Source organism: Delphinus delphis, chromosome 18, assembly GCF_949987515.2.
Source record: "Delphinus delphis chromosome 18, mDelDel1.2, whole genome shotgun sequence".
Taxonomy (NCBI): domain Eukaryota; kingdom Metazoa; phylum Chordata; class Mammalia; order Artiodactyla; family Delphinidae; genus Delphinus; species Delphinus delphis.
In genome coordinates, this window is record NC_082700.1 from 49310533 (window position 1) to 49382621 (window position 72089).

The window sequence follows — 72089 nt, forward strand, 5'->3', positions numbered from 1 at the left end:
ATGGTAATTCTGTTTTTGGTTATTATTGCTTATTGATATACTGTCACATTTTGGTCATGTCTCTTGTAAGCATTTATTTCAATCTGTATCCAACAAAGCACTCATCATCTCAGTGATAAATTAAGAAACATATTTTTGTAAATGAATAGCCTAAACACTTTAAAACTTCTGACAGGTGCCATTTACATTTGGTCTGTGCTTTCACTTATGTTCATGAAGATCTCTCTCTATCTCTACCTCTACCTCTGTTTCTCCATCTCCATCACCATATCCATTTCCAGCCCCATCTCCATCTCCACATCTTCATCTCCACCTCCATTTCCATCTCCATCTCTAGGTAGGTTTGGGACTTGTTTAGTTTCCAATAAGCATTCAGGCTCTATCTAAAATTCCTTTTATTAAAAAACTAATTGGATTAATTGGAGTTATTAACTGACATTTTTGTCTCCTGGGAAAGTCCCTGACTTGGGGATCATTGGGGAATTCTATCAAGACGTCATGTATGAAATTAAAGAGGAGAATATAAAATCCCTCCATATAGTATCGTTATTCTGTCACTTCCTCAAAGCAGGAAAATGGAGACTTTCAAAAGAATTATACTTTAATTTTTTAATTCTTTCAATCAACTCCCTAAAATAAAGTTTTAAGTACCTTAATATACCACTACATCTCTCTATTAGATAAGTAAACCGAAATGCTTAGGACAGTAGAGATTACATAGGATCTTTTCCTTTGCTTTCAAGATATCTAAAAATGGAATCTGTCTACATAGCATATCGGTAAAAAGCTTATGATAACAAAAATTAGGAACGAAAAATCCCAGAAGGCTACAGATTTAGAGTTCACATACCATCTGCAGTTATTATCCTTGTGGTAATTGTGTACATAAAGATACCACATCTGATTTCAAAAGTTCATGGGAGGCATTTATAAAGCCAAGAACAATTCTCTTGTTGCAATTCTTGACTTACACAAATGCACTTCTGAAGAGCAGACAAGAGCCCTTGTATTTTCCAATCATGTAAAGACCACTTTATGAGCCCAAATCCACATGGTTCAATGCTTCTGGTTATTAGGATTTCGTATGGTCATTTGCCCATATTTGTTAAACAGTTTTCAATTGCTATTTTCTTTTCCTCCTTAAACAGTAGTCTTTGTAAATGCAAAGAAAATCCTGCAGAACATTTTTTTCTTTTGCACTGGAAATTTAAAATTAAAATTGTGACTGTGTTCTGAGCAAGCATTTGAATTACTTTTCCCTCGTCATGTGACACTGGCTTTTTGAAAGTATCAACTATCATTCAGCTCTTCATCAAATCATCATCACTACACCTGTTGACTTAGAATAGGAGGCTGGACATAAGTTTTTATTTATATCCCCAGTAGCTATTTTTAAAAGCTTGATTTACTGGAGAGCTTGATTTACTGTTATTTACAATTGAATCTTTATGAAGATTTTAAAAACTCAAATTTTAAAAACAAGTTTAAAATACAAAAGACAATGTGTTGCAGTTGTGGAGAAACTGGAACCTTTGCACACTGTTAGTGGGCATGTAAAATTGTGAGGTCACTATGGAAAACAATATGGAGGTCCCCCAAAAGATTAAAAATAAAACTACCATACAATCAGCAATCTTACTTTGGGTATTTCTTCAAAAGATTTGAAATTAGGATTCTTGCCTTCACTGTAGCATTATTCACAATAGCCAGTATGTGGAAAAAGAAAAGGTGGTGTATACATACAATGGAATAGCATTCAGCCTTAAAAAAAAAAAGGAAATTTTGCAATATGTAACAACATGGATGAAACTTCAGCATGTTATGCTAAGGGAAATAAGCCAGTTACAGAAAGACAAACATTGCATCATTCCACTTACATGAGTTATCTAAAATAGTCAAATTCATAGAATCAAAGAGTGGAATGGTGGTTATCAGTGGATAAGGGGAGGGGGAAATGAGGTGTTACTAATCCATGGACATAAAGTTTCAGTTACACAAGAGGAATAAACTCTAGAAATCTGCTGTACAACATTGGACCTACAGTCAACAGTACTGTATTGTACACTTAAAAATTCGTGGAGAGTAAATCTCATGTTAATTGCTCTTACTACAATGAAATAAAATATAAAAAATTAGGTGAATAAAATATTTTACTCTTACTCAGGCTTCAAAGTTTCACATATAGGGCACAAAATGGATTCATTCTCATTTTCCCAATTCCAGAGTTTTGTTAGCTTTTTGTAGTAACTTTTGCTTTTTTACAGACAATTAGGTAGAACTGAATTTTCCTTTGCCATTAAATTGTCATTTCACTTCCGAAGTAAAGAATACAATTTATCTAGATAATTTAAGTAGAATCCTGGCACTTATTACTGTAATTTATAAGTTCATCTCAGAAGTACTGAGCACCTACTGTACGGCAGGCTTTCTGGTACAGGTGCTGAGTATAAAGTGGTGAACCGGACAGAAGCAGTTTCCACCCACATGGAGACACCACGCTAAAGGAGACTGGCAATGGCCACAGAAACAATTATATAACTCCCACCTGTGATAAGTACTATGAAGGGAGCAGCAGTGAGCAATGAGAGATTAACACCTGGAAAGCTACTTACACTCAGGATTTAGCTGGGACCTAACGGAGTGGTGACCCTGGCAAAGAAGGAGGAGTCTGATATTCCACGCAGAATGAGCTGCGCCCCTGGAGGCCTTGAGGTGGGAAAGAGCTTGGTGTATTTCTGGAACTGAGAAGAGGGTCCTAGTACAATGGGACAGGGGGAGAGGGGAAGATTAGTTGGAGGTAGGAGGTTGGGGTGGACAGATACCAAATGATGCAGGGGTTCGTAGTTCATGATACACAGTTTGTTTTTGAAGTACAATGGGAAACTGTTGGGAAAATAAATATGAGAGTAGCAGGATCTAATTCCTTTCTTTTTTTTTTTCTTTCCTTTTTTCCCTTTCTTTTTTCAAATATTAAATCTAGCTTATAGGAGGTGAGTATTTTGAAGAGCAAGGCAGAGGGTGCAGGGAAGACTCCCGATTGAGGAAATAAGTCAGGAAGTACATCTTTGTCTGTTTTAATGAACTCGATTTGATTTGAGGAGCAACAGATACAGCTATGAGGGATTCTGTGTATTGTTAAAATTACTTATATTTTTGTTTTATAATTTTTATCATGTTTAGTATCTGTATAAAGTCTTATTTCTTATTTTAATTTCCCTGAAAGTTCAAAATCATAACATAATACCATAAATATAGTCTTTATCAAGTCAGTCAATACAATTTTATTGAGCATATGCTGTGTGATAAGAATTATGCATAGGCGAAGACATCTACAACTGTTGTCCTGTCCCACCCCATCTCTATTTTCTCTCCCATACCTGTTGTCTTTTCTTGTCTTTCTGGATGACTAAGCTATAGAATCACTACTCATTCATTTTACCATCTTCTCCCTACACTTTAAAAAATATATATCACTTCTTTATATCTCTTATCGAATAACGTCTTTAATTCAACTCCAGAGTGCTTGATACTGCTGATACAGCTGGCTGGAGCTAGTATTATAGAAGGAAATAAATTTCATCTCATGCCTTCATCATTAGAACTCAGACTATCTATATTTGGTGCTGCTTCAGGGAAATTATGTTATTTTGACAAGAAGAAGACTGGAAAATACTTCTTAAAAGTAAAAAAAAAAAAGCATCTATATTTGCTATCCATTTTCTATTTATACCTATATATACATATATATATGTTTATATCTCTACCTGTCTATCTGGAAAATATATTCATCTAAAGAAAATATCAGTCCAATGTAATTCTCAAAATGGACAAATAAAATCCCTAAAATTAGAGATCAGTTTTGCATACTTAATGTTTGATTAGGTATTTAAGATAATTGCAGCCTTCTCTCTTTTTGGAAATGAATGCTCGTGTCTAGCTTACTTTTTAAAAAAAATTTTGCTATTGCCGTAAATTGCACAAGATCTCATTAGAGAGATCCATCCCATGTCCATTTAAAATGCACATTTTAGGCACTCTTAAAAAATGCCTTTCTTTGGTTATTGCTCATACTCTTGTTGCATGATGACTTCTCCTTCCTTTGCTTCTGGAAAGAAACACAACACTTAGCAAGCACTCTGGAGTTGGGCTCTGTAAGTAAATTCCAGAGTTTCTGAGATGATTTTTCTATACTCTTTCCTTGGCATTTCTAGATTCTCTCTGTTGTAAGTGCTGAAGTTTAATATTTAGTAAGCACACAAAAGTTCTTGCATAAAATTACATATTTTTGTAACAGTTTTTTATTGAATTGAGGAAAATATGCACAGATTAAAGCAATAAACATTGAGAACTTGTGTTGAAAATTTAGTCACATATATTTAAATATTTGTCCTAGTGTTATGAAAATACCTATTTCCCATTACAAATACAGATTAATATATTTTCCTTAATCTAGATGCAAATATGATCAATTGTTTCAATAAAGCTATATGATAGTCTCACAATAATTCAATGGTTAAATATGTCACTTTCTTGTAGGTGAATTAATCACTGATAATGCGTGCAGCCATCATGCAGATAATCTTTCTTCATTGTTGAGAAGGTGGATAATATATTATCCATATGTATCAATTCTATCAGTACTTATCAGTTTGTTCCTGAACATGGTCCTGAGGAAAAAATGATATAATAGATGTGTTCTTAGTATGCTAGCCCACTGATTTGAGACATGTTTCCCTTAGGACAAATAAGGAAACTCATAATCAAATGAACAATATAGAATTAAAAATCACTCCCCATTTTGCCATATGCAACAATTCAGTCTGGTTTCACAGATAAAACAATACTAAGTACGGATTAAAAAACATACATGTAGAATTGACAGTCTCATTGATTTCAAAACCAAGGGAAACATTTTTATAAATAAGGGGCTTACATTTGTTTAAATTTCACTTGCTTAAAATGATCAGACTTCATTAAATTACTCAGTCACATATGAGCACCCATTGTGTATTGTCCTTTACAATAGATTACAACAATCCTGTCCTCCCAGCCCCCGACTGTTTCAAAGGGATTTGCCAGGGCAATACCTAACATTGTTTTCTCTGAAAATGATGACAGGAAGCCAACAACCAGAGTCCATGTGTGTGACATAGTGCTTCTCTCTCTTTACCTGCAGAATGCATACCAAGGGCTGTCTTCCCTTGTATGCTGTAAATGGTCAAGATATACTTGTTTGCTGATGATGTGGTAGTAAGATGCTTAGTATTTGATATGTCAACTCAAAATTGTGGTGTCTAGGTCATGGTAACTGTGATCTATTAATCAGTTCTTATTACAACAAAGGAACCCTTTCAGTGTGCTTAGTCACCTAATTACTTCAGGATTTGAGGGTAAGTTGCCTAGTTGACAGCTTTCAGCTGATGATGCCAACAGGCTCAGGTTGAAGAGCTAAACATTCAAGACCTGTTAGCCTAAAGGTCAGTAGTTTCTCCACACTGGCTGCAGAATAGAACCACCTGGGAAGTTTTAACTAATGGTCCAGTTGGAAAAGCATTCATTCAATTAGAACCAAGGGCAGAGGGACCCTGGACATAGGTGTTTTTAAAACTTCCTAGAGGAGCTCCTAATGCCTAGACAGGGTTCAGAAACTAGGGAGTGTTTCCTCTTTAGGCAGAAAGAGGAGAATTGGAAAGTTTGAGTTAGAGGGGCTTCAACATGACATTGTTTCTTTCATTAGATCTGAGGTTCTAAAGTGGTTGGGCAACCAGCAGCATCAGCATCTGGGAACTAGTTAGAAATGCAAATTTCAGGCCCCACAGTGGACCTACTGAAACAGAAACTCTGGGGATGGAGTCCAGAATTCTGTGTTTTAGAAAGTCTTCCAGAGCAGCCACATAGCACAGGGAGATCAGCTCGGTGGTTTGTGACCACCTAGAGTGGTGGGATAGGGAGGGTGGGAGGGAGACGCAAGAGGGAAGAGATATGGGAACATATGTATATGTGTAACTGATTCACTTTGTTATAAAGCGGAAACTAATACACCATTGTAAAGCAATTATACTCCAATAAAGATGTTAAAAAAAAAGAAACGTCTTCCAGGTGATTCTAAAGTTTGAGAACCATCCTTTTAGGTAAAGCCTAAGCTAACATAGATATTTGGAGACCAACAGTTAAAGGTCTTCCCATTCATCACCCAATTAGAGTTCAATTAAATAGAAGGTACCTGATCAAGCAATCAGATGTACATCTTGTCTAGATGAAGAAATAGCTTCACTGCCAGAACAAAGTCATTGACATAGATGACATTTTATTATTCTAAGAGTCTTCCAAGAATAATGAGTGACATGGCATAAATATCCACATCCAAAAGTAAGTGCTCTTCCAAAGAATATTTTATGAATATTTCTATTCCTTTGTTATTATAATCCCTCAAGCAAAATGGCCTCTCCATAAATTTCAAATATATTTTCATAACAAACCATTTCTTTTTTAGTCAAAATTAGAGCCAGAATAATGGATTCTCAGGTGATTTCCGTTCCTGTCTGAAGGATAAAATTGCTATTAAGACAAGAAAATATATTTTATATTCTGTTGTGGAATTGAATGTCTTCCAAGAGCCGTAAGGATAATTAGAGTCCCCATCACTATTGTATCTTGACCCTCTCCAAGTATTTCATCTGTTTAAGGAAAGCATCATCTGTCTTCTCTCTCTGGTCTGGAAGTTTGTAGTACCCTTTCATTGCTACTGTCAAATTTGGTTTTCTTCTTGACATGCAAATTTTTTCTACCACATTTCTACTTTCACCTATGAATTCCTATGCTGTATATAACTTCTTCCTTTTCCTGTTATACCTGTTTATTTTTGATAAGCTATGCCCTTTCACTGTTGTACATCATGAGTTGCATCCCATCAACTTTCAATAATATCTCTGTTCAAGTGTACTTCTTTGGGTTAAAACTGAGATAGAAATTTTTGCCTCACATTTTGAATATTCAGATATAGTCATCTGGGTCTAAATACTAAACTGTCAAATACCAGAGTTAAAATTCTCTTTCTGTCCGTGGAATCACAGAAATACAGGACTAGAAGGAATTTTGGTTTGGGGTAGTTCTCGATACTGATTTATGGTTTTTCTTCTCATGTAACAATCGTTACGCTACCTAGCAATTACTAAGAAATTTTAAACTTGTTATTTTTGTTTTGGCCCTTCAAACTAGAGTTTAACTACCTTTCTCTCAAGCTGCTAATTATTCCATCAGGAGTACATTGTTGGTGATGTAATAAGGAATTTGAAAAACCTGAATTATATTTGTCAATGCAAACAATACCCGTCTTTGTTCTCTTTCTACATCTACTCTTATTTTCCAGAATCTTGACCTTGAAGTGAAGTGATATTATAACCATCTTTCCGAGCCTTGCTAAGTCTTGCCTCTGGAAGCAATTTTGTTTTCTTAAGGCAGTGGTTCTCAAACTTTAGAAGTGCGTCGGAATCACCTGGAAGCCTTGTTAAAACACACATTGCTCCCCAACCCTAGAATTTCTGATTCAGTAAGTCTGCACAGGGGCTTGAGAAATTGCATGTCTAACAAATTCCCATCTGATGCTGCTGGTGCTGTGACCACATTTTGAGTATCACAGTCAAGGTGTTCTTCCTTCACGAGATGAAAAACAAATGATCTTAAAACATCAAAATTGCCCTCAATTCCACCATAGCCATTTTTCACCTTGTATCATTTCTCCCTGCAGTAGCCAGAGTGAGCATCTTAAAATACGAACTAGCCCATGTAGGACTTTTGTGCTTGGTTGCCCCTCGGACCCAAACTTTGCAGCATCTTTCTGGTGCTTAAAACCCACACTCCCCCTCACCCCTGAGCCCCTTAACATGAATTACAAGGCTCAGCATAAGCTACCAGCCTTATTGGCCTCATCTCAGGGCCCACTTTCCTCCCATATTATCTCTGTTAAAAATGTACATGTTATGAGCTAAGTACTTTTTTATTTTCCTCATTTCACCGATGAGGGACACAGAGAGAATAAGCATTACACCCAAACTCACATATATATTAAGTGGTCGAGTCAGGATTCTAACTTAGCTCCTTCCAACTCACACAGGCCCAGGATTTTGTCTATTCCTTTGACAGAAAATGATGGGATTGACTCTTAACAATAGGGATTTACTTGCCTGGATTAGGGTAAATGATCATTTGGTCCAGGCAAACTGCTTTTTGAACATTAACTGAATTGTACCCATTCAGTTATAGAACTAAACTGTGTATATGTGTGTGTATATATATGTATATAATACATATAATTTATGTAATATAATTCAAATTGTATGTAATATTATATATGCATATGTATAAATATATGTACATATATTTTATTACGCATATGACAGTTGTGTTTTGCTACTACAATAGGGCCAACGTTTATCTAATGCTTCCTGTGAGCCAAATTCTAAGTTAAGTACCGTAGAGATGTTATCTCTTTTAATCATCACAATTTATGAGGTAGATAGTGATGTTTTCCACTTTTTATAGGTGATGGAACTGAGATGCTAAAAGCAGATAAGGAAAATTTTCTTAAGGTCACACAGTTTATAAGTGATGGATCCAGGACTGAAATACAGGAGCATTTGGTCCCTAAGATATATTTGTCATCTATGTCTTTTTTTTCTCAAATCCCCAAACTGACCAGGGATGAAAAGTTTTTAGTAATATTTTTCAGGTGTCTTTTGCTTATTTCTCCATTAGCACAGTTGGATACCAGCATATATGGAATGTTCTCTCTTATGAGAACTCGGATACTTGGACATGTACTTAGTAAGTAGAGGCCACCTCCACTTTTACACTACAACTCCTGTTGGTAGGGCCTCGGCAAACCCCACGATGTTTCTTTTCTTCTGGAGGTAAATAATAGAACGTTTCCTCTCCCAAATGTCTGACAGTCATAAAAGCTTGGCTAGCCTGGGAGAGAGAAGTCAGTACTTCAACTTCAAGTTGATATGAGAACCTTCAGGATAATGACCATATCTTCTGTATGTCTTATGCTATAAATGTGTATAGTATGGGCTCATTAATTTAGTGGATTGATTGAAATATACAATTACCTCAATCTAATGTTGCTACCTGAGACCAGGCTTTGGCTGTGTCCTCTTCTTACCACTTACTAATTTATACAACTTCCTCCACCTCTCAGTTGATTGATTATATTGCTTGTGGCTATGTGTTGTGGATTAGAAACCTTTAGAAAGACTTGGAGAAACATGTCTTTTTTTCCTAAAAAAGTAGAAGAGTAATCTGTGTGTTAGGTTTTCAGTTATTTCATTTATTTATTTATTTTTTAACATCTTTATTGGAGTATAATTGCTTTACAATGGTGTGTTAGTTTCTGCTTTATAACAAAGTGAATCAGCTATACATATACATATATCCCCATATCTCCTCCCTCTTGCGTCTCCCTCCCACCCTCCCTATCCCACCCCTCTAGGTGGTCGCAAAGCACCGAGCTGATCTCCCTGTGCTATGCAGCTGCTTCCCACTAGCTATCTATTTTATATTTGGTAGTGTATATATGTCAGTGCCACTCTCTCACTTCGTCCCAGCTTACCCTTCCCCCTCCCCATGTCCTCAAGTCCATTCTCTACGTCTGCGTCTTTATTCCTGTCCTGCCCCTAGATTCTTCAGAACCATTTTTTTTTTTAGATTCCATATATATGTGTTAGCATATGGTATTTGTTTTTCTCTTTCTGACTTACTGACTTTATTGGATCAAGAATAGCAACTTTGGGATTTAAAAGTTATGTAAATGTAGTAATTCATCTTGCAAATGAACTATTATTCATTTGGCTTAAATTATAGACTTGATCTAATAACATGTTTAAATTTAGATTGCCCCCTTTTCAGTATGTTATCATTCATGTACTTCTCTCTGGAGAACTTCACTTTTGCTACAGCCAAGTCAACATGTCTAGAAAATGATGTGAAGCAAAAGAATTTTGCCAGTGTTTGCCCGAAAGAAACAGAACTTTTTTTTTTAACAGATGGAATGAGTGATCAAATATGCATGAAAGGTAGAGACATAGAAAGAGACCACATCCACAGAAAATGAAAAGAAAATATGGGCTCACATGCACCTTTGCTGAAGTCAAGGTTTCTTGCAAAAAGGGTGCTTTGCAATCTCAAATTCAGGGGAAAAAATTTCCCTGGAAAGCAGTTACTCTTAGTGTTTGGCAAGAGATTGAATAAGGTTCTTCATAACACTGTCAAAGGTCTTCAGTTTCATTCAACTGACACACACACTGCCCACAGGACAGTAATTGGCTCTGGTTGGCTCAACAGAGTTGCTCTTGTGATTGAATTAAGACCGAACTAAATTTCTTCTTCTTAGTCCTATGGAAGGGAAACAATAGTGAGTGATAGGATGAAGCCATTCGGAAACAAGACTTAACTTTCTCACCTTTTGATCTGAAACATTCAGGTGATAATTCTGGTAGTACATTTATTACTCTCAAGGGCAAAAATATGGCTAAACTCTTATATAGTGGAAATTGCACATTTATTCAGAATAGAGTACATGTTTAAGTCACAAATGAAAGCATTTCTTTTAGTAGAAATTCCATTTGGCTATCAGTTGGCAAAACTGCTGCCAGTTTTGACAGAAGTCATGATAAATGACTTTCCATTTGGGTCTAACTGGGAATAACTAACATTGAATAGGAGGTGTCACAGATTAAAATGAAGCAGGCTTTTCTTGGGTTAGTCCTTCATCTCCACAGAGAATTCAGAAATAAGAAGGATATGGAAGTCACTGTAGTTTGAACTGTATAGTGATATCCTTGCGGCACTGGGAACCATCACAAGAAGGATTACTCATTCATAAAGGCTAAGAACCTAATTAAGGAGTTAATGCACGATGGTTTGCAGCTGAGATACAAGTTGGAGAGCAATTTTGGTGAGAAGTCTTGCTATGAATATCACCTTTGGAAACATAAAGGTATTTGCTTAAATATAAAGATATTTCCAGGCTTCCCTGGTGGCGCAGTGGTTGAGAGTCCGCCTGCCGATGCAGGGGACACGGGTTCGTGCCCTGGTCCGGGAAGATCCCACATGCCGCGGAGCGGCTGGGCCCATGAGCCATGGCCGCGGAGCCTGCGCATCCGGAGCCTGTGCTCCACAGCAGGAGAGGCCACAACAGTGAGAGGCCTGCATACCGCCAAAAAAAAAAAAAAAAAAAGAAATTTCCTCTGAGGGACTATAAGCAATTGCTTCTATTTGGAATAAAAACAATGATATTTGGAAAATTTACTCCAAGTCTATTTCTTTTTTTCTTGTATACTAGAAACTAGTAATTTAAGTCATATGTTAATGTCTGTATTGTTTTCCTAGGGCTGTGTAATAAAGTAACAAAAAAGAAGTTCTACATCAGCAGGTTTGGTGCTTTCTGAGAGCTGTAAGGAATTATGTTTTCCATGCCTTTCTCCTGGCTTCTGGTAGATGGCTGGCAATTTTCAGCTTGTAGATTCCTCACTCCCCTATCTTCACATGGTGTTCCCTTTGTGTTTCTGCTTCTTCATATCATCTTCCCTCTATGCACGATTGTCTCTGTGTCCAAATTTCCCCTCTTGATAAGAACACCAGTCATATTGGATTAGGGTCTGCCCTAATGACCTCGTTTTAACTTATTATTTTTGTAATGACCCTCTTTTCAAATACTAGGTCATCTTCTGAGGCGCTGGGGGTTAGGATTTCAACTTATCTATTTTTAGGGAACACAATTCAACCCATAACAATGCATTATCAGCAAAGCTCACATTTTTAAAGGAAATGTGATCCCCAATGTTTTACACAGCTGGAAACGTTGGTTTACAAACCTTATGCATGGAAACAACGCATGTTCTCTACCTGGTGAAGCTTTCTGAAAATCTAGGCCCAGGACACCAGACACTTCCTGAAGTTACTATTGGTATTTGAGCCCCTGATCACTTCTTAGACAGTGAAACAATAACATTTCATCAAAGGTGGTTTTTCTTTTCTTCTTTTTTTTTTTTTTGCGGTACGCGGGGCTTTCACTGCTGTGGCCTCTCCCATGGCGGAGCACAGGCTCCGGATGCGCAGGCTCAGCGGCCATGGCTCACGGGCCCAGCCGCTCCGCAGCATGTGGGATCTTCCCGGACTGGGGCACGAACCTGTGTCCCCTGCATCGGCAGGTGGACTCTCAACCACTGTGCCACCAGGGGAGCCCAAAGGTGGTTTTTCATAAAGAGAGAAGCTGTAGAAACTCCATTCATAGAGAAGGGAAAGTAAGCAGCTCCTTCTCTTATGCGTCTACATTCAAAGGCAGCAGGAAAGGGACTCCTTGCTCCCCAGTGCTTTTCCTGGATCACATTATTTTAGCACCGCTATCCAACAACTACCCAACACAAGACTTCTCCTTTTGAAGCTCACACTCAAGCTATCTTTCCAACAGTTTGTTAGTTGCTATGGTCCATGCCCATGTTCTGTAATAATAAACACCATGAGGTCATAGTATTGTAGTTCTTTCCACTCCTTTCCTGTCCCTGAGACTATAACTACTTTTATTGGAACTACCTGACCTATGCACAGTTCACTGATTCTTTTATTCACCCTGCCCTACTTACATACACATGCACACACACGTATCAGGCTACCTGTGTACACTTACAGAGATACAACTGCTCATTCATGTGTATCCGCCGTGTGTGTATCATTACTGGGATGGTAGACTGGAGATATCCTTGGGAAGTTCCCAAGTAACTCATGATCTTTCTTTCATTCAGTCAGTGTTGGGAAGCCAAAGAGGTTTTGATCAAGTTATTCATTGAAATTTATAAATATTCAAGACATTGGAAGGTTGGGAAGAAGGAAAAAAAGCAGCAGATGAATCAGGAGGTTATTGAAACATCCAAAAAGAAGTAAAGAGTACTTAGGCAAAAGCAATGTCAGGGAAAATGCAAAGAAGGATTTTAACATCCTTCAAGGTGAAAAACAAAACATAAGACCTGGAAGTTAGTTGGATGTGTACGTGGGTGAGGAGACAACATTGGCTGAGTTATATGCTGGGGCAGTAACACAAACATCAAGAGGAGGGTCTGGTTTGGGCAACAGAAGAAGAGACAATACATTCTATTTTGGACTTTTGGAGTTTTAGGGACCAATAAGTCCAAGTTAAAACTGTAGATATATATTTGAGTCAATTATGCAGAGAGGAAACTATGGAAATGAAAAGGAACACATTATGAAAATACAGCAGAGAAAGGATTACAGTGGCAGAACCTTGAAGAGTACATACATGTTCAGGATAGGAGGGAAAAAAAGACTAAAAAGTTCACAAAAACAGTTTTAGAAACAAGGGGGAATCAAATATAAGAAAACTTGGTGCAGAGAGTTTTTGGAAAGGCAGCCGAACGTTTATAAACGTTCCAGGGACTGAGATCGGGGACTGCTTCCTGTATTCACAGCATCCAGCAGAGCTTTGCCAAAAAATAAATAAGTAAATAAGATAAACATAAAATAGGTATTCAGTACATGCAATTGAATCAAATACTTGGGAGAAGGAATTTAATGAAACTCTTAGAATCTAAAAATTGTAAATGGTATGTATATTTGCACTATCTGGCCATCCAGTATTAGATTTTAAAAAGTCTGATCTTCTAGTTCCCCCTGGAATGCCATGATAATGGTGAGACCTTTAGGTACTTGGTAACCCCCAATCCTTATAACTACAGTGCAAAATAGGGGATACAGTGCCTGTTCACACACAAGGAGTTGGAACTCAGAAATACTCAGTGAGTGGTAGAACCGGTATTCCATTGGGTGCATCTGATGCCAGCACCTGTCTTTCCTTAGGTTGAGCAACTCTGGAGCCAAACGAAACCAATTTGCTCCTGTAACCATCCTTGAATGTTTGAAGAGACACCTGAGTCTTCTATTTTTCAAGCCAGTCATTTCTGGTTATTTAAAATGTCCTCTGAAAATAATAGTGTAAAGAATTGTCACTATTACTGTCACACTTCTCCATAAGTAACTTTTGGAAAAATTAAGTAAAGATTGTGAAAACAATTTGATTGAATCATAATAAAAGGTGAGAGAGCGGTGTTTAAAGCCTATTGGACTCCTTGGAAACAAGATGCAACATATGCACAGAATTTCATCCTTATTTATCTCCACTTTGAGGGAAAATGAAATAAAATGAACACAGCTGGGGCCTAGGTTAGAGTAGGAATCAGGGACTGAAACTATCATTTGTGAAAAGAATACCTCTCCCTTTGAAACAGGTTTTCTTTTCAAGGACCTTGAAGGTGAGATCCTGAACATTTTTCCTTTGCTAATTGATTCTCTGCATGTGGTATGGTAGGGAGGGAGAAATTTTCTTCTACCCTTCTAGGTTCTTCTGGCTGGTGTGAGAATTAAATTGACTTGAGATAGATTAACAGGAGAAAATCCAACAAAAGTTTAATACCATGTATACATGGGAGAGACCCAGGAAACCTGAGCAACTGAAGTGGCCAGAACGCTCACCTTAAGCACCATCTTCTTCAGCAAAAGAAAAAAAAGAGGATGTTAGGGGTAGCGGTTTGGGACTCCAAAGGGGAGGAAGGCAACTCACATGAAGATGAAAAAGCAACGCTTTGGTGAACAAATGTTAGCTGGACCATGCAGGGGCAGTGGGACACAGAGGGGAATTTTAACAAGCAGACTTTGCTAGGCTGCTACCTGTCTACAGCCCTAGTTCATACTATAGTCATCTATGGTGACAGCTCCATTCCTGGAAGAGGTCCCTCTGTCTACATTCTTTTAGGCAGTTAGGGGCGGAGGTCAAAATTCCTTCCTGAGTCTTTTGGACCTTGATTGTTTACAGCTCAAATTAACCCATATGCCAGAGACATTTTGGGGTGGCAAATTTTGCTCCCCTACAGGTGATTCTCCCTGGAGTTCATTGCCATCTCATAGTTTCCTGGTAACAAGTAAAGTTTATGCTTTTCTCGGTAACTTACAGAAAATGGAAGACTCTTAAAAATAAAAAGTGGCAAGATAAAAGTATGCAAGATAGCATTATATGAAAAGCATTATATGAAAAAAAAGACTCTTAAAAATAAAAAGTGGCAAGATAAAAGTATGCAAGATAGCATTATATGAAAAAGTGGGCAAAGAAGTAGCTTCCATCATTATGTCCTTTCAAAAAATAATATTCAGATGTTAAAGTCTGGACTTTTGAAATTGAAGACATACCAAACAATATCAAAACAATTAATTCCATGTTTCAGAGCAGAGAGCAGGAGATGTTCCTACATGAATTATTGGTATTGCGGACACATAGGCTACACAAGGGGGCCCCTCAAACCTGTCACCTTCTATCCCATGTGGAGGGATACAGGTAGCAAACTAAAAAGAGCTAACGTTTTATTGAATGCTTGCTATGTTTCTCACATTTACATATATTATCTTGTTTAATCTTTACAACAATTACATTATTTTCCTCATTTCCAAAATTAGGTTTTTATTGCCTAAGTTCACATAGGAATTAGAAGAGCCGGGATTGAAAGTTATCTGGCATAAATCTATGCCTATCATTGTATCTTCTGGTAAGGAAGATGATAGATAGGTAGGTAGATAGATAGATAGATAGATAGATAGATAGAAAGTTTCTAAGAAGGAATTCAAAAGATGATCACATATTCAGTGAGTGTGTTTTTGTTAGTGGATACATGACAAATTCCTTCACTAGGCTGCAGGTACTTTGAGGGCATTGGCTATGTCTTATTCATCTTTGTGGGAAATCCAATCTCATGCCCAATGTCTGTGCATAGGAAGGATGTCTTAAATAGATGCCCATAAAGGAGACACTGGTATCTCCCTGAGGCAGATAACAAAGATGACTTTTTAAGACATTAAGCAATGTGCCTGAAATCCCATAGCTGGTAAGGAGCAAAGCCAGAATTGTAGCCCAGGACTCCAATCCATGGCTCTTCCCGCGATACTGCAGCTTCCTCTACTCATTTCCCCTCTCTGTTCCCAGATTTCTCATTTTACAAGGCTCTTTATGACACCTTAAGCTCTGTAGAAAAGTTGGGGAACGTACAATGTACATTGAACTAATAGGTACCTTTAGACTTCAAAAGGCAGACAGGTAAGTAGGGAGTTCATTGAGTTTCTACAGGGTACCAGGCATATTGCTAAGAGCATTACTAATCTCATCTCATTTAGTCTTAACTATTCCATGATGTAGTAGTGAGTGTGGCCCCATTTTATGAATGAGGAAACTGAGGCTGAGGGAGGTTAAATTGTCCAAGGTCATACAACCAATCCAGGTCAGCCTAACTCTAAAAGCCAAATTTATTCAACTACACTAAAAAGGGTGACATAGTATGGTGTCTCTCAAAGTTTTGTTTTAATCTGTACAGTGAATGACTGAGACTGCTTCTGTTTCCCTTACTTAAGAGGACCAGATTTTATGGAGTCCATTTGAAGTTGTAAACCTTATTGTCAAAATACTATTTTCATTGTCCTAAGTCCCGACCTTCCCACCAGCATCAGCTAATCACTGGCTTCACAGTTCCACCCACCTAGGCTTCCTATTGCAAATCACTGACATGCTTCCTTTCAGCAGGAGCTGGTAACTCCAGCCCCTTTCTGCCCTTTGCTGAACCTCCTCCTTCCTATTATCTATAGACTTAATACCCACACTTAAAGAGAAACCTGATGTCAGGGTGTCAGCAGGTGCCACCTTTGCTTCTGCTGCTGCTGGCCAAAAGCCTAGACCAGTGACAGTTGGGCTAGAATGAGATTCCTGCCATACTTGGGAAAGGAATAGGTTGGGGCACAGGGGTGATGGTGACAAATTAAAATTACTGCCAAAGCAGAGTGGAATAGCAGCAGGTACGTGGAAGGTGTCATTAACGTTCTAAAGACGATCTGAAGTCATGCTTGGAAGATGTAATTTACAACCTGAGGATTTATTTTTATAGCTGTCTTGCTTCAGAATAAAGAGATGAGATGCCACGTATCTGCCAGGTTGTGAAAAACTTTATCAATTTTGAACATTGGCTTCCTTGATTTTGGATGCGGGTGGATATTGTGTACATGTATGTATCTGAGGGGTCTTAAAGAATAGTTCTCACCTCCTGAAGTGAATGTTCAAAGCTTCCTATATCAGACTCTAGGATCTCACATATTCACCAGCGTTGGGGGGGGGGGGTGGTGGATATTAGGAAATACTTCTAGCTCCTGTATCCTCTTATTGACCCAGTACCGGGAGCATGCCCACAGAGCCTAGAAAAGGCCATCCTACCCACAGAGATTGGCCAGGAGTAGCCTGCCAGGCTGCTGGGTCTCCTGGCTGGGGAGCAGGATTTGGGGCTACCGACAGGAAGTCTGGTGGGGCTTTTCTACTTGCTTAGGCTGGAGGCTTTGGGGTGGCGGAAGAACAGTCACCTATCATTCTTCTCCAGTACTGTATTTGGTCATGCACTATGCCCAGACCAAACTGGGGTCTCTTGTGTGGTTAGAGCCCTTTCAAATCCTTGTGTTCTGTTTAGAATGAAGAGTGTCTATTGAAACCAAGCAGTATTAACCTGCCAAATCAATATAACTGGGGCTGAGTCACCTCCTTTTGCCCCAAACTTGTGTACTAAGGAGATTTTCTCCGTCTTAGCTGTTCTTCTGCAGAGGATAATTCTATTCACTAGTGCCTCACTCACAGTCAAAAAATGTTATGCTTAAGCTGGCCAGGCTGCTCATAGCCACAGCCATTCTAACTTTCTAGCACTAGCAGCCCTTCTCCAGGGATCCAGTTTGCCAGAGGAAGACGGGCTCCAGAGAGGTGCTGCTGTCCAATTGCCTCCTAAACCCAGAACATTGAATGAACGTTAGGAGGCAGTCTGTGGAGTCAGACTGGCTTGTTTAAAATCTTTCCCTGGTGCCAGCTGTGTGACTTTGGCTACGTTACTTCAACTCTCTGAGCCCAGTTTGAAAACAGAGATACTAATTTTTATCCCATAGACCATGGTGATGGAAGGTGTTAGGCTCTGATGGGTTCCACAGATATGAAGTACTCTCAACACAGCCCTGGCAGCCTTGGTTCCACCCTGCCAGGTAGGTGCTGTCTGCATAACTGTTCATTTTGCCACCAGCAGCTTTACTACTGAGCTGAGCAGACAAGAGGAAATGGGGTCAGCATAACATATTAACCAGAAGGACTTGTTAGGAGCTCACGTAAAACCCTAGCTATCTCTACCCAACCAGTCCGATACCTCATCCTGGAAATATTTGGAGAAATTATAGTTGCAGAGAGGATATAACGCAAATGGGATGTAGCCAAATAAATACTGTATTTTGGCTATTATTAATGTTAGCTATCGTGTTTTTATACACCCAGGGTTTCTGTGGCCTAGGAAACACCTGTTACATATTTATACGTCTCAGCCTATCCTCATTTTATGTACAGCCATTGTTTTGGTGGTAGAGTTCATGTAAGATGGAAAGATGGGATAATTCATTCAAACCATATGATTTCCAGGAATAAGCTTTTCTATTTTGTATTCCTGTCTCTTCCTTTAGCATTTTGACTTTCACAGTTGTTACTGGTTTATCTTGAGATTTGAGTAGAATGAAGAACAGGCAGACTCAAATAGAAAAATAAATCCAGGTCATCCAAACTGAAACTGTATTTTGGGTCATCAGACTGAAATGTATTTGACCTCTTTCTGTTTCTACAGCTGTAAAATGGAAAAAATTACAATCAAGTCTATAATTTGATGGGCTATGAACAAAGAACTGTGAAGTACTTTTAAAATTAAAGTCATGCCCACCTTAATTTCCAGCTTTCAGCATAAAGTTGGCACAAAACAAGCAGTTAAATGGTTGATTTCATGAGTCAAATAACATTATATGTGGTATATAGTTCTTTGTTGACCTAGAAAATTCTATGGGGGAGCAGAAAGAACACTTAATTGGGAGTCAGGAAACCTGGATTCTAGTCCCAGAATGACCTTGGACTAATTAGATGATTGCCCTTCTTGGAACTTTGTGTTCCTTATTTGCCACTTGCAGGAACTGATGCTCTCTCGTTCCCCCTTCCACTGCTAACATGTTAGTGATTTTATTTAATCAATGTAGCAGGATTAGAGTACCTACAGTTTTCCCCTGATATCTAGTAGAGGTGAGTGGTTCCAGGATGGGGGAAGAGGAGGAGGGAGAGGGGAAGAGGTGGGAGGAGAAGAAGAGAAGGATAGGAAGAGGGAGAAGGAAAAGGGAGATTCCTTTAGATGTCATGGGGGCAGTACCAGCCCCACGTGAAATTCTGAAATAAGCATGGTTTGTCTTTGTACTTCTCCTCGTCCTTCACTCTTTCAGCTCCCAGCTCCCATGCTTCTCTCTCCAGATGTCCAGATAAGCAATGTCTAGCTGATGTTCTAATCTTCCCAACCTCTCCAGGTCTGCCCTACCCCAGAAGGACCCATACCCCAAATACCCTCCCTTTCTGCCCCCAGTCCAACCATACATCTGAACTTAGCTGCACATTGGGAGAAACCCAATTAATTAATGCTTAAATTAGAGTGATTTAATCTTCAACCTTCCTTCAGATACTCAGTTATATATTTTAAAAAGAGGGCGCCTAGATGGGAATAAAGATGCAGACCTACTAGAGAATGGACTTGAGGATATGGGGAGGTGTAAAGGTAAACTGGGACAAAGTGAGAGAGTGGCAGGGACACACATACACTACCAAATGTAAAATAGATAGCTAGTGGGAAGCAGCTGCATTGCATAGGGAGATCAGCTCGGTGCTTTGTGACCACCTAGAGGGGTGGGATAGGGAGTGTGGGAGGGAGACGCAAGAGGGAGGAGATATGGGGAAATATGTATATGTATAACTGATTCACTTTGTTATAAAGCAGAAACTAACACACCATTGTAAAGCAATTATACTCCAATAAGGATGTTAAAAAAAAGAGGGTGCCGGCAACTAGCTTGTAAATAAAATGAAGGGCAAAATGCAAGAGGATGGGGCAGAGTTGCATGGTACCACCACAGTCATCCAGCACCCCTGGGATTCTGTTCCCCACAGCCATTCTCCAGAAGCCTCTCCTGCTTTTCTCGCCCTCTTCTCATTCTCTTCATCTGAGCACCTGGACGCCGGGAAGCTGGGTCTTACCACAATAGCTCCCTTGGGGCACCACGGCTTCTTTGTCAGCTAATCAGGATATACATGAACAAACATAACCAAACAAATGAATAAATGATCAACAGCTTCCTTGGTCATGACATTAGGAACTGTAATTGTGAGAATGGAAAAAGCACTGTGTGGCTTCTCTTAAACTGGCCAATGCTTGCATTGCTGTAGCATCAAAATGAGAGCAAGGAGGGCAACCGATGTTTACCTGAAATGAGGGGTAACTCAAGGGACTTCTGTTTTCCCTGTAAAGCCTATTTATTCCCAGCCAGGTATTAAACTTTAGTGAGAAACAGGGAACTAGAGTTTTTCCACTCCATCCTACAGCCTTCCCTGCTCCTTCCAAACCCATCTCAGCATGTGTGGCTCAGGCCAGAAGTTCTGTTACAGCTGCAACCATAAGGCATGGACCCCAGCTCCCTGACTACATCTGACTAAATTAGAGGGAGTATCAGTCCTCCCGACCTCTCCCAACAACTGAGGAATGCAGTAGCAGAGTAGTACTGGAGTCCAAGGGTTTACCAGGGCAACTTGGCTCTGACCCTAAGGCCTGGACACCTGGTCTTGATTACACGGAGGGTGTTGGTGCTCCCTTAATCATGCAACTAAAAGCCAGCAACACAAGGGCTGTATCTCCCCTCTCTACAGCCCCCTCTGCTGCTCCAGAAAGCAATGGGTGATGAAAGACACCTACATCCTCTTGTTTTCATGATTGTCTCTGGTGATGTTGTTCTTGCTGGCTTGTTTGTACAACAGGATACAAAACAAATAATTCATCATCTAGTGTACTGCTTTGTGAACTTTTCTTTTTTTTTTTTTGCGGTACGTGGGCCTCTCACTGTTGTGGCCTCTCCCGTTGCGGAGCACAGGCTCCGGACGCGCAGGCTCAGCGGCCATGGCTCACGGGCCCAGCCGCTCTGCGGCATGTGGGATCTTCCCGGACTGGGGCACGAACCCGTGTCCCCTGCATCGGCAGGCGGACTCTCAACCACTGCGCCACCAGGGAAGCCCTGTAAACTTTTTTATATTCCTGAGAAAAATCACCATAGACAGCTATGGAAAACCTTGCGTACAATTCCCAGAGTTCTCTGGATGGGCTGAAGATACATTTAAAGGACCCTAGGTCAAGACCTCTGAGAGAATGCACCATCCTTGATTCTTGATCAGGACAGGCAATGCTTGAGATATCAGCTGTCTCTGATAGTAGTGTGTATGGTTTTAGAGCAGGTGCAGTCTAGAGGCATTATAAATATCCAAAACATTCTACGTTTGCTTTCTTTTCCCAGACACCACACCTAAAATAGAACCTCTCCCTTTCCCTATGATTCTCTATCCTTCCACTATTTATTTCTTCTTCAAAAACACTTACTACTACCAGATTAAAAGGGTCTGCAAATGTTGAGAAGCATGGGCTATGCTTATTTTTTAAAGCCTGTTTGTTATATCTTCAAATAATATGCTCAGTATGCTTTCCTTTAAATTGTAAACACCTTTTCAGATGATGTACTTCTAAATTTACAGCAATGATCTATTTGTTCATCTAAAAAAGTACAATGAAGTATTTTCCTTATATTTCAAGACTCTTTGGGTAGTCTTAATTGTGTTTGTTATACTGCTAGGCAATCCTGAGAACATCTCAGTCAGAGGAAGGGGATTAAAAAGCGCATTAGTATGGCTGTATGTTTATTTGATCTCATCATCAACATTAGTTATTACCTCCATATTTATGATTGGAATGCATAATCTCAAGTTTCATTAAGTCTTATTCTTTTAGACCCAGCAGGCTCTTGTATCAGCTAATTAACACAAAGGTCATTGTTCTCATTTTTAGAATACCAACAGATTGTCAAAACACAACAATGACTCTGTTTGCTAGATTGGGAAAGACACAGCATGAACAGCATCTTCTGCTTCCTGAGAAGGAGTAGGCTGTATCTGATCATGTCTCTGCATTTATAGAGTTGACTAAAGATCAAGAGGAGAGTTCTATTCTCTGAATAGAGAATATAGTTGTGAGTACACATCCAACTCCCTGTAGAGTCTCCAAGATCCTCTCCAAGATGGTGGCTCAGCATTCCATCTCAGCTGAGGGATGATTTGGTCAAAGAACACTGATCATGTACCTACTCTTAGCAGTGTGCTGGTGGCTTAACACAATGGATGGGAAAGCATGCCTACTCTTTCAGAAGTTAACTCTGTACAGACAACAAGCTACAGTATTGTTACATAAGGTAGAAGATGGTAAATACCAGAAAAGGGTACAGATTGATTTCTATTGCAGGAAAGGAAAGGGGCAGAAGGACTGAAGGTTACTTCTAGCTGGAGAGGAATTAGTGACAGTGTGATGTGAGAGAAGCCATTGAGTTGAGCCTTGAGAATGAGGAGGATTTGAATAGGCAACGATGTGGAAAAGTGTCCCCTAGCAACTGAGAAAAGGTATGATATGAGGAGCTCCAGAACTCTCTAGCACAATGCTCATTTATTCACCATAAATTGCACGTCATTTGTGCTGTCCTAACTCTGCTTAAGACATCTCTTCCCATAGATTAGCCCTGACTTGGTAATGGCAGCAGAGACCAAGGGGAATTCTTCATTAATGCAGTCTGATGCTTCTAACTGCTTTGCTGATAAATACTGGAAAGAAGCAGATTAATGAAGGCTCTACAGTGTCACAGAAGCTCAGCTAAGAATACAACTCAGTGTAACATCCAGTTTTGGAGGAAATTTTTGAGAATCTGCGATTAGTAGGGAAGTTGACCACAACTAAAGTTCTGCCTTTCAGGTGCTGGCAGAAAGCAAATAATGATTGAACTAGTCAGATAGAGACAACAGGTCCTCTGAAGGATTACTCTGTGACAGTCGGGGGAAAAGAAGCCAGTTTTCTTCAATGGTAACTGATGTATATAAGGGAGATGTCACAGGAATAGCTCATACGTGAAACAAAATTGACATGTTCAGGGAGCTCAGTTTCCAAAGACTTGACTTTGAACACCAGAAGAAACAGAAATAGTCTCTGAGGGGGTAATAAATTGAAAGTGAATCCAGATTTTTGCTCCTCCTTTCATCTTGTTTGAAATTCAATATACCCTCTTACTAAATCTGTTCGCGCTTTTACCCTTTCGTTAAACCAAATTTCTTTGTAAATATATTCCGAGTGCACTTTCACGTATATGCAGAACTTTACATGCATTTGTAAGTGTAATTAGGGCACATCTGCTTTTTCAAATGCAGTCCTTTATTTATTGTTTTTCTTTGTATGTTGGCTCCATCACCACCTGGTCTCCCTTCCACCCATATAATCCTTTACTTAAAGGAATCTTTGTGGGCACCTAGGATGTGTTCTTGCATACTTTCTGCAAGCTCCTTAGTCATAATTTGCATATACAAGCACAGTTGTATAGGGAGTTTTGCATTGGTTTGTTGTATACAAAAACCAGCATCATATTAATCATACTTCTTGATCTTGTTTTTCCGCTCACCATTTTTTTGTGGAAATCACTCCAAGTCAAAAGGTTGACTTCTCATCCATTCTTTTTACTGACTGCATTATGTTTCACGGTGCGGATATATAATTCAAGGTTATCATATTTTTCTGTATTGTCGGGGGAGATAGCTTTTAAATGCCATCCAAATAATTACATTTTAAAATACCTCCAAAATTATTTTTAATTTTTAAATGCCACTAAAATAATCATGATTCAATTGCCAATAAGACAGACTTATACAAGCGTGTTTTCATGTACTGCTCATGTACTGATTTCATGTATTTTTAGTTTGATCAGCTATCAATACTAAGAAGCTAATTAGACTTGGGCACATTACAGGGAGAAACTGGAGACTTCTATTGCTCATACTGTACCTCCTCCCTGCCCCCCCAGAAGTAATTAAAGATTTCAGCTTCACCATCTGGGCAGGGGAACTGGCAGGTAAATACCCACATTTAAATTATCATTCCAAATGAAACTAGTTTGGGCCGGTTTCCATTGCACACTCATTCAATAACAAAGTTCTGCCAACTTGGGATTACTCTTTTATATGCCTCCAGTCTGCTTCTATCAACGTTCTGTTTCCTTCACCCCTCCTTTCATATTATCCCAAGTTCAAAACACTTTCTCGCTCTCTTCTCCTATGCTTTTCCTACCTAAATGGCTCAGGCATTTTTCCTTGGCGGGCTAATCCTCTTTCTTTGTACCATGCTTCCCGAATGTCCCCTAGGCCTTCACCTCAGTAGGATCTCTGGTTCCTACTCTTCACCACAGGCTCCACCACAAAAATCACTCTCCTGATTGTTAAGCAGTGATTAAGTTTGAATTGTGGGAATAGCTGTTGACTTTCTTTCCTCTTGCATGCGTGTACCAAAGCGCTGAGGGCACCCTGTATTGTCTTACTCATCTTTGTGGGCCCAGAACCCAGCGCAGTTCATGGGGACTTCTATGCAGCAAACGCTCAGGAGATGTTTGTTGGGCTGAGAATGTTCGTTGCGTTGAGAATCGTGGCACCGCCAGTTTGGCTCACAAAGTCAGTCACTTGTCCCTATATGTGGGTTCCACACATACTTTAGTCACCAGCTCCCTGTGAAACATCTCCTACCTTTGTTTCCTCCTTCCCCTCTCCTTCTTCCACTCCCTTCGCTCCTTGTTATTCCTCTCCTGTGCTCTTGTACACAGGTTCTCTGGGTAGCAGTCCTGCTTCCTCTATCTCTTCAACCATGTGTATTTAACAGAAACTGTCCAGATCTTAGCTCTGGCTTTGTCACTTCCCTGGTCAAAAACCTTCAGTGCTTTCAGCCAATTGGATAAAACCTAACTTCACAGCCTGGCTTTCAAATGTCCCCCGTGTGCTGGTACCAAGTGTCTATCCAGGCTTAACTATACCACCCTACACTCTCTTGTCATATACTGGACATTGTGTATTTTCACTTTCTGTATTTGCAGATTTTAGCTATAATGCGTGCTTTATTTATTTCCTTTTTTTTTTTTTTTTGGCACCTTAAATATAGACTCATCTCTGTTGTTGATAACTTAACCATTCTGGAGATCTTGAAGATCACTATCAGATCCCACAAGACCTGCTTTGATTTCTTACACCCAGATGTCACTCTCTTGCCACTAAGTCCATTGCTTTTTGTTTATGCCACTCTTCTGGTTCCTTTTATATTATATATATATAAAAATATATAATTATATTTTTATTTATTACATTAAATATGACATTATCATATAAATTATTTGCTATATATAATTATATATACTACATATATTTTATATATAATCATTTATATATATATACATACCCAGATACATGTACAGATGTAATATATTTGTTGTTCCTTTTAGTATATGTACATTTGATTAGTAGATTGTAACCCTTTTAGAGACCATGCTTTATTGATCTTTGTTTCTTGCATTATATGCTTCAAATAGGTTTCTTGAACATAATAAAATTTTTAAAGAACAATGTAACTATTTCTTACAAAATCCCCAGTAACTTTGGGCCAGCTTTAACAACATTTAATGGAAGAAAACTAAAGCCAGATCTTCATGACTAAAAGTCTGGTATGAGAAAATGTTTTGTTCTAAGAACTTTCTAAATTTAAACAAGAAGTCATCTTTACCTGCATATTTTAAGTAATACTCATGGATATCAAATAGTATTTCAGTGAGTTATTCCCTATTAACCAATATCTTGGGGCAATAACGAGCGGGAGTATTTTTGGCATATTCCCAATTTTCTAAGACGTACTAATCCATATGCCGCCTCCATTGTTGAAAAATGAGATGTGATACTTACATTCATAGGGCATGGAAATGCCAGACCAAGGCATTTTTCCCCATTTAAAAAAAAACTTGTTCCTTCTCAAGTTTAAGGAAAAAACTAGCTGCATCTTGACCTAAGTAAAAACATGTGCTGTATAAGTCTTTGTTATGTACAATTATTGCTTTCTTAGGATAAATTTTTAAAAAGAAAACAATTCACTCAAATAAATGAATTTTTCATTTCCTCCAGATTCATTTATTATAAGCAAGAAATTTGCAAGCCAAAATGAATCAAAGGACAGGAAGAGCCTCTCACGATTACAGGATTGGAGAAGGACTTTTACATTGTAACAGTAACAGGTATATGTATATGTATATATAATCAATTTTTTCACCAACATTTATTATACAAAGTTGTACTAACAGATACCTTTTTTGTTTCCGTATATTAATTTCTTTGCTCACTTCAGGGGATGTCTTTGAAAAATAAAACAAAACCAAAATAAATAAAAAACAAGGAACTCTACTAATTGATCTACTATTATTCTCCTAAATTCCTGATGTGTCTGGATCTGAGCCAAAGTCAACATGGGCATCATTTCACAGAGAATATGCTGAGATGTGATTTTGAAAACTCTGAAGTCCTAGGGCTTTTGCTCTTATTCTTACAAGGAAAACTTTGGCAATTATTGAGAATCTCATAGATGCTAGAACAAGAAGTAGGATTGAATCTTGACTGATGACTCTTTCCTAAACCTTAAAATACAAGTCAGGGTGTGAATTAGCTCCTGTCATAGGAAAAATGACTCAAACATGACCTGTGTATTTAAAAGGGCCCAAGAAAAGGAGATAATGCAATAGATAGTTATATTCTTTAAAATTGATTAAAGGGTTTTAGAAAGAGGTTTATTTTCTTTGGTTGAGGGACCAGAATTTAACCTGGCACAGGGTTTCTCCTGGATCAGAAAGCAAAGACCTTTTCTCCTCATTCATTGCTTAGTACGATTCATTTTGTTTTTCATGGCCTTCTGCCTTATTTTGACCACAATACAAACAAGTACGCAATCAAACAAACAAATGAACGCAAAACCCCCAGAACATCTTGTACATGAAAAGTTCAGCATAATTTACTATAGCATTACTAAACTTTTGAAATACGACTATCATGTAAATATGCCAGTATCCCATCATCAGAAAATGTATTTCCAGGCTAAAAACCTGAATTCAAGTACAACTATAGAACAAGATTAAAATTGATATCAAACACACAGAAACAGTCGTTACATATTTAAGTCACATTTAATCACATGTTTCAGAATATATTTTTCTGTAGAACTAGGTTTAGTGAGAGTAGCCTTGATTTTTAATTGCTTTTGTTCAAATACTCCTCCTGGAAAATTATTGCAGTAACGACTTATGTCAATATCTAAAATTCTGGAATATTTTTGATCAATGTGTATTTTAATTGGTGATATATTTAGGGACCTCACCATGCATACTCTTCCTGGGTGTGTTTCTGCAGACTCTGAATTAGCAAATGGCTAGAGCCTGGAGATAAGGGTTTGGGCTTGGCTCTGTCCCTAGTGGTTGTACGACTTCAGGTCTTATATTGCTCCTCTGCATATGTGAACATCTATCAATCTGTTAATTCTCTTTTTCCTGGGAATATACATGGAAAACAGCTCAACCTGGATGTGGCCCTCAGGTGATTTCTGATGTCCTCTGCTCCTCCTAACTTTATGAGTGAACATATCACACCTTTCATGTGTTGCTTAGCAGGGACTTTCCAGACCCCACTTGTGGCTTAACGTCCATTCTCTTGATCTTAGAAAGGCTGAGAACCATGATATTGCTTTGATGATCTTTCCTGAGGGTGGGTTCACAGTTGGTGACAGATTCTTATCCTCAGACAGACACAGTCCTATATGAAAAGGTTTAACCAAGGTGTGAATGGACTTGGTTCCAGGTCAGAGTAGTTCTACACTGCATGGACCCTGGAGGATGGGAGGAAATCAATGATCAGACAGCCCCACTAGCTGGAAATTAGGTTCTTAAGGTAGGTATTAGTATGAGACAACATTTCCCCAGATCTGTGACATTGAGAATGTTTATGATGTGACTCCTCCCACCCCTCCTTCCACTGCTCAATACATAATTATTTATGAGGGATCTTGTTTATTTAAATTTGATTTTTGCTACCTTTGGCTACCAGGCTTGTAAGTAATGGGAGTTTGTATTTTCCTACTGCTACACAACTGGATAGTACTTCAAATTATCAGAAGTGTGACTCCTGAAAAACTAGGCTGAGTCTCATGTACTCTTTGCTATTTTGATTTTTTAAAATCTCTAGATTACAAGGGAACATTTTAAAAAAGTTTTATATCAAATCTAATTTTCTCGAGACAATCCACAAATTAGTGTCTGTTCCAAATTTTACCTCATAAAGACATACTAATGAATAAAATGACTCCTAAATACAAATCACGCTCCCTCTGGCTAATAAACTATAATCACCTCTGTCTAGAAACAGGGGTTCTTTATGTTCCCTCTGACCTTGGGCTGCTTCTGCTTCTTGGGCCATTTTACTGTTTCCAACCCTCCCTCTCAATGTCAGCTTATCCTTAGGTGCTAATTAAAATGGCAGGTGTTAAATTTATCATTAGCACGTTTCAGCTACTGCTCTGAGCGCAGAAGTCCCTCAAGTGATTCTTTGTTCCTCCCAATATAATCCCTCTTTCTCCATACATTTTCTCTGCTTCTTTTCCCCAGTAGTTCTAACTGCTTCTTAAAGAGAAAGCAGATAACCTAGCATGCTGTCCCAGCTGTTCCTCATTTATTTCTCAGGCTTGTTCCCTCTGAGTAAACAATACAACCATATTTTTTCTTTTAGTGATGGGCCAGCCGTTTATTTATTTTAAGCGTTTTGGAAAAAGAAAACAAAACAAACTTCTGTTAAACAGATTTTGAACATCCCTCTTTCAAACTCCATGGTATCCAAGTAGACATATGGACACACATTTTTTAAAAGTATTTATTATATATTTTTGTGGTAAGAACACTTAACCTGAGATCTACCCTCTTAAAACTTTGAAGTGTTGTTAATATAAGCACTATGTCGTACAGCAGGTCTCTGGCTCTTGTTCATATTGTATAACTAACATTTTAAACTCGTTCGACAGAAACTCCTATTTCCCCTCCCCCGAGTCCTTGACAACCACTATTCTACTCTCTGTTTCTATGAGTTTGACTATTTTAGATACCCCATGTAAGTGGAACCATGCAATATTTCTTCTTCTGTGTCTGGCTCATCTCACTTTGCGTAACGTCTTCCAGGTTCATCCTTGCTGTTGCAAATGGCAGCATTCTTTTCTTTTTCTTTCCTTTTCTTTTTTTATTGAAGTATAGTTGTATTCTTTTTCAGATTCTTTTCCCTTATAGATATTACAAAATATTGAATATAGTTCCCTATGCTATACAGTAGGTGCTTGTTGGTTATCTATTTTACATATAGCAGTGTGTATATGTTAATCCCAAACTCCTAATTTATCCCTGCCCCCTTTTCCCCTTTGGTAACCATAAATTAGTTTTCTGTCTGTCGGTCTATTTCTGTTTTGTAAATAAGTTCATTTATATCTTTTTTTTCAGATTCCACATATAAGCGATATCATGTGATATTTGTCTTTCTCTGTCATACTTCACTGATTATGATAATCTCTAGGTCCATCCATGTTGCTGCAAATGGCATTTTTTATGGCTGAGTAGTATTCCATTGCATATATATACCACATCCTCTTTATTCATTCATCTGTCAATGGACATTGAGGTTGCTTCCATCTCTTGGCAGTTATAAATAATGTTTCAGTGAACATTGGGGTGTATGTACAAGGGAATCCCCATAAGGTTATCAGCTGGTTTTTCAGCAGAACCTTCTTCTTTTTAAAGGCAGAATACTATTCTATGTATGTACATAACACATTTTCTGTATTCACTCATCCTTTGATGGACACTTAAGTTGTTTCCATACCTTGACTATTGTGAATAATGCTACGATGAACACAGGGGTGCAGATATTTCTTTGAGATCCCAGTTTCAATTCTTTTGGATACCTACCCAGGAGTAGATTGTATGGTAATTCTATTTTCATTTTTTTGTGGAACCGCCGTACTGTTTTCTCTCGGGCTCCTACTCCCCCACTGGATGTTGCTGGACTATTTCCCACCTGCACTGTGTTAGGAAAAGTTGGAGAGAGGATATTACTGTCTCCAGTATAGGCAGAGCCAGTGTTTTTAAGGATTGTCTTGTCCCTGAAGGAGCCAGGTGAATGGAGAGGAAACTGAAGGTCAGTAGCTGGCTAAGGCATCCAATATTTAGCAATTCCTGAACTTTACATGACAAACAAATTTGCCACATTTGAATGGCACTTAGGGTTTGAACCAGACCCCTTAATTTCTCTTCGGGCTGTGTTTCTCAAACTTGTCTACACCTCAGAGCCACCTGAGGGTTTTTCAAAACTACCGATGCCCGTGTTTCACCTGCAAAGGCTGTGACTTAGACAGGGCTGTGACCTGGGCTTTGGAATTCTTAAAGGTCCCCAGGAGAATCTATCATGAAGCAAATGTTGAAAATCAGCGTTTTATCTCAGTTTACCCTGCCGCCTATGTGGAACAGGAACCAGAAGCAAGAATAAGGCTTTACAACTACGGCCCAGGAGAATTTCACTTTGTACCTGGGCCCTCGGGATAAAAGAGACACTTCGGCCTCAGATGCGGTGATTTTGATCTTTGTTTAAATGTATCCAGTGGTTGCTTGGGTCCCACCAGTCAATTTAGGGACCCCTCCTCCTGAGGAGAGGAGCTAGGAACAGCCCCAAAGTGCTTCTCCAACACCCATCCTGAGTGGACAAGTGCAAGATCCCCTAGGGGCCAAGGCAGAAACTTGGGGAAAATAGAGAAAGAAATAGCACCCTCCTCCCAATTAGTCCCACTTCATTTGTCACATTTATTCATGAATCAAGCATATGTATGAAGTCCTGTACATTTGAGTCCCATGGATTAAATATCCCATAGGCTCTTTGCAGAGTGAGAACCTGCTAAATATGTTTCTACAAGATGGATTCTCTGGGTTTTATTTCTGAACAGACAAGGTAATTGGGATTACCTGGAATAAGCAAGAAGTTTAGGCAGTCCCTTTGAAGAGGAGGAATCCTTCCCTCTGTATCAAACCATTTAGATTTAGGCAGCAAGTTCATTATTAATTAACGTATCCACTTATTTAACAAGTATTCATTGAGCATGTCCTCATGATGAGGTACAAAGAGAGGAGGCCTGTCCTTGAAGCACTTGCGGTCTTGCAGGTTGAGAAAATGATGTAGGGAGATGCTGCAGATGCTAGGAGAGGAGATGTGGAAGGGTCACAAGGAGGAAGTGGTCACAATTAATAATAATAACTGTCAAAGGTGGAATGCTTGCTGTTATCTCACGAAGCCAGTGTTCTTTCTATTCATAGTTTACAGAAGAGGAAATTGAAGTACTGGAAGCATATGGATCTTAATGAGTGCCACACAGCTTATTAGGACTATAACTAAACCAAGGTTATTGGGCCCCAGGGCTGAGTTTATATGATTAGGCCCTAGTGCTTGATGGTGTGTATGTGTGCAAGTCTGCATGATGAGAGAGTCCTTTTTTCTAGGTAACATAGGTGACAAGCGCAATTCGGGAAGAGAAAGCTGCATGAGAAGGTCTAAAGAGAATCATAGAAACTTTTGGGGTTCCAGTGTGTAAGCACTTATAGATGAATGAAGTTGAGAGTTCCAGGTGGGTGGGAAAGCACAGCAAGAAAACATAGCTGTGATGGGAAACACTATATAATGGAACTAAAATTGAATTTTAACCTATAGTATATGCAGATACCTTGAATGAATCTAAGTAGGGCAGAGCTTAATCCATTTTGTGTCTTAGGAACAAGTAGGGATGAACGGCAGGGAGTTGAAATGGCATCGGAAAAGTCGATCAGGCGATTCCTGAATTAAGGCACTTTGGAGAGACGAGGGTCTGAATGAAGGTAGGAATAGTGGAGAGAAAGTAGTGAAGATAGATAGAATATGTTAAAGAATTAGAATTTATGACTCAGATTATTAGTGAGAAATCAGATATGGGGGCAGGGGAAAGAGAGCCGACTAGGATTATTGAGTGTATGGGGTGATATTGACCCATTCATACCTTCAGTTATGCAACAAGTATTTATCAAGTGCTCTCATGACAGACACTGTACAAAGCGCTGGGATATGGCACTGACCAGCTGAGGCATAGTCTCTGTCTTTAGGGACTTACACCTTGAAGAAGGGAAACAGCATTAAAATGAAGTAAATAAATAGCTCAACAGTGGTTACAGTGGCAAGTGCAGTTAAACAAATAGGCTGGTAAGAATGTAAAGGGATATTAATTTGGTTGGGAGGGCAGAGGTGAAGAAGACCTATTTGGCGAGGGAATGTTTGAGCTTAAAACTGAGTGATGGGAAGGACTCAGCTCTGTGCAGGGCCGGTGGAAAAGGGAAAAGGGAAAAGGGATTGAGACAGAGGAAACAGTAAGGACTGAAGCCCCGAGGCAGGACAGATGCCTTGGTCCAGAAATAGGGTTTAATTGAGGATGCTTAAAGTGTAGAAGGAGAAAAGAAAATAGAACATGATGGATCTAGGGATACACATGGTGTCCAGATTATACAGTCTTGTAGCCAAAAGTAAGAAGTTTGGATTTTATTCCAATAACAATGAGAAGAGTTCGGAGGATTTTAAACTGGGTAGTTTTCTGATTCAGTATTAGGGAACAGAGGAAGAGAAGTCAATTTTGGAGGGAAGGTGAGATGCTAGTCCTGGTCAGGTTAAGTTTGATCAGCTAGTAAAAATTCAGGAAGAGATGCTTAATAGACAATGGGAGTTGTGGGCCTGGGACAAGGGAGACTGGCCTGGGTCATGGCATGTGATTCGGGAATGATCGATATACACACCACAGGACTGTGAGTGAGTGAGAACAGAGCTAATAGTGAGTCCTGGAGGACCGGTAAATGAATAAACCAATTGTGGTATCTTTATGCAATAAAAAGTACTTAAAAATAAAAAGAATTGAACTACTTGTATACATAATAATGTACACGAGTCTCAAAATGATTATGATGAGTTTAAGTAGTGAGACCAAAAAGAGTACATATTATGTGATTCCAATCATAGGAGATGCACATTAATCTATCATTATAGAAGAGATCAGTGGTTGCCTGGACATGACGAAGAGAAGACAACAGGAAGGGAAGGAAAGGGAAGAATTAAAAAAGGACCTGAGAAAAATTTAGGGTAATGGATATTATCATTATTTTGATTATGGTTAAGATTTGACATGTATCAGAGCTTATCAAATTATCCACTTTACATAAGTGCAGTTTACCGTATGTCAATACAATACCTCAATAAACCCACTTTAAAGCATCCAGAACACAGAAGAAAAAGAAAGATGGTGCCAAAAGTGAAATGATATTTAGATGTATAACTAGTATTTTCATATAAAAACAGAGAAAGTGGAACAGAAAGTATATTCAAATACACTTTAGGAAAAAAATAACTTTTCCGAATTACAAACCATGCAAAGCTTTTAATCAAAAAGTCTCACTATTAACTCTGCAAAGTCTATAAAAATCACGTAGTATTAAAGGAAATGTTAGTGATAATATGCAAAAAGAGTAAATATAAAAAGATATATTTTGGGCTTCCCTGGTGGCTCAGTGGTTGAGAGTCTGCCTGCCGATGCAGGGGACACGGGTTCGTGCCCCAGTCCGGGAAGATCCCACATGCCGCGGAGCGGCTGGGCCCGTGAGCCATGGCCGCTGAGCCTGCGCATCCGGAGCCTGTGCTCCACAGTGGGAGAGGCCATGGCAGTGAGAGCCCCGTGTACCGAAAAAAAAAAAAAAAAAAAGATATATTTTAAATTTATTTTGTAGGATCTGGTTAACACATGTGGATTTTTTCTTCTATTAATTATGTATACAGTTAATATAATAATTTATAATATAATAATTTATACGGTTATTTAAATCTATTATTTGAATTAATATTTTTGTACTTATTTCTATCTACATAAGCAGGAAAGAATAAACAAAAAAAACAATGTGGAAGCCAAGCATCTGAGAAAGTGTTTGTACCAAGACCTGACAGGACTGATCAGTGCAAAGGCTACATGTAATACCTGAGCTAAAAGAGAGTCCTAAACAGAAGTGCTAACTGCAGAGTTCTCATCTCTCACTTAGCTTATAAAGCCTCTACAGGGCTCTACTAATTATAATAATGTTTTAATAAGGGATACACATCTTTAAAACATGTTAACAGAGAAGGCCAATAAATCTTAATAATAAGTCAATGGGTTATACCAAGTTTTCAAAGTGAGGTTAAGACTATATGTAATTTTTAGGGGAAGATACTTGAGTGCAAAAAATTCACCTAAAGAATAGCAATCATGTCTTATACGCCAACCAAGAATCACTTGCATAACAAACCTGTAACCTCTATGAAAAATTTTCTTTTCCTCAGAGTCTGGTAAGACTTTGCCACCCTAGGATGGTATCTAAATAGTACTGTTGAAACCCAACCCTAGGAAGATAAAATAAAAATAGCTACAAAAAGGAGGGTATTTTAGAAGTAATAAAAAAGAAAGAGAATAAACACACAATGTGGATGTTTTAACTTAAGTTTAGGCAATATGTTTTGAAATTACAGTTGACTCTTGAACAACAAGGGTTTGATCTCCGTCGGTCCACGTCTATGGGAATTTTTTTTCAGGAATTCCCGAGGTGGTTAATTCTGTGGATTGGGAATAGTGGATACGGAGGGGCCCTGGTCCCAGAGGACCACAGCTACTGAGGGCCAACCTATAAATGAGAGGCAGATTTTCCACTGTGTCCCTAAGCCAAGTTGTTCAAGGGTCAACTGTATTGCATTTTTGTATGTTTGGATCCTTATTAAGGCATTGAAGTGATCAAAGATCAGCCATAATAAATATGCTTTGATATTTAAATATATGAATGGATTTAATTCATCATATTTGAAATCAATGTTAAATGCCCAAGAAGTTAACTTTCAACATTTAGTATATTAGATTTATAAGTTTAATAAATTGAACATTAAAGAATGTACAATAGGGCTTCTCTGGTGGTGCAGTGGTTGAGAGTCAGCCTGCCAATGCAGGGGACATGGGTTCGTGCCCCGGTCCGGGAATCGTGCCCCGGTCCAGGAAGATCCCACATGCCGCAGAGAGGCTGGGCTCATGAGCCATGGCCGCTGAGCCTGCGCGTCCGGAGCCTGTGCTCCGCAACGGGAGAGGCCACAACAGTGACAGGCCCGCGTACCACAAAAAAAAAAAAAAAAAAAAAAGAATGTACAATAGCTATGTGTTCCTCAGAATACACAGAAGACTTTCAATTCAACCCCTCTCACTAAAAAGAATCCTTCACACAACCTCCCTTACTTAGTTATTATAAAGAGAGGCAGGAAGGAATAGAGTCAAGATGAGAAAAACTTGAAGTGTATCCTCCTCAATCCAGGATCGCTTGTTCCCCAGTCTTCCCCAGGCTGATGTACAAGAAAGCAAAAAGGCAACTGCAAACAGGGGGACAATGCATAGCTGGTCTTCTCCATTCTCTCACTGGCTCTTCCACCAGAGTATTAGCAAGGAGAGGGAGGTGAAGGGGGCCGTCTCTGCTGATAAGTATATACCAGTTGTATTTAGCAAAGTAGCATCTACCATATTATCACACTCACCCTCTCGCAAACTTCAAGGTAAGCTCTTTAATTTTGCCTTGAAATAAAGTATCAATAAAGCACATAAATGATGAGGATTATCCAAAACTACTAGAAATCTTTAAAAAATGGTTTTAATAAAAAATGCGAAAGGAAGAAGAATGCAAAAAGTATGTAGAACCATTTTGATTTCAAAAGAAGATCTTGAATTTTATGACTTACCGTACAAGTTGGGAGGAGTGAAAGGAATTATGTGGCATCACACAACGTCAGGATGAAAGTGAACTTAGGTAGGAACCCAGAGACAAAGAGAAAGAGGACTTTCAAGGGACCTCTAACGGCATCTATAAGAAGATGGGAGGTGAATAGGAGAGTAAGGGGCTGAAAGAATAAAAGGTTGTCTTTAGAAAAATTGGGTGTTGGAGCTCAAGATTTTAAAGATGGAGAGATTTGGGAGCATCCGTTTATCCACAGAGTGGTGATGAGAGTGGATTGCTTAAAAAGAAAGATAATAATGCTGATATTTGTATTAACATTGTTCAGGGCACTATTCTAAGTTATTCACATACATTTACTCATTTAATCCTTCCAACAGCCCTTTAAGGTAAATCTTATTATTTTCTCCTTATGTGTTAGAAAATAGAGCAGTTAAGAAGCTTGTCCAAGATCATATGGCTAGTAATAATAACTCTTGGATGGGAACCCATCTTGTCTAGCTCCAAAGTTCAGCTCTTAATCACCACACTACACAGCTTCTTTTATAGTAGGTAAGTATAACTGAAACTCAGGATAAAGATAAAGATAGTTACCATTTATTGAGCACCTACTATATGTATAAATACATATATATATATATATATATATATATATATATATACATGACAAATTTTATATATATGTATATAATGTCTAATCCTCACAAAATCCTGCTGAGGCTCAAACAAAACAAAACAAAACAACAATCGAACAAAATATACATCTAGTAAGCAGCAGAGCTGGTACTGAAAAATCTGTGCTGACTATTCTATGTCCACCATACAAATGCAAAAGGATGATCTTTTGTAGTACAGTCTTCTGGAAAGTATGATTATCACTTAATATTATCCATCTCTTTAATCAGAATAGAACTTTAAAAAAATTGTAGTAAGGAACACCTACTGATAATTTTGAATAAAAAAAGGTAGGAATGGGTTGATTAGGAGAATGTTCCATAACAAGAAGGAACTTGAGCACATATGGGTCAATAGGAAGAAGAAATTTTAAAAAATTCAGAAGGTTCGTGATAGGACAACCAAGATAGGTTTGCATACTTGGCTGCTTTTTTTCCTAGAATTTGTGAAAGTCAATTTCTGAATAGATGATATTCTTCCTGAGGATATCAGAACAATTTGGAAAGACGAAAACCTGAACTTTCTCCAAATCAACTTAGTCCCTCAGTCTAGTAAGATTTCTTTAGTCCAGCACAATCTTGCCATACTCAGTTCTACCCCCTCTTTTGAGAAGGAGCCATGAAGAAAAAAAATTTTAAATGAGAAGTTGATGTATCTTTATTCTACTTTATATTCATCCTTTCTCTCTGATATTAATGTCATAGAATTTATGTTCTCCTTAAAAGTTGATGTTTTGCTGTACTAAGCAAGAACTTATTTTATGACTTATTATACATAATATTATATATATATATAATTATTTTATAAGCAAGCACTTACTTTACTGGGTTGTGTATCATGGGAAATTTAAAGGCTCTGCCCTTGAAACAAATACAAACGATGTTGAGAGAAAGCAGGATGTGTGCATGAATTTTTCCAGGGGAAAATTCAGAGACAAATAATGTATAGCCTGGCTGCTGCAACCTCCTGACCAATTTGTCCAACTAAAAAACCCATTTCCTTATACTGAAGAGCACTCTTTACGAATTCATTTCTTTTAGGATACAAGAACATCTAATCTTTAAAAATCTCTAGCTAAATTTACGATTTTGGCACTTAAATAGTAATCTCATATTGCAGCTCTACCAATAATGATGCTTTCCAACATTTCAAAATAGATGATCTCTTTCTGGTTCCAATCTGTCTTCAGTTTGGCCTTTATTCTGCTGCGGAAACCAAGCCCAGTCTACTTATTTGCAACTGAAATTTCCAGACATTGTGGCCATATCTCAAATACCCCACAGCTTTGTCTCTATCAAAATCCTACCCTTCTTTTATTGTCCAAATGCCAAACCCTCCATTTACCCTTCTCTGCTTACACTGTGTGGAAGGGATCACTTTCCTAAATAGCAGTCATTTACTTATTTTTTTCAAATAACATTTATTAAATTATGTCACACATATTATATTAGAGATAAACACAAATTGCTAAGGGAGCTCTCAGAATTGTTGTCCTTAGGGGCTTAATGTAGGATAAAGCAGAAAGTGGATGAAGATAAGGCTAGAAAGGTAGAACAAAAAAATATCGTAAAGGGTCTTGTATTCCTTGGTAAGGAATTTAGATTTTTTTTTTTTTTTTTTTGTGATACGCGGGCCTCTCACCGTTGTGGCCTCTCCCACTATGGAGCACAGGCTCCGGACGCACAGGCTTAGCGGCCATGGCTCACGGGCCCAGCCGCTCTGCAGCATGTGGGATCCTCCCGGACCGGGGCACGAACCCGCCTCCCCTGCATCGGCAGGTGGACTCTCAACCACTGCGCCACCAGGGAAGTCCCAGGAATTTAGATTTTTATCTTGTATAATGCTTCTGTGAGATTTTACATTTTCAAAGGGGACTGTACTGTCGTATGTTGAAATCATGGAGGCATATGCCTTATTTTCTTTTTTGAATGTGAAGTCCTTAAGGACAGGGACTGTGTTTCATTCATCATTAGAAGCTCTACATCACTTTCAGTGCAGACCTAGGTCATGCATGTTGTACAATGGAACTCTAGATCAGGGGTCCCCAACCCCCGGGCCACGGACCGGTAGCGGTCGGTGGCCTGTTAGGAACTGGGCCGCACAGCAGGAGGTGAATGGCGGCCATGCTAGTGAAGCTTCATCTGTATTTACAGCCGCTCCCCATTGCTCGCGTTACCACCTGAACCATTTTGCTCACATTACCGCCTGAACCATCTCTCATTGCCCCCCACCCCCATCCATGGAAAAATTGTCTTCCACGAAACTGGTCCCTGGTGCCAAAAAGATTGGGGACCACTGCTCTAGATCATATGTTGCAATCCAAAGAGACAGCAATGCTCTCCCTTGAGAATCTTCCTGAAGCTTAGGAGAGCTAATGGGATCAACTGGTTAAGTAAACAATTTAAATTAATACATCCAAGTGAATTCATATGTTTCTATGTGAATTTTGCTTAATGTCAAACCAAGCAAGTCCAGAAAATACGATTGTTCAAGTTCCCTTAGCCATGTGAACTCGCCCACGTTGCACATGTATAAGGTTTTCAACACTAATTAGTGTACTAAAAAGAGCCTCTAATATGATAGAGTGTATTCACCCTAATGTTGCTATGATAACTTGCCTTTTATATTTTCATAAATGTAATCTTTTTCACTGAAGCATTTACAGAAAGTTCAAGTATTATTTTTCATAATACCCCTTGCATATGGAGAGGGTATTTCTGAATTGTCATGTAAAATAGAATGTCACTTGTCTTCTAGTCACATTATCTAGAAGAGGAATAAGAGGACTGATACTTTCTTTGTGTTTGGAAAGTAAGGAGTTAAGGAGAGCTTATTATAAGAAGGTGAAAATCACTGTCCCAATCTGTGTCTGGGACACATGTCTAAGCCTGAAAGAGTGAAGATGGGTGATCTCCAGTCCTGATGGAAGGAAGAACACTGGAGAAAAAAATGGTTGAACACCCTGGGCTCCTTCTGCACAGGGTTAGACACTTAGGCTGGGTTAGCCATTCTCCAAGCATTTGAATATCAGCCAATTAAATTGGCTCTTAATCATAGAGAAGTCCTTTAATTGAACATTTCTGCTTGGGAAGGGATAAAAGATGAATTCTGGCAATGACCTGAGGATCCAGTCCTACGATTAAAGGTTTAGTCTATGATTTCCTTGAGATACAGGAGTTTGGCATCAGACTACTTCAGCTGGGTGTATCTGCATTGTTCAAGATGAAGCATTTTTCAAAAGGGTGTAAAACTAAAAGAAGCCACCAGGATAACAATTCCACAGTTTTTAATAACGGATGACTGTGATCAATACAAGGACGTTCAAGTTTAAAATAAATGCTGCACCTGAACCCAATTAGAAGAGAGCCATCATTATTTTCTTGCTGTTTGAATCCAATTTTTAAAAAGCACGGAGGGGTTATTTAAATGGCAATAAATGCATTGTAGAGTCTTTTTTCCCTAACTACAAAGCAATCTGTTGCATTGGAAGTTAGACTAGCAAAACAATCGAGATGCTGACAAAGCAGCAGGGAAAATAAGTGTTGTTAGGAGCAGAATATCTAAATCAATATTATGCTTTGTCTAATTAATATAGACTTTGCTATTGCCAGGTGGGATTTACTAGTGCCAAAAGCAAAATAAATCTATCACTCAGGCTTGTAAATAAAGGTAAATTAAGAACAGGTGAGCCTTGATAGTTATATACATATTTCTGTGCATTTGCCAAGTCATGGAAAAGTCAACAGTACGATGACGTTAAATATTTTAAAGGGTAATGCCAATGTGATGAGGCATTAAAACAATGCTGTCCTTGGAAGCTGATTGTCAAAACTGGGCTTATTTTCTAGTATTCATGTGAATTAGGATGAGGGCATTCCTGGCACTGAACTGGAAATGACCTGACCAAACCTTGCAAATGGACCATGATTATCTGCCAGAGATTATGAGAGGACCAGTGAGGTGGAACAGGGCCAGGTTCAGACCCTGGGGAGGGGCAGGGGCAGGGGCAGTGTGAGGGTCTCAGGCAAAGGGGGAGAATCCGTGAAAAGTCAGGAGTTTATGAGATGCTAACCAGATGATCTCAGACAGGTGTGGTCAGATTATTGGTCTAGAGACTAGACCTGTTTTGGAGGGTCGATGGACCATTTTCAACAGTAACTGTGACTCATTTGTTTAAAATATAGTTGTAAATTTTGGCAATTACTGCTCCCATTAGTTTTTCTTGTTGTTGTCTTTTAACACACATCAAACAGTATTGTGTCACTTCAGATGGGAACCGTCCTACTTTAGGTGCTATTTTGAAAACTTTACTTACCTAGTTAGGGCACCAAATAATTGCTTGATGTCGCTGGGTCAGGCTCACCCAGTTAATGTGACTCTTTAACTGAATCTATAAGGAGTTCTTTTCACCTTAGATTTCATAAAGACATATATTAAAAGAATTTAGTTAAAGGAACACATATGTAATATGTATTTATTTATTTGCTTATTTGTTTATATTTATATATATCCTAATCCCCAAGAACCTTGAGCTTTTACCAGCTAATTTAAAATAATATCCAGAGGTAACCACAGTGTAGTAGGTACCTCTGGTCAGGAAGCTAGGACAATAACTAGACCCTTAGAGGGTCTGATTCTTCCTATCACAAAAGCCCTTTCCTCTAAAGTCATGATAGCTGCCTGATTAGGGCAAGGTTTTGACGTTTACCGGTTTAATGCCTCTTCTGTGCCCTTCCCCCTCTCCACTCCCTAAAAGAGTGCCTGTTTGCTGTGTTTGGACTGTTAATGAGATATTGATCAGTAAAATTAATTAGCAAGCATAGAACCTTAAGTGCATTTTAGCTAGTTAATCAAAGGTGATACTCACTTAATATATATATCTTACTCTGGATAAGAATACATATGCATTTGAGTATCTATCTATTTATTATCTATCTACCTACCTATCTATCATCTATATCTATCAATTTGGCATAGCTCTATGCTCATAATCAAATATTTTGTGTAGCTAAAAAATTCATCAACATATATATAAATAAGATATAAATAATGTCATTTATTTTATTAAAACTATCTTTAGATAACAGTACCAGATGGGTAATAAGACTTTATCAAGCAATATACTGTGAAATCTTGCTACAGGCACAAGCGTTGAATCATACATTGATATCTGCAAATGTGATACGGATAAATTATAGGCTCTAGAAAACGGGACACAGTTCTTTTCATGCATAGCCTTGTTCTTATAGCCTTTCCTTTGTCACATTCAACTTTTCCTTTCCATTATTTGCTCAACCTTAGTTTTCAATATTTTCTTTGTCAGGGTTGTCCCTAGGTAGAAATGTAAATTCAACTCTTTTCTTCAGCCCGTTTTCCTCCATCCTTACCTCAGATCAGCTCATCTGGCGACCCTAGCTCTCAGGCTGCCTTCACTCTTGGGATCCACCCAAACTTTGCATCCTCCAGCACAGGCCAATGTCTGAGACATTGACCTTTTAAAAGTCACCTATGCTAAATCCTATTCCCGCAGGGATCCCAATTTCTAGCAATCTGTGAGAACCTCTTTAATAGAAGCCTACAGAGGGTGTTTTCAATAAAAGAAGCGAGCACATGGTGAGAAGTGTAAATGTCGGCAGAAATGTATGGATCTCCTAAATGCACATAAGTGGCTACATTTTCCAAATGAGTACCTCCTGGATGCCCTTTCTTCTCATCCTTACAAAAATTGCTATTCCTGTTTAAAGAATATTCATAAAACTACACATAAACTTCAAAAAAATAATAAACACAGCCTGTTTCATTAGTGGCTGTAGAGTTCATGTCTCATTCTGTATTTCACAAACCCTCTCAGATGTCAGTACCTGCCGTGTGCTGAATGAAAAGAGAAGTGAGGGAGTTACAGGGATGATGTGCCGGACGAGGAGTGATTCCACGTGACATTGTACCTTGTGAACTTTCAGGCTGCTGTGCAGAGCACATCAGGACTCAGCATGGTTCCTATTGAAGTGCCGTATCTTCATGAGTTTTGGCGTGGATTTTAGCCAGGCGAGGAAGGACCAGTGATGTGCGTGCCATCATGACCTCTGTGAGAGCTAAACCTAGTAATACCAGGCTGTGCCCGGACATGCTTATCATGACTTACTTTCCCACCAACAGTATTGTCATTTGAATATCTAATTAGTGGTTATACTTTTTATTATTTTATTTTATTTATTATTTATTTATTTATTTATTTTTTGTGGTACGCGGGCCTCTCACTGTTGTGGCCTCTCCCGTTGCGGAGCACAGGCTCCGGACGCGCAGGCTCAGCGGCCATGGCTCACGGGCCCAGCCGCTCCGCGGCACGTGGGATCTTCCCGGACCAGGGCACGAACCCATATCCCCTGCATCGGCAGGCAGACTCTCAACCACTGCGCCACCAGGGAAGCCCAGTGGTTATACTTTTTGAAAGAAACTTTCAGTATCAGAGCTACTTGAAATTAATTATTATGGTGCATTCATATTGCATTCTAAGCACCATATTAGCTGAGATTTATACAGTAATAAAATATACAGTGGCGTTTCCATGGAAATATTATTATAGTATTAAAAACAATGATATTTTCTTACTCTAAAAAAAAATTGACTCCAGTAATATTTTAGAACTGTCACTGCTGGTGGCAGGATATTTTAATCATCATTCCAGAAATTTTCTTACCTCTTATTTAACATATAGCTTTTTTTTAGTCTACCGACTATATCAGTTGCTTATGTCTTAAGAGCATCATTGCTGATTTAATAAAACCAATGAAAATATGGAAACATTAGGAATGTTGCAGAACCAATCAACAGATATTGATGCGCATGAAGCAATAATTTAATAAGGAGAATCAGGCTGCTCTTTGAATTAAATTGCTAAAATCTATTCTCAGGAACATCACTTGCCATCTCTAGAATTGACCAAAGGCTCTGTGTAAATATGTGACTGAAAAGATTGGGAACTCAAAATTTCAATCACGATGATAAGGGGGAGTAATCTCAGGGAAGCAAAACTGGATTGCGACTTCAGTTTGTTAAGGGGAAAACTAGTCAATATGACTACATAATTCTGAGAAAGACTGTCTGATCAGAAAAGGGGTGGAGTGGCCAATATAAAAAAATAATTAGGCTAAACTAAATAAAATAAAAAGGTTAAAAACACAAACCAGTTCCAACTCATAGTAGTTGGAACCCTTTTTTTTTTTTTTTTGCGGTACGCAGGCCTCTCACTGTTGTGGCCTCTCCCATTGCGGAGCACAGGCTCCGGACGTGCAGGCTCAGCGGCCATGGCTCACGGGCCCAGCCGCTCCGCGGCATGTGGGGTCTTTGCGGACCGGGGCACGAACCCGTGTCCCCTGCATCGGCAGGCGGACTCAACCACTGCGCCACCAGGGAAGCCCTGGAACCCTTTTATGAAGTCGATCATACATTAGCTCACAGCTGTTATTCAAATAACACAACTAACTCTTGTCCTCTCATTGTGTTTATATTTTAATTTTCCGTATAGCTTGGAAAGGCTTTACACTGCTAAGACAAGAATTCTTTTATTCATTTTCTTCCCCACTTACACATTCACACAACAAATATTGGTTGCCAGATCTTTCTTCTATTCTTTTCTGTATTGCAGGGAAAGAACCTGTACCTCCATTTACCAGAATCTTTTCCCAAAGTTTTGGTTGAGAGTTTGCCGATGAGACAGACTCTCGTGAGATTTGGAAGGTGGTAGAGAAGAAGGTATTATTCTCCAGGAACAGTTGCCAAGAGCCTGGGGAGTGTACAGTAGAAGTTCTCAGACTGTTCCAGGTATGCTGGTGGGTTCATCCACGTTTGTGCTTCTGGCAGCTGGCCTTGGTGGCAGTAGCTTCCCTGACTTTTGCCCCCTCAGCTCTTCCAACAGTGTGTAAGCTTCAAATTTTTGCATCAACATGCTTTCTCATTGGAATTATTAGAGCAGCTTCTGTTTTCGCTCCCCAATCCTGATATAAGTCTGGTCTGAAATTTTTGCCATGTAAATGTCTTATTTTCACGACCAACAGAGGAAATTGTGTTATTTTAGGTGATAATTGCATATGAGCAGAATGAATTTTTTTCCTGAAATACTCTCATTTTAACAACTGCCATAAAGACAAAGCTATACAGTCAAAAAGAAACTGATAAAAGTCTTTTTCTTTCTTTCTCTATTTCCTTTTTCTTTTGCCTCTTTGGTTTGTGACTTTTATAAATTCCAGTTGATTCAAAATGTACCCACAATGTTTAACGACTAGGGCAAGTGAGGATATAATGAATTTAGAATAGTGTTTATTTTACCTTAACCTGTGTACTTTCTGTTCCAAAAGAAGAGAGAGGATTCCCTTGAGTACGATATTTATGTAATTTTCTGCCACGAGTTGCAGAGAATTTCCTAGTATTCCAGGAAACATCCTCTCATGAGTCTAGAATTCTCTATCAAGTATAAACTTCTTGTTACAATTTCAGCCTGATGGTAGACGTTTTTTTTCCCATCAGGAGCCTGTGTCTGACGTTGTTGTTTGTTGTTGCTGTTTGTTTGTTTGGGGGAGAAGTTTGAAACTTCAGTTTTTTTTCTTTTTCAAGGGAAGATGGCAACATGGTCTGGCATCATTATTACTCCAGACTCATTTCCTACATTTAGAGATACCATGGATAGGATTAATGATGATCATTTAGGGAAAAGGGTTGAAGTAGACAAGAACTGAAGAGGATGTGATAATTAGAGTGTGCAGATGGGTGGAAATTCTACTGGAGAACAAGCCCCATTAGCAGCTCAGCAGTTAAAGCCATTTGTTTTAGGAGCAGATGTGCAGTGTTCTTTATGGAATATGGTGTATGTTTGAAAGGACATATGGAGAAGAGCAGTTGAGGATAGCTATCATTTTGTAAGTCCATAGGATGATGAAATAATTGTGAAAATAGATTTGGGGTTTTTCTTTTCTTTCAGAAAAGGTCTTAATTTCCATTCTCTTCTTGCAGTGCTCTTGTGAGTGTTTCTGGACTCTCTCACTAAGGTTAAAATAAGTTCTGCCATCAAAGCCCTTTTCTCACCTGAGCACAGAAAGAACATGAGGAACATGACCTTGCTGAAGTTGTTGATCAAATTATAATGAAGGGGATCACAGGAAAAGTCTTGCTTATAATCAAAAGCTCTCTTCAACTTTTTAGTTCCAAACTCTTTGAAAATGCTAACTCAAAATGTTAGGCTCAGGGCACCTCCAAAATGTGTCCTGGGGTGAACCAAGAAATCTCCCTGCTGTCCATCATGGTGCCCTCCAAAGCAATCACTTGCCATGTATGTTGCCACCATTCATTATGAATCTCCATTATTACTTCTCTTCAGATGACTAAACACAGCGCCATTATCATGGCTCCGTATCCGGTTGGCCTCTATTCCGATTTAATGATGCTGTTGGTCTGGTTTTTAAATAGCCTTGTTTTTAATTTCTGAAGTCGATCAGTCTAAAGAGGAAAACTCTTACTGATGTGCAAATTATGGACTGCATTTCACTTTGCATTATGTATTTTCATTATTCACATCGTGTTGCATTCCTTGGCAGAGAGCAGAGAATTTTGAAAAAGTACATTCCTAGTGCCCTAAGTGTCATTTAAAACAAAGTGATTTTCCTACAATTTGATTTCCTTAGGGTTCCTCTCATTTCTGTCAGGTTTGGGGCCTGTTGACCTAGGTGGATTTGCATAGCTAATAGTAAGTCTATAGTAAAAAAACAAAAAACAAAAACCACATCTTTTCCAAGAGAATCTCAAAAGATAAGGAACTCAAAAAAAAAAAAAAGGGCTTCCCTGGTGGCGCAGTGGTTGAGAGTCCGCCTGCCAATGCAGGGGACACGGGTTTGTGCCCCGGTCCGGGAAGATCCCACACGCCGCGGAGCGGCTGGGCCCGTGAGCCATGGCCGCTGAGCCTGTGCGTCCGGAGCCTGTGCTCCGCAACGGGAGAGGCCACAACATTGAGAGGCCCGCATACCGCAAAAAAACAAAAACAAAAACATAAGCAACTAATTTAGAGATGATAGTGTGTTAAGGGCAAACTCTCAACTGTACTATCAGTTCCTTTCATTGATGATAAATGATTGATATCTGGAGCCTTCAGCTATTTTAAGTCAGATGTAGAATAGCCAAGTGAAGGTCTCAGGTGTGAGAATGTTCCAGTGGGAGCAGCTTTGCCCTCCTTGTGGGTAAAGGCAATTCTTCAGTCAACCAAATTTGTGCAAATGGTCAAGTTTTTGTTTTGCATGTCTTATGACTGATCCCCAACTGCTCGTTTTTGTGAAAATGTCTTAGTAATAATACATTTCTCTTACAGAAATGTTACAGGTATCTTTCTTGAATCAGTCTCACTGACACTAAAGTTCAGAAGAATCGATGCTGTACCTTTTTTATTTCTGTAGCTGAATTTCTATCTTGATGATTATTTCAGGATTACCATAGTTCTGAATCATCAAACTTTCTGTAGTTCCCTTTGATTTTTCAGCTTCAGTGCAGAAATGATCAATTTGACCTTTCTGAGGGCTCATATTTCCCTCGAGGTCACCTTAAAACACCTTTGATTTTCACTTTAATCATGGCATATTTGCCTGTTCTTGGATTACTTTTTCCCTTTTTCTGTGAATATTTATCACCTCTCAAAGTATTGCAGAAATTCTGCCTAGCTTGTTATTTTATCTGTTTGTCAAAAGGAATGTATCTATATTCCGGATGGAAGCTGCTACACAGTAGCAGGTTTTGCACAGAAATTCAGATTTAAGATAATGAGAGAACATAAGCATTTCATTGAAAATAATCAGCCTTATATGTGAAGTGTATACACCTATGGGAGGAGATTTCACCCATTTAACAAAAACGTATTTGGTATATATTTTGAACCTGGCCTTGTGTTGGGTGCTGAGAAGCAAAGATGACTAAGGCACTCGTTCTGCCGTCAAGAGCTGTGGTGAAGAGAGAAAGGTACCTGAATGGGGGCACCATGCAGTGTGATAGCAGTGCAGGTACCAGGTATCCTAAGAATAGAGAAGAGGCTGCTCTTTCCTGATCTTCCTTTACTGGGATGCGAGGAGGTGATTGGAGACTTTAACACTATCATTAAATCCGGCTGAAGATGTGAAGGTCCGAGGTCACATAGATACAACAACTTGACTCAAACTAAGAGCTAGATGACCTATACACATTCTATCTGCTTAATGACCGTGAGGCGTGCAGACACCTCATTCTTTAAAATGACATTCTGCTTAGAAACTTCATTTGCTTAAACAAATTGATATTCTCCTGTCTAAGGACCTACCAGGAAGGAACATTAATTGCATGTATCTTTGAAGACAAAAAATGATGGGCATGTATAACTGATTCACTTTGTTATAAAGCAGAAACTAACACACCATTGTAAAGCAATTATACCCCAATAAAGATGTTAAAAAAAAAAATGATGGGCTATGAAAAATGTGGAAGGCCCAAGAAATGAAAACATCAAGGAGGAATTTTATTGTTTATCATGTAAGGAGTATTGACACCACTTCTTTTTTCTAAATGATAGCAAGAATGGGAGCAGGGTCTACATTCGATCCTTTTCTGATAGTGGGTTTAGACGGGCAGTTGAGAAAGAAAAAAAGGGAGAAGCTGAAAAATCTAAATAGAACTTTATCTACTTTACGGTTTTGCCTAGGCCCAACCCTGTGTTATAAACATAAATGACCTGGACTCATCCACTGCTGAGCGAAGAATGGCTTGCCTGTGTAATGTGATCCCATTTAAATGGAACTGTGGAAACAGTTCATAAAATTTCATTCTTACCTGTGATATAAGATACACATGTCACATAGTACATAAAAAGATGCCTAGAGGGTAGTCCTCCCAAATATAACAGTGATTATTTTGTGTGTTGGGATTTGAGAGCTTACGCTTTTCTATTACACTGTTTTGTTTTCCTTTAATTTTCAAAAGTTTATTCAAAAAGATGCACCACTCTACACCAAGCATTTTGCTATGCTCTGAATATATCACATAAAGCAAGGGTGCATTTAATATTTTCCTCATGAATGCATATCATTTTTAATAACTGAGAGTAATAATATAGTTATATATAGCTGGCAAGATTGAGCAATAACGACTTTTTAAACTCAGAGATTCAATATAACGTAGGGATATTTGACAAAGAAATATTTGAGCCGTGTCAATCTGCAGATGTATTATAGTCCAACATTGCCTGGAGCCTGAACCCCTAAGAATGAGAGTGAGTTTTTAGCATCATTAATAAGCTCTCCTTCAAGAATATTTAACCTATTTGTTTAGGTTGGGGATTTCTTCTAGAGTTAAGCTATCATTCTATCTGCTTGCAGATAAGGTTTTATTTATTTTTAGTTTTGCACTTTAGTTGGAAATGGGAGGTAAGTGGCCTTGATCAAGAGATGGGCTGGAGAAAGTTTGTAGAGATGACAAATTTTATAAGGTGATTTGTAAGGTTATTCAAGTGATATAACATCCAGGGGGAAGCTTGATTTATGTTGTTACAAGACAGCAGACAATGGAAAGATTAAATTAAACGATAGGCCACACGAAACATGTCTGAAAGCGAATTGTGTATTTAGAATTATTTCCCCAGGGATGATATCTAGCCCTCAGTGCTAAGACTATATGCAAAGTAGATGTTTTCTTTATGAAACAAATCCTTTGAGAAATATTTTAAAACAAAATATTTATAGTTACATTCTCTGGCAAAGTGTGTGTGTGTGTGACATTTTAAAGTGTGTTTTAAATATTTTAAAACAAAATATTTATAGTTACATTCTCTGGCAAAATGTGTGTGTGTGACATTTTAAAGGAATCAAAACTGATATCCTAAAATCACAGTTTATGTCCTAAAATCCTAAAATTCAAGGAGTGTTTTCTTTTTTTTTAAGTTTTGGAATTACCGGCTTTGTTTATTTCTAATGTTGGGGGTTATATGTTTGTTTCACTAAATGATAATGTGTGAGTGAGAAAAAGAAGCACAGGACAAGTAGTGATAAGGAAATTTGAGCTCAGAATCTAGGAAAACAGTTATGTAGCAAACACTTCAGCCTGAATGTTTTTTCTACCAAAGATTTCCAATCATCTAAAGCCATCACTTATTGAGGATGAAGAGGACCAAAGTTTTGGTTAGAGAATGTCCTGATTCTCTAATGAACTTAACATTTAGTTAAATTTTTATCTTAAAATAAATTGTATCATTTGATTTATGAATAAATACGCATGTAGACTCTATGGATAAATAATAGTGCTCTAGAAGCTTATAAACATGCATATACAAACACAAGACTAGTTTGTCCACAGAGAGATAGTGGAGAGATTAAACTTACTTATCAATGGCTTCTTGGAGGAGAAATAACTTAAGCAAATTCCCAAAGTTCTAGCACTACACCGGAATGCATTTCCCCCGCTAAACTGAGAGGGAATCACATGTGTAAAGTTTACACTGAACAATTAGGACTCAGGATACAATCAGAATATAAATTTATTTTTCCTCTATTGACTGTTAAAACCCACCCTTTGGGGCTGTCTTTTCCACTTCTTATATAAAATTTGGGAACGGTCCCATGACTTGTGGGGCCTCCTGGAAAATCAGAGCCCTTTGGTCATAGCAGTTGCCAAAAAAAAGATAGTCTCAATTTAGTAATTAAAACATACTGTCCAGAGTGATAACTGAACCTCTGAGCTTTAGTGCAAGTTCAAGTTTCCCCTGCCCTGCGTAGGGCTTGCTTCCGGTTGAACTCCTGCAGGTGAGAAAGAGAGCCTGCTAAGCTCGTCCCTAAGACCCTGCCTTCCTGCCTACTGCTTCCCACTCTGCTTGTCCAGCCTTTGGCTGCCTCTGGCTCTTTCTTGGTTGAAGCCTGCCAAGGACAGATTTAACTTGACTGAAACCCAGGATGCCTCTGGCCGCGGCTGATATTTGAATTGAACCTTGTCCTTGTTGCCGAGGTCCTTCAGAGTTCCCTTCTGGACTCTTGATATGAGGGACGGCATGCCTTTGGCTGGCATTAGGAGACCCACCACTCTGAAGATTATGTCTTTTTTTATGAGGTCTCCTTGCCCTGTACAGGAATCCCTCCTGGAGAGTATTATTTAAAACAATCCTGAGCTGACATTCCTCCTGCAGGTTGCACATCTGGTCAACACACACCTTGGACCTGCCATTGCGGAGACGCAGTTATTCCCCAACGGAGTCCTCTGCTTTGGTGCCACATATGTCTTCAGCCAACATTTCGCCCATGAGTCAGACATCCCTCCACTGTGTCCGCAAAATCCAGGGACCACATATCCCCTTCTCCAAGTGGTTTCCTTGAGAAAAAAGTTCTCCTTCCCCTCCCCATGGGCTGTGATGCAAAATCCTTACAAGTCTCTCCAAAGTAAAACTCTCCTTCCTTTCCATCTTTCTCTACTCTTCTGCTTTCGTTCTTTTTTTTCAGTATGCGGGCCTCTCACTGTTGTGGCCTCTCCCATTGCGGAGCACAGGCTCCAGACGCACAGGCTCAGCGGCCATGGCTCACGGGCCCAGCCGCTCCGCAGCATGTGGGATCTTCCCGGACCGGGGCACGAACCCGTGTCCCCTGCATCGGCAGGCAGACTCTCAACCACTGCGCCACCAGGGAAGCCCTGCTTTTGTTCTTAAATAGCCTTAATGTGACTGTAAGGGACCATGATCAGAAAATTAGAACTTTTGATTACTGTTTATGAATGTCCTATTAAGGTGGTTTAGGAGGTTGTTGCCAAGCTATTGTCTTCAGGTGTCAGCTAAAACTGAGTCAGGAAGTTCTGTACTTTAATATCCTGTTATAAATATATTTGTACCCGTTGTTATGTAATGGGTGCATATGTGTAAGTGTATGCATGTGTATATGTGTATATACCCCCTCTTTCTCACACACTGAGACACACAGACACAACTGTGTTTGTATCAGTACATTCTCTTGTTATACAGGCCTTCATGGAGGTTTTCTCCATGTAAACCCTCAGGCACCAGGGATACAAAATGAGGAAGACTTTCTTCTACAGGGGATCTTGGTCTCATCAGGGTGATAGAGACATAAAAGCAGATTATACATTGCAAAGTGAGAAATGCAACTCTCAGGCTCTGTTAGCTACTTGAAAGACAAGGAGGGTTAATTACGATGGAATAGAGGATGTGACCCAACAAGCACCACTAAACCAGTGGTAGGTCAGGATAAGGATCTTCAAGTTAATGGGCAGTAATTAGAACTCCATCCTATGAATAACAGGGCATTCCTGGAGCTGCTGAAGAAAATGTGTGTGTAAAATCACTTTCATGTCATGATATTGATCCAACATTTAGGGTTTCCTGCTTCTTGTCTACCCTCCTTCTACCTCCTTTAAGTGTGCAGTACCCTCTGAAAATGTCTCACTTGCCGTATCTTACCATCCATGAGGCTGACTTTCAGAAACCAGCCTAATCAGACAGCTGTATATGTTAATCAAGTATAAAATTGTTCTCTAGAATACAGACTGTTTTTAGTAAAACTGTATAGTAGAGACAGCTTCGTTCAAGTCTCCACAGAAAAATGTTTTGTTTTTCATCAAAATTCAGTAAAAAGGGAATCTGAATTGTGTGCTTATGACTGTGCAGATGAAACTCTGCAGACTCCAAGAAATTTCGTCTGGAAAAAATCAGTGCAATTGTCAGGAAAATGCTTAGATGTTGAGAAGCTACTCAGAAATGGAGCAAAATTCAGGGTCAACTAATTCTCTTGAGTAAATAAAACAGTGATTTAAAAAATGTTGTTCAGTTTCTATATGTCAAAGACAGTGAGTCAAACGGTTTTTTTCTGAAACTTCAAAATACTGTTTTCCATGAGTTGAAAATAGAAATATTTTCCATGGGCTGTACTACTTTAAAACATATCATATGTATTGATTATAAATGCCACTAACTTTTTAAATTGTTGTTACGTGTGTATCTGTTGACTAATATTAACACTTTAATGTTTGCTATTAATCTTGCATTAAGAATGTTATCCTATGGTACACTTTTTATCAATGGTAATGATAAAACGAATTTGCAGGCTATGTTTTGTTTAAATTTACTTTAGGTTTAAGGGTAAATTTAGTATGTTTATTGTCCTAACTTGAGCTAATTTGGTTGTCTAGGGACTTGCTGGAGAATTCACAGAATTTTTCCAGATACTTTAGGGTTGACTGCAAATTAAAACCATATTTGTTTATATATATATATCCTAATAGTACCTTTTAATAGGAGTTCCAAGAGAACAGTTTTCGTAAACATGAAATATGTGAGAATTTAAAATAAACTATTAAACTGAGAGAGATGGTGCTTACAGGCCCCAAACAGGCTGGCTTTGCCTGTTAACCTTCAACGTTATCTTCAGAGCTTCCCCAGAATATTCCATATCCAAAGATCAGTATGCACAACCTGAAACTGAATCTTATCAGGTTTTAATCCATAGCTCAAAATACGTTATGGCATGTTAAATTACTTTTCTTTGTGAACTAAGAAATACAGCAAAGAATGAATTCCTGGGGCACTCTATCATATGTAAACGATAATGCTGACATTTCAGAATCCTTTCACAAGATTCTTAAGGTAACACACTGAAGAGCTATCCTCTGATACAGATCGTGGCGTCACTGCTTGCTAAAGTGATATGGTCTGACAAAGTTCAGCTCAGCATTTCTAGATAATCCAGAAATCCACCTGGTCCCTTAGTGGAACAAGCCACAGCTAAAACAATGCAGCAAGTCCAGCCTCATCTCACGTCTAACATAGGATGATAATTTAACTTTTGCTAAGGAAAGCTTAGGAAAAGATGGAGATGGTTGACTCCTTCTAATTATCCATATATATATTAGTTACTCCTAAGTACTTAAAAAGCTTTTAAAAAAATTTATTTACTTTATTTATTTTTTGGCTGTGTTGGGTCTTTGTTGCTGTGCGCGAGCTTTCTCTAGTTGCGGCGAGCAGGGGCTACTCTTTGTTGCGGTGCGTGGGCTTCTCATTGCGGTGGCTTCTCTTGTTGCGGAGCACAGGCTCTAGACACGCGGGCTTCAGTAGTTGTGGCTCACAGGCTCAGTAGTTGTGGCTCACGGGCTCTAGAGCACAGGCTCAGTAGTTGTGACGCACGGGCTTAGTTGCTCCATGGCATGTGGGATCTTCCCGGACCAGGGCTCGAGCCCGTGTCCCCTGCATTGGCAGGCGAATTCTTAACCACTGCACCACCAGGGAAGCCCACTCCTAAGTACTTAAAACAAGTTTCTTTTCAATTACATTTTTAAGACTTCCTCTCAAACTCACCTTAGCCTTTTAGTTTTGTATCATTGAGTAAAGAGCCAGATTTTGAAATCAAACTCCTCTGATACTTCTACTTCATTTTTCCTAGTTTTTTCTCTTCCTTTGACTATCATTTAAATGTTCTTGTCTTTCAGCATTCTTCCCTTGGTTCTTTTCTCTCCAGGTCTGTATATTTTTCCATGTTGACCTTGTTTATTCTCCTAACTGCAACAACTGTCTCTATGCTGTGAATCTTCAAATATGTGACTCCATTGTAATTATCTCTTCTGAACTCCAGTAATGTTTATCCAACTTCCTACTAGACATCTCCATCTGGAGGTCTCACAGGTGCCTCGTCAGCACGAGTGTTACGATGAATACTCTGTCCTTGCTTTCACTCTATGTTACCATTCTCCTTTAAAAGAGAACAACTGTCCACTGGTCTAGACACCACTCTCTGTGTGACTCAGGAGGAGACCCACTGAACTGTTAGTGCTTTTGTCAATATTCCCCTGTCTCCCAACATTGACATCCTCACTATCAAAATTTAATTTTGGGATTTTGACATCCAAACTAATGATTCCTCCAATACACGGGCTTCCAGATCCTTGACTTCTTCCTCCAAAATCTTGTCCTCCATTCTGAGACATCTGCTCCCATGATCAGCCTAAAGCTTACCAGTCTTTAACAAATGCCTCTCATCCTTTTAGCTTTATTTCTTTACAGCCCCACCTCCTATGATTTCTCAAAGCCCTTAAGACTTTTCTACAAACTATTGATCCCACGTGACTTTTCACTACTACTCATCCCTCTGATATTTTCAGTTCCCTGCTCATCTAGTTGAAGTCCCACAGTCAGTCAATCACATCTCATATATATCCCAACTCCTTCTCCCCTGTGGACTGGCAAACACAACCCAGTTAAATATGGTCTCTCATCTAATCTGCACCTGCACCTGAGCAGGTAACTGCGGTGAGAAAAAAATCACACAACTATTCTGACAGATCTTTAAATCGACCATTCTGACTGACTTCAAGTAGATCCCAGTGTTACCTAAAAATTCTCCTCTATTTCCCCATGATATGCACTCTCCCACTCTTCTAGATCAATAGGGTATACCTGTTCTCCCCCCTTTAATCTTCACCACATTCCCCTCCTTCTAATTCTGAGCTGTAACTTTGTTTCTTACTGCACGAGGAAAATAAACACTACCAGACAAAAATTTCTGTCTTCTCTTTCAAACAAATCTAGAAAGTTTTCTGCATTTATAACTGAACACTCGTTCTTGGTTTTTTTTTTTTCCCACCTCACTCCTCACCCAACTTCCTCTTCCTACTTCTAGATATTAGGGTGTCTCAATCCCAGTGTCTCACTGCTTTGGTGGTGTCACCTAGTCCCATAGGTTTAAATGCCATCCACATGCTGACCAGTCACAAATATGTGTGTTACCAGCCTGACCTCTCTCCTTGATTCCCAGCTCGAGTATCCATTAGCTTACTCAGCATTTCCACTTAGATATTGTGGAGGTTGTTAGGGTTATTCATAAATAATCACTTTTGCTACATGGTAGAACTGCATTTCTCTGAAACTTCCTCCTCTTGTAGCTAGCCATCTGCATTTTTTCTCCAGGGAAAGTGAGCAGGCAGTGTTTTAGGTCATTTACAAGAGAAGGCTTAAAGAGCCAGAGAACAGTAGCCATATTCCCTTTGCTGTCATGCTCTCTATCAGGGGAAGTATGTGTCTAGAAAATCTTCCATTAGATTGGCTCTCTGAGTGACTGAAGTAGGCAGCACTGCTGTTGACCCTTGCTGGACTTGAAGCAAGATTAAGAAATAAATCTATATTTTTTAACCCAATGATATTTGGGGATTGTTCGTTCTGCATCTGAACCTAGCTTATCCTGACTGATCATATTTTTGTTATGCACCTCAAATCTAACATATTCTTAACAAACCCTTGCCTTTTCTATTCAAACCTGATTTGCCCATAGTTTTTCCCATGTCAGGAAATGGTATCACCAATCTTCCAGTCTCTATGTCAAAAACATCCTCTTTTTCTCCCCTAAGTCACATCCAATCCATCAACAAATTCTGGTGGCTCTACTTTCAAAATCTTGCCAGATGTAAGCTAGCTACACCAGCACCTACCACACAAGCACTCTGCTCCAAGCCTGACTTTTGCAATCGTCTCCTAACCTGTCTCCCTGCTTCCGCAGTTACACCACTACAGTCAACTTTCTACATAGCATCCAGAGTGACCTTTTAAAAAATACCATAGATTCGGTTGTTCCTCTGCCCCAAACTTTTTAATAGCTTTCTACTACATGCAAAGTAAAATCTAAAGTCCTTCCCTAACTGGCAAGATTGTATCATCTGACTCACTTCTAATTGCCTGATTTCACTTCTGCTTATCAATCCTCTTTCTCTCAGCTCACTGCTTCAGACACTCGTTTCTATCACTCAAATGCACTGTGTAAGATACTCATCAACTTTTTGCTTGCCCTTTCACTTGTTTACATACCAGTTACCATACATTTAAGTTAAATCAATACTACTTTGAATCTTGTCATAATAGAGTTAGCTTTCTGGCTAAGACTGATCACCAAGTACAGCAAGGAGTGTTCTATATTATTCAGAAATGTGTGTTGTACTCTTTCTGCCATCTGTTGACTTGTGACTTTGAGACTGTAAACAATTATTATAAGAAACTATATTTGTTAGAATGTTTCTTTTAAAAGAGCTGTTTGTTCAGTTAAAGTTGTAAACCAAGTTAAAATATGTGAATTCTTAGATACTCCTCCTTTCAATAGGTGGAAACTAATTATCCTACCTTGAGTGGGCTGTACTTGGTGACTCACATCTATTGAATAAAATGTGGCAAAAGTGACAGTGTGGTTTTCAAGACCAGATCATAAAAGGCATTGTGGCTTTTCCTTTGTGCTTTTTGTCTGTCTCTCTCGGTTCACTTACTCTTCAATTGCCATGTCATGAGGACACTCAAGCAGTCCTGTGGAGAGATATACCTGATTGGAAACTTAGGCCTCCTGCCAACAGCCAGCAAAGAGTGAGGCCTCCAGCCACAGTAAAGGAGAACTCTGGGGAAGTAAATCCTTCAGCATCAGTCAAACCTTCAGGTGACTGCCGTCTTGGCCACCATCTTGACTGAAACTTCATGTGAGACCCTGAGCCAGAAACACTCATCTAAGCCCCTCCCTTACTCTCAGAAATAACATGTGTGAAATAACATATGCTTATTGTTTTAATCTGCAAAGGTTTGAGTAATTCACCATGCAAAAAACAGATAAATGATACACCCTATTATTTTTGCAGTAGGGGTTTAATTTTAATAAAATATAATCAATGTGAAAATTTATCTCTTTACCATGATCTTACTGATTTTGTTGTAAGAAATTCAAATGGTAAAAAAATTGTATAGATTACCTTAAATTTAAGTACATATGTAAATTTTTTCTTCTTTGCATAATTTTGACTATCAAATTAATTATAAAATGCTTTGCACAGTCTCTTCCATAGGCGTAAAAATATGGGACAGTCAGGAAGTGAGAATGAACATCATATTTGTTGAGTAGGGTGGATGTCAGCCAGTCTAGAGAAGGAGGTACAAAATGGGGACGAAGTCAAATAGCCTGCCTCTGAGCGATCCGATACTTTTGGAATTTATCAACAACTGCCTCTAAGTTTAGTTAAGTTCAAAATTTTATTGACCATTTACTCTTTTCCAGGAACTGGGCTACAGATTCAAAGACAAACAAGCCTTGGTCCTTTTCCCGGAAGAGTCTAGTGGGGGAGTGATAGAATCAGGGGATAACCACGTTATGTGTGGGGTCAAATGCAGGCACCTTCAGGCTGCTTCTGGACAATTGCAATAGACTGTGCAATAAGTCTGAGGACAGAAGGCACATTGAAAAAATCAACTGGAAATGTCCTTACCAGAGGAAGAGAAGAGAAGAAAGAAAGAAAGAAAGAAAGAAAGAAAGAAAGAGAGAGAGAGAGAGAGAGGGAGGGAGGGAGGGAGGAAGGAAGGAAGGAAGGAAAGAAGGAAGAAAAGAAGGAAGGAAGGAAGGAAGGAAGACAAGGAAAGAAAAGAAAAAAATAAAAGAAAAGGAAAAGAAAGGAAGGAAGGAAGAAAAGATTAAACATTCTCCCATTAAATGTATAGGAAATGAACCTTGCGATTTCAGGATATCATGAGGTCACCCGCATCTCTTTAATATCAAGAATAACTTTCCCTTTCAACTCTTGGTGTTCCCTCTCTATCCAAGAAAACAGCTGAGGATGTGGTAGAACCTTCAATAAATTGTTTTGTTGGCCTAGACAAAAAAATCTCACCTTGATGACAGATCAGGTTCATAAGCAGCATTGGTGTCTGCTTGTCATGCTGTTGTAAGACCACCTGAGACCCTTCAAGGAAAGGAGCTTTGGGGACTCTCTCCTAGCAACACAAAACAGAATCCTTTAATACCAAACGTTTATTTTCTTTGCATGGTATTCAACTTCATAACATCCAGAGAGAAGGATGGCAGAGAGGACATAGAGCAATGAAACAAAGGGGAGAATGGAGAGGAAAGGGAAACAGTAAAGGAGGAATGGGAAGAGGGTTGCGGATGCTTGACCTAGAATATACAGGGCACTTGGGAAACACTGAAAGCTATTTCCTTAGGTAAATAACTTTTTGCTCTTTCAAACTCAACTAGAGTAATTGGTGAAACTCTTGACTTCCCCAACACAATTTTGTCTCCAGTGGGGTTCCTGTGGGGTTCAAGAATTGTTCCTGAGGCAGCTGTCAACCCTGCCAATTATTTTCTTCAGTGCCATGAACTGAGAATTGCATGTCATTACTGTTTCTACACATGACTCTCTCCCAACCTGCCAGTTTCCTTTCCCCTTGGAATTGTTAATGACACAGAGAGTGAGAAGCTGATGCTCACCGTGTCCCCAGGCAGGGTGCTGCCCCTTTCTGTGGTCTCTGTCCCTGTGGCCTGGGTTCAAGCCCTGAGGCTGTACCGCGTAGGACAGAGGGCTGGGCAGGTGCTCTGTGGCAGGGCCTTCCCTGTATTTCACCTTCTATTGCACTGAGACTGCACTGGCTCTGGGATGGTCACGTCGTCTGTGGCATTGTTCTGCGATGCTGGTGGGACCCGTCTACCGTGCTAAGCTAAGCCTAAGCTGGCTGTTCTCAAACTGGACCATGCATCTGAATGACCTGCGAGGTTTATTAGAACTCAGACTGCTGGTTCCCATCCTCAGAATCTCTCAATAGTTCTGGGGTTGGAATTTGCGTTTCTTATCAGTGACCAGGAGATGGCGATACCTAGGTCCAGACCTTTAAATGTAGCATTTCTCACGTTGAGACTCACTGGCCTAAGCCACAACAATGAGCTGACTGTTCTCTGTGCTTCGGCTTCATGACATTGCAGGTTTCTTCTGTTTTCTCCTGTGCGGGCATGGGGAGAATGATTATGTGGATGTTGCAGCTGGGGAAGGCAACAGAAAAATAGGAGGTGGTCAGAATGAGGGATACATTAGAGGTAGTGCCCGTAGGCTATACGATGGAATTAAATGAGGGGCAGAAGGGAAAAGAGGAATAATGGATAATTTGTAGGGGTGGACCCTAAGCAATGGTGAATGATGTTATTTGCAGAGATGAAGATGTCAGTTAGAGAGCAGATTGGGGGGAAGGGGATTCACAGCGGTAAGTGGAGGTTTGAAATAAGTTCAGGTTTTTTTTGTTTTGTTTTGTTTTTTTGCGGTATGCGGGCCTCTCACTGTTGTGGCCTCTCCCGTTGTGGAGCACAGGCTCCGGACGCGCAGGCTCAGCGGCCATGGCTCACGGGCCCAGCCGCTCCACGGCATGTGGGATCCTCCCGGACCGGGGCACGGACCCGTGTCCCCTGCATCGGCAGGCGGACTCTCAACCACTGCGCCACCAGGGAAGCCCTAAGTTCAGTTTTAATATTAATTTGAGATGTCCCTTCAAAACCAGAATAGAGATCTCAAGTAGGGGGTCGATAGGTGAATCGTGAACTCAGGCAAGAGGGATAAATTCTAGGATCAACAGAACTCAAATGATACTGATGCCATGGGTGTGGGAGAGATATATGGACATGGAAAAATGAGTTGAAAAAATAGACCTGGGGCACTGCAGGCACTGGGTCCTTTGGCTTTATTATCTCATGCAAACTCTCCAAATGCTCCTTCGTTAGGTGAGAATAGAGACCTGGATAAAAGAGGAAGCTTGACCTACAGTTTGTAATTGAACAGGGCAAAGATCTGATCTCCTGAGTACAAAAGGCTATAGTCTTAGCCTCTCTACTACAGTGGGAAGTGTCATTAGGTGATGGTTAAATACTAAATGTAAAATCTTTTTTCAAGCATCAAATAAAAAATATATTAAAAAGAATAATTGGAAACCTGTTCTAATGATCTAAACTGAATACAGCGTGTTGTAATCTATTTTTACTGGATCCTCGATAAGTCTTAACAGTAATAAGGCTCATGCCATTTAGATCTTAAAAGATTTATCTTAAGACGTTGATAAATACCAAGTCCATGATTGCGGGTTATCTTAAAATAACTCACACAATTAATTTTAAGTGTGTGTAGAGGGGCTAGAGTGTAGAAATGGGATCATTCTGTATGAATGATGGATAGTTTTTGGCGTGCTAACAAGAGCTGTAAAGTAGGAACGAGCATGTCAGCAGGCACACTCACCATTACACAGCTGCCACCTGCAAATTGGAAAAAAAAATAACACCAGGCCAGCATCAGCAAAGTTAAACGTGAATTTCAGAATTGACAAAAGCCTAGAAAACCCTCAGAGAGAAAAGAAAGAAACGAACAAGAACTAAATATTTGAGGGCAGCATTCTGTGAAAAAGATTGAATGCCTTGAAAGATTTATTGAAAACACTTAAACATTGGAAATAAAATATTGTTATAAAATACTAAGCTTAACTATTTTTTTTAACATCTTTATTGGGGTATAATTGCTTTACAATGGTGTGTTAGTTTCTGCTTTATAACAAAGTGAATCAGTTATACATATACATATGTTCCCATATCTCTTCCCTCTTGCGTCTCCCTCCCTCCCACCCTCCCTATCCCACCCCTCCAGGTGGTCACAAAGCATCCAGCTGATCTCCTGTGCCATGCGGCTGCTTCCCACTAGCTAGCTACCTTATGTTTGTTAGTGTGTATATGTCCATGCCTCTCTCTCGCCCTGTCACAGCTCACCCTTCCCCCTCCCCATATCCTCAAGTCCGTTCTCCAGTAGGTCTGTGTCTTTATTCCTGTCTTACCCCTTGGTTCTTCATGAAATTTTTTTTTCTTCTAAAATTCCATATATGTGTTAGCATACAGTATTTGTCTTTTTCTCTCTGACTTAACTTCACTCTGTATGACAGACTCTAGGTCTATCCACCTCATTACAAATAGCTCAATTTCGTTTCTTTTTATGGCTGAGTAATATTCCATTGTATATATGTGCCACATCTTCTTTATCCATTCATCCAATGATGGGCACTTAGGTTGTTTCCATCTCCGGGCTATTTGAGCTTAACTATTGAAGGTGTCTGTTTGTCTCAGACAAAATCCAGACTCTGGACGTATTTCATTATCATATGGCTTGTTATAGCCAAAATTGTTTATAAGAAAAAGAAAGGTACACTCCTATAGTAATCACATTTTATTATTCAGTCTCTCTCCAAGGTGATATTGAGAGAGAGGGAAATTTTCTACCATTCATGCATTTATTCCAGACAGAAGTCCTGGTTCCGACCCCTGCTTCTCCTGACCAGCTCTGTAAACTTGAACAAGAGAGTCAACCAAATCCAGTGGCCAGTGACGGAGCAGGGAGACCCAGCGCTCACCTCCTCCCATGGGTATACAAAAGCTACAACTATTTACAGAGCAACCAGCTATGAGAACAGCCTGAAGACTAACAGAGAAGCTTATCAACAACTAAAGGTATAAAGAAGAAACCACAACAAGATGGGTAGGAGGGGCGGGGATGCAGTATTGCTAAGACCCACACCCTCAGTAAGTGACCCACAGATGGAAGGATAATCACAATTGCAGAGGTTCTCCCCCCAAAACAAGGGGTCCAAGCTCCACACTGAGCTCCCTAATCCAGATTCTGCACCAGGAAGGAAAGCCCAGAACATCTGGCTTTGAAGGCCAGCAAGGCTTGCATACGCGAGAACTGAGGGCTGTAGGGAATAGAGATTCCACTCTTAAAGGCTACACACAAAATCTCCAAGGCTCTGAGACACAGCACAGAGGCAGTGATTTGAAAGGAGCCTGGATCAGACCCATTTGCTGATCTTGGAGACCCTCCTGGAAAGGAAGGAGGCAACTGGGACTCACCATGGGAACATCAATGCTGATGGCAGCCACTTTGGAGAGCTTGTTTAACCATGAGGGCACTAGTGCTGGCAAATGACATTTGGGGAGCCCTCCCTCTAGCCTATTAGGGCTGGGGGGCTTCCCTGCCCACCAGCTGGTTGGCACCAGTCCAGGGACCTCCTCAGACCAAGCAGGTAGCCATGTAGGGACACAACCTCACTCACCACTGGGTCTGCACCAGCCCGGACCTCCCGGGCCCCAAAGCCAGCCACCAGCAGGCCTGGCATCTGTCCCTGGACCCACGGGCCACAGCCAGGCTGGGACATAGCCCTGCCCACCAGATCGCTAATCTCTTTCTCTGATTTACCAGTGTCATAACTATGTGGAAAAAGAAAAACAGTGTGGTTATTTTGACGTAACCTGTTCCTTCTAAACCAGTATTAATACCCTTAATTACCAATATACTCTTTTTTTTAGTACCCACTGTCTGTCTGGTTGATCACTGAAAACCTATTCCAGACTTTTGCCTGTTGTTAAAATGAGGTATTTTTCCTGAAATTTTCTTTTATCTTTTTCAGATGGGGATAGCACTTGCTTATATTTTTATACTTGACACAGTTACTTTAATATTGTCAGTAAAGTTTGAAATATAAGTGGCCTATTGGTATAAATTCATATAAAATACCTAGGTAGTCTTGCCAATTAACTGTTCTCCACTCTGTTTTATTTGGTTTATCATTTCCAGTCTGAAGATTTTTCTCTTAGGCAGAGAGAAGTAGAATTGTTTTGTCTTCTCTTTCGCATCTGATATCATTAGGCCGTCTGTTCCAAACACTGCGGCTATACCTTTTTTATTCTTCTTGCCTAAAATATAGTGAAAATAAAGCCTTTTTAGTTCTCTGCCATTCTTCTCAAGTCTTAATTCATTCTGGGTCTTAACATTCCTCAGAGCTCAGAGTATCCTAATACTCCCACGTACTTGTTCTTAGGTGCAGACTTCTCTTTTTATCTTTTATACGTGTGCTTTAAAAACCAGTCCACCCAATAGAATGACCTCTGTGCCACTGTGCCTTTCTCTTTTTCTTCATTTGTATTTGTGCACTCAGAATTTAAGATTTAAAAAATAAATTTGAATTCTCTCTTGAGAATTGTAGAGTCTTCTTTGGATCTGAACATAGGATTATAGCTTTCTCTGATAGGCACCAAATTGTACGAATCAACTCCTAGTGAAGTTATACATCTATATGGTTATTTTGTATATGTCCGTTTCTCACGCTGGACTCCAACTCCATGAGGGCAGGAATGACGGTTCTTTTTCTTACCATAGTTTCCTCAGCAAGAATGATAACATGCAGAGTCTAGAACATAAAAGGCATTCAGTGAGAATTCATTGAATACAATTATTTAATACATATTAGCTCTGAGGGTTTGCTTGCCCTTAGCATTGCACAGAGCTCAGATGCTTGAGTTTTCTGAACACTGACAGTGGGCTAAGAGCACAACGCAATAGATGGTTTCCCTTGTTTGAATCAGAGAAAGGTTCAGCAAGCTGGCACCAGAGTTATTTCCTTTCCCTCACTCTTCTTCCGCTGAAACTGCTAAAATGTTCAAAACTACTGCTATCAGCCCAAGGTCAAAGAATACCCCTGTTTAACTCGCATATTAATTTTTTCAACTCATGAATCATTTATTTCAAACCAAGCTCAAAGCAGCAACACAAAAGTCATATTCCAAGCTCACGGTCATTGGCTGACCCATTTGTGTTGACCAGATGGATTCAGTTAGGGTCCAGTAAGACAGTGTCCCAACCCAGCCCCCTGGGCATTGTGCAGAAACGTCCAGATGTCACTGACACACAATGCTTTGCGGAGGGCTGGGCATGAGAAAAGACTTGGAGTCACCATGACTGGTTGACTTGGAGAGACCACTTACATTTCTCTTGTTATTTTTTTTCTGATTATCTTAAGCCAGGAATGTTTACAAAACTAAGGGGAAGGGGGGAAGAAAAATATTGCTGAATATAATTTTAAAGTATTTCAATAGATTTTGAGTAACTTTATCCATGTGGAAGGAATTGGCATTTAAGGCATGGAATTGGAAATGAAGTTAAAGACAAACTACTCACCCCTGAATGACAATAAACAGTGTTTAGAGTGTGGGGTTGAACTTAAAACCATATTTAGGGATTGTCAAATCACAGCAGGCTGAGCTGAAGCTTCCCTGCAAAAACATTATGTTGAATAAAATAATAAAAAATTACATATTGGAGCTCCAAAGAAAAGATATTCCCAGGAACCAGGGTAAGAGGAAACTGTTACCTCTGTGGAGCAGGTTACAAGTTTCTGACCTGGAGTGAACGTGCAGAGTCTGCTGAGGGACTGGGTGGGAGCTCTGTCATCCACGAAGCCTGCTCTCCATGTTACACCCTCCATATCGTTAAACCATCAGTAAGGTGTCCTAAAAACCATAGATTGATTGTTGCTCTGCTCCAGGGAATAGGGGGAGCATTAGGTGAGAGTAGGGCTTTGGAGTTATCTCCAGCAGAGGACAGAACAGCACTGGGGTCAGTGGAGCTGTGATCACCTGAGGGCCCTAAAGACTGAGGCATCACCACAGAGCAAGAAACCCAGTCAGGGGGCAGGGTGTGGGAGGACACTTTGCAGGGAGGGCAAATTCCCCTTATTTGCCATTTAGAGCTCATGCCATAATAATATATGTATGGAAGAAAAGGCAAAACAAATGAGACTTTTGATATTGGGATCGTATTACCTGGAATAGAAAGAGCCTTAGCATCTTTGTTCTTTATAGACAGTGGAACTGAGGACCATAAATTATCCTCTGCGTTATGGAAAAGCTGATGCCATGAGCTAGGATTCTAGCTTCTTGTTCATGGTCTTTCCTCCACACTGTCCTTCCTCTGAAGCTGAATGATGGCAGAAATCAGATGGGGATTCAGCATGGCATGGAAGCTGACAAACAGGGCTCTGGAGCCCGCTGACCCTAGTTTGAATCCAGGCCCCGCCCCTTCCTAAAAGAGTGACCCTGGGCAAGGTAGTTAACTCTCTGTGCTTCAGTTTCTCATCTGTAAAATGGGGATAGCAATAATGCTAAACTCATATGGAAGTTGAGAAAGTTAAGTGAGTTGATCCATGTCCTTTGATGTAAATATCATTAAGTATTTGGAAAATCTTAGATATTACTATGAATCACGATTTGGCTTCAACCTACCTTTCCTGCCTCATGGAAAGAAAAGACCACTCCCCCTATCGCCCAGTGTTTCGCCATGTTGCCCTTTTTGCTGTTTCCAGAAAACCCAGCTTTTTCATGCCCACATGCTATTCTCTCTGCCCGAAATGGCTTTCTGCTTCCTTCTACATATCTTGGTTCTGAGATAAAATCTATCTTTTACTTCAAAACCTTCATCCAACCTTCCCTCTCATCCATACTCCTGCAGTTGAATGTTCTGTTCCGTCTGTTCACTTTCCTTTTCCAGTGGCAGCTTTGCTGTTCCTGTTGAGGCTGGCTGTGGCCCCACAGCCCTTGTCACACTCTATCAGAGCAGCAAGTTTCCATCACTCAAGAGTCAGCATGCAAGTATGGCCCACTGGTTATCCTGGGATGACCCCTAATCCTTTCCTGTTTCATTATTCGCTATTTTACACACGAAGAACACAGAGAAGAATCATGTCCTTGTCTCCACTGGATCCACAGGCTTCTGCTAACAACTTCTCATTGGATTCTCCGAAAATATGTTTTAGCACAATCCTCTCTCTAAAACTGCCTATATAGCATTTTCTTGCCAGTGCGCTGTCTGACTGAGGGTAAAGGCCACATCTATCTCCACCTCAGAGATGTTACTCTCTAGAAGAAAACACAAGGTTTTCTGGTCTTATATTCATAGATCCAGAAGCACAGCAGTTCCCTCTAGGGCCATAGTGTGGTCAAGATAGTTTACCTTGTGAAAAAGAAATGCTTGGGCTCCATCTTTCTCTGTAAAGTCAGGGAAGATATGGTTTCTTTCATCAAACCTGTGCCATGAGCTAATGTTTATGAAGTGGTAGCCTCTGCCTTGAGGAGAAAAAGGAGATAAAAAGGACAACTCACCAAAACCCCTTCATTTAAAGTAAACCTTTTCTGACCTGCTCACTAAAGCTCATTTTCAGCACTGAGGTTCTTGAAAGCCTGTATGAACAACTTACAATTTACCAGCGGTTTTATTTTCATATATGAGAATAGGGAGTAGCGAGTTTTCTCTCGCGTTCTTATTTTTAGTTTTAAATGTGTGTTCCTTACAAGATTTCTTACTGGTTAGTACAAATGGGGGATGGTAACAGAGAATGAATATTCTGAAAGCTGTAGTGTGGCCAGCCTGCAAGCCAGGAATCCCTCGCTGCCACTACCAACAAGAAAACAAAAGGCAAACATTTTAATTATTTTTTTTCATCAAAGAAGAACCTGTAAGGGAAAAAAAATCTGAAAAATAATAGATATATATGTATGTATAATTGAATCACTTTGCTGTACACCTGAAACTAACACAATGTTGTAAATTAACTAAACTTCAGTAAAAAATAGAATAAAATAAAAATTCAATCAAAAATTTAAAAAAAAGAAATGTATTTAACCGTAAGTCTAGAAAAAAATGTAGTGAGGGAAACTCCTCTTGAAGAAACTTTGGGTAGCTTTGTAGGAATCTCTCATTCAGTCAGTCGTAGGCTATTCTACTGACTTCAATAAATCCTCACTCTTTCCTTGAATTGAATTTCGTGGGCACATCTGTTACATAATGTATTGTGATTACACATGACTGCTAAAATTGTTTACAGAGAGCTTCACACATCTGTTGGAATGGCTGCATCACAGAGAAGCTATGTGGAGAATTATGATTTTATTATGATTTGTAAATGTTAGAGCAGTACTAACTCATTACTCTGATCGTCAGTGCTCTGGGGTTATCCACTCGGTTCTCTGATGGGAGAACTTGCCAGAGGAGGTTCTGGCCTAAGAGGGAATCCAACCAACCATGTGTCTTATCCTGTACTACTTAGCTGAGTCACTTATAGCTCCCGGGTCCGTCTTCTACCATAGTTCCTCTTCCCAATGTGAAAAATTACATAAACAATCACTGGGCTTTCAGAAGGCATTGTGATACTTGAAATAGAAGATTCAAATACTCTTGGAGGAAAAACCATCCTTAGCTATAATTATCCTTATTCTTAATATTATCCTTGGCCACATTAATAATTATATTATATATGTACTAATATTGTCATTGCCAACTCCAAATTGGCACTTGCCATCTGCCATCCACAAGGATTAAATCATGAGCCGCTGCAGCTGTTGACCTTCCACACCCCCTGAAAGGAGTTCAGGGTGGAGATCAGGAATGAGGCGCTCTGTGCTGTGGGAAAAACTAGCAGGACAGGTTTTCAGACAGTTAGATATTTTCAGGAGAAATTTTATGAGCCTAATTCTTGCATCTCCTCCTCTCTAGAAAAGCACTAAAATCATTAACAGCGACATCTGCTCCCCGTGGCTGGCAGCAAGCCTCTGCCAACATGCTTGACTGCACGTCCCCCCTTCACTAGAGTCATGTATAACACTGACCCTCCCCCCACCTCTTCGGAGCAGTTTCTCAGAGCTTTCTGAAATGCTGTCTCCAGGACTATAGTCCTCATTTTGCCCCAAATAAAACTTAAGTCACAACTCTCACGTTGTGCATTTTTTTCAGCTGACACCATTATATTCATATGCATGTGTATATATCAGTTGATTGATAAATAAATCGATCTTGCCCACCTTTGAGTGAAAATGTCCCTAAGATAATGATCTGATAAAATAAAGGTTGGTAAACTCTACTTAACTCATTAGGAAAGGGGAAAAGCAACATGGTAAATTTAATTTATATATGAATGTTTACATTGCACATGGTATTTCTGTTATAACATGAATGATTTAAAAATTAGAATAATTAGAATAAGTTCACATATTTGACGGTTGCCCCAAAAGTGAGGAGAAAGGACACATGTGCATAACTAACAATGTAGAGGATAATATAACTACATCCAGAGAAGAATGAAGCCCTCTGACTGTGTAGGAGGAGGACAGAGGTGGTTTTTGTTTGAAAAGGAAAAGGGAAAGTTTCATAGAAGAGGTATCACTGAGCTGGATCTTGAATAAGGGATGAAATTTGATGGTGAAAGTACAAGGAAAAGGCACTGTAGGCAGAATGAACAGCAAGGGTAAAGTTACGGGGACAGAAACCCTCTATGTATTGAAAACTTGTTTGGGTGGAATATAAAAAGCAAAGAGGTAGTGGGAGATAATGTAGAAACATTATTTTTTAAACCTACCTTAGGCTTTCTTATCTGTAAAATGGGCATAAAAATAATTGTACCTACTTCATGAAGTTGTATGAGCTGATGCATGTGAATTTCTTGGTGCCAAGCACATAAAAAGCACTTGATAAATGGTAGCAACTGCTTCTGCATTGTAAATTTTTATAAATATTCCACAGAACTTGAAAGAAAACATATTCTCTGTTTATATGGAATTGTGATTAATTTATATCAACTAGATTAACCTTATAATTTTCAGATCTTCTATCTGTTTGCTTAGTTGATCATTTGTGGTCTAGAGCAGGAGATGGCAAATTACAGACAATGGGCAAACCCTCCTGCAGCCTGTTTTTGTAAATAAAGTATTATTGAAACACGGCCACACCTATTTATTTATATGATGTCTCTGGCAGAGTCATACATTTGTGATGAAACTGTGGCCCTCAAAGATAAAATATTTACTATTTGACCCTCCCCAGAAAACGTTAGCCAACCCCTGGTCTAGAAGGAGGCAAAATTCAATTTCTTGTTACTATTTTGTTCCTGAATTTCTTCATGTACTTACAGCAATTTTTAGTATTGGTATTTTTGATTCTATGTTTCCTGATGCTTAAAGATTCAGTGTGACATTTGATTTCTATCATTTTGAAGTGCCACTATTTGTCTAATTTATTTATATTTTGCAATTAAATGTGTCTGATATCTATATTATCAACTCCTGATATCTCTTTGTTTGTGTCTCTGAAGTTATGTCTTTATCCTTTTAGAGCCACCTTGTTTTTTTTGCATCTCTTTCAATATATTTTTTAACATTTAATATGATACAAGGGGAATTTATCCCATTGGCCTATATTGTTATAATTACTGTTCTTAATCCCATAATTTCATTTAATATTTTTCTTTGTACCTATCTTTCGCTCTATGGGATGCATGTATGCGTATGTGTCTGTGTATGAGAGAGAGAGAAATGAAGAGGGTTCGGGAGAGAAATGAAAAAGAGAGAGAGAGAGAAGAGAATCCAACTGCAGACAGCCAAAACCACTGCAGATAGTTGAAGCAGAAGAGGATTTACTACCAGCCATGTACTTCAGTGGTTTGTGAAGTCGTCAGAAAGGCTGGAAGAACAGGGTCTGGGCAGAGTTATTTTCTGCTGGGCTTGCACTGCTCAGCCATGACTGTGGTTGAGAAGCTTGAGGTCACGACTACAGGAAACTATTGAAACGGACAAATGTGACCATGGCCCTCAGTTTGTCACATCAGGAAAACTGCCACTCCCATTGTGGCTGGTGCTCTTTCCTGGGCCATTATGCTTCCACTGTGATCTCTACCAGGAAATGAATGCTTTGTACTCCACCTGCCTCTGTCTCACATCCACGTTCAAACTGCAGTGAATGCATGTGTCTGGTAGATCTTAAAACCCATCAGGAAGTCTGGTGCATTGAAGTCTGGGGAATGTAGATTTTAGCTGTCTTTTCTCTGCAACATAGAGAGGCATTTAAAAATATATAATTGTTGAGCAAGCCAAGCCACCATATCTATCACCTGCTTTTCTTCCCTGCTTTGAATAGTATTCATGGCTTTGAATAATATAGATGAGTTTAAATAATGCACATACATTTCTATTTCTTAATTTATCAATATTAATTGTGATCTATTGCCTCTCAAATATGAAATATGAAGTATCCAACTCTATTTTCTCTTAAATATGAAAGGTGAAGCAATAAACTCACTTCCATGTCCATTTTATCTCATCTTTCTTATACTTTATATAAACCTTTCTCAAGATTTATAGCATTTACATTCTGTCCTGTAACTGTAATTCACCCAGTGACTGGCATTACTTCTATACTTTTATTGATTTAATTATACTGAAAATCTTTTCATACTATGGCATTTCCTTTTCTGACCTTAAGCTGATATATCTCATGTTTGGCTATATTTCATGTCTACCTTGTAGCATATTAGTAAAAATTGAAATCACATACATAGAATGCCTGGTGCATAGTAGTGCTCAATACAAGGCCATTCCTATTGCTGTTATTTTTTGTTAATAAAAAAAATGAATTGAGAAGACAAAACTGAGAACATAAATAAGATAATGGTAGAACATAATTCACATCATATGAATAAATTTTGAGGGCTGTTTTTTTCCTATGCATCAAGACTGCTAGATATGAGTCTTTCCTCTGATACTATTTTATGACATTAAACTATATAACTTGTCCAAGGTCACAGCATCATCAGTTTTCTGAAATATGACCCAAGAAATTTTCAAGAGTCATCTGTGACCTTGGGCAAGTTATCTAGTTTAACAGGCCTCAGTTCAGCCATCTATAAATTGAAACAGCATGGGCTTCCCTGGTGGCGCAGTGGTTGAGAGTCCGCCTGCTGATGCAGGGGACACGGGTTCATGCCCCGGTCCGGGAGGATCCCACATGCCGCGGAGCGGCTGGGCCCGTGAACCATGGCTGCTAAGCCTGCGCGTCCGGAGCCTGTGCCCCGCAACGGAAGAGGCCACAACAGTGAGAGGCCCATGTACCACAAAAAAAAAAAAAAAAAAAAAAAAAAAAATTGGAACAGCAGTTTTCATAATCCCTTCAGCCTCTTCCTACTCTGTATTGTATTTTCATGACGCTTGGTGGGTTACCTGTAACTATTTTTAGAATCTAAGTTTGCTTTCTTCCAGGTGTTCTGAATGCTCCTTGACATATTTTCTGCACAGTCAGTTGATGTGTGTGACAGGGAATGCCAACTATTCTAATATTAATCTGAGAAGTCTATCATTAAAAAAGAAATTTATGTCATGCTTATCAAAATCAAGGCATAGTGATCTTTTGCTTATCTACTGGTCATGTCAAATAAATGTATGCAATATGTAAAATAAAAATATGACTTTATTTGTATTCAAGTCCCAAGTAGTATTTTTGGAAACTCTGGAGCTATTCTAGATATTTATTTTAAAAAATCCAAATGTCATTGAAAAAAAGAATATATATATACATTTTTTTCTGATGGCTTCCATCAGGCTGCAAGTCTCATTAAAATGAGGGATATTGTTGAAACTAAAATACAACAAGAAATAAGAAAAAAACCTCATGACCTCACACATGACTGTGGGTTATTTTATGATTGTGTGGTGGTTACGGGCTTCTAAAGCTGTGGTCTGGAACATTCAATTGCAAACTTATAACTGGATATCATGATATTGGTTTTCTGAAATATGATCTAAGAAAATTTAAAACACTTAAGAACTAACACAGCAATGATTTTTCAAAACACTCATATTGTTGAAATTGGAGATGATAGGAGAACATAGCAGTGAAAGCAAAATATTAACATTTGGTGGGAAGACATTTTTTGAGTCTGCAACGTGGAATAGAAATTGCATTGAGGTTACTTGACACTGACCAATCTTTTTTTTTTTTAAACATCTTTATTGGAGTATAATTGCTTTACA